This window comes from Oncorhynchus clarkii, chromosome 7 (genome assembly GCF_045791955.1).
Source record: "Oncorhynchus clarkii lewisi isolate Uvic-CL-2024 chromosome 7, UVic_Ocla_1.0, whole genome shotgun sequence".
NCBI classification, from domain to species: domain Eukaryota; kingdom Metazoa; phylum Chordata; class Actinopteri; order Salmoniformes; family Salmonidae; genus Oncorhynchus; species Oncorhynchus clarkii.
In genome coordinates, this window is record NC_092153.1 from 50,088,727 (window position 1) to 50,154,416 (window position 65,690).

General features: G+C 41.1%; 1 protein-coding gene, 1 long non-coding RNA gene and 1 other non-coding gene across 4 annotated transcripts; 2 read left to right on the forward strand and 1 right to left on the reverse strand.

Moving 5' to 3' along the window:
* Nucleotides 1-20,233: 20,233 nt before the first annotated feature.
* On the reverse strand, nt 20,234-20,288 carry LOC139414509 (U7 small nuclear RNA). Its single transcript, XR_011634886.1, has one exon. It is a non-coding gene; the product is annotated as a U7 small nuclear RNA (small nuclear RNA).
* A 12,480-nt stretch (nt 20,289-32,768) lies between these two features.
* On the forward strand, nt 32,769-57,402 carry LOC139413420 (protein FAM107B-like). 2 transcript variants are annotated; one of them, XM_071160780.1, is made up of 5 exons: nt 32,816-32,989; nt 41,953-42,464; nt 47,996-48,224; nt 55,772-55,934; nt 56,039-57,402. In XM_071160780.1, exons 2-5 carry the CDS (start codon nt 42,449-42,451, stop codon nt 56,150-56,152), a joined length of 522 nt encoding a protein of 173 aa, XP_071016881.1. In that variant the 5' UTR covers nt 32,816-32,989; nt 41,953-42,448; the 3' UTR covers nt 56,153-57,402. The 2 variants fall into 2 exon arrangements, with proteins under 2 accessions (XP_071016880.1, XP_071016881.1); XM_071160779.1 differs by lacking the exon at nt 41,953-42,464 and having other exon boundaries at nt 32,769-32,989.
* On the forward strand, nt 44,037-45,236 carry LOC139413421 (uncharacterized). Its single transcript, XR_011634796.1, has 2 exons — nt 44,037-44,529; nt 44,666-45,236. It is a non-coding gene; the product is annotated as an uncharacterized lncRNA (long non-coding RNA).
* Nucleotides 57,403-65,690: the final 8,288 nt, after the last annotated feature.

Sequence of the window (65,690 nt, forward strand, 5' to 3'; positions counted from 1 at the left end):
AAATCAAAAACTGAAAAATTGGGCGTGCAAAATTATTCAGCCCCTTTAAGTTAATACTTTGTAGCGCCACCTTTTGCTGCGATTACAGCTGTAAGTCGCTTGGGGTATGTCTCTATCAGTTTTGCACATCGAGAGACTGAACATTTTTCCCATTCCTCCTTGCAAAACAGCTCGAGCTCAGTGAGGTTGGATGGAGAGCATTTGTGAACAGCAGTTTTCAGTTCTTTCCACAGATTCTCGATTGGATTCAGGTCTGGACTTTGACTTGGCCATTCTAACACCTGGATATGTTTATTTTTGAACCATTCCATTGTAGATTTTGCTTTATGTTTTGGATCATTGTCTTGTTGGAAGACAAATCTCCATCCCAGTCTCAGGTCTTTTGCAGACTCCATCAGGTTTTCTTCCAGAATGGTCCTGTATTTGGCTCCATCCATCTTCCCATCAATTTTAACCATCTTCCCTGTCCCTGCTGAAGAAAAGCAGGCCCAAACCATGATGCTGCCACCACCATGTTTGACAGTGGGGATGGTGTGTTCAGCTGTGTTGCTTTTACGCCAAACATAACGTTTTGCATTGTTGCCAAAAAGTTCAATTTTGGTTTCATCTGACCAGAGCACCTTCTTCCACATGTTTGGTGTGTCTCCCAGGTGGCTTGTGGCAAACTTTAAACTACACTTTTTATGGATATCTTTAAGAAATGGCTTTCTTCTTGCCACTCTTCCATAAAGGCCAGATTTGTGCAATATACAACTGATTGTTGTCCTATGGACAGAGTCTCCCACCTCAGCTGTAGATCTCTGCAGTTCATCCAGAGTGATCATGGGCCTCTTGGCTGCATCTCTGATCAGTCTTCTCCTTGTATGAGCTGAAAGTTTAGAGGGACGGCCAGGTCTTGGTAGATTTGCAGTGGTCTGATACTCTTTCCATTTCAATATTATCGCTTGCACAGTGCTCCTTGGGATGTTTAAAGCTTGGGAAATCTTTTTGTATCCAAATCCGGCTTTAAACTTCTTCACAACAGTATCTCGGACCTGCCTGGTGTGTTCCTTGTTCTTCATGATGCTCTCTGCGCTTTTAACGGACCTCTGAGACTATCACAGTGCAGGTGCATTTATACGGAGACTTGATTACACACAGGTGGATTGTATTTATCATCATTAGTCATTTAGGTCAACCTTGGATCATTCAGAGATCCTCACTGAACTTCTGGAGAGAGTTTGCTGCACTGAAAGTAAAGGGGCTGAATAATTTTGCACGCCCAATTTTTCAGTTTTTGATTTGTTAAAAAAGTTTGAAATATCCAATAAATGTCGGTCCACTTCATGATTGTGTCCCACTTGTTGTTGATTCTTCACAAAAAAATACAGTTTTATATCTTTATGTTTGACGCCTGAAATGTGGCAAAAGGTTGCAAAGTTCAAGGGGGCCGAATACTTTCGCAAGGCACTGTACATGGGGCTGGTGAAGTTGAAAACTCTAAGGGACTACTGGAAAACGTCAGCTCTATCAACTGTCTTTCCCCATGACTGTCATGTCTTGTAAAAGGTTTCTGACTATCTCACGGGCGCTTCACATCAGTGACCGAGAAGTTGATGGGGAGAATGACAAGAAGAGAGGCACACCAAAGTTTGATAGGCTGTGCAAAATCAAACCTCTGTACTCCAACATCGTTGAGGCCTGCAAGACCTATTTTCAGCCCTCTCTGAACCTGTCCATCGATTAGAGGATGGTATCCTCAAAGGTCAGAATCAGACTCAAACAAAACATGAGGAACAAACCAACCAAGTGGGGTTACAAGCTGTTTGTTTTGTCTGATTCTGTGTGTGCCTACACTTGCAATTATTTTGTTTATGAGAGGAAAAACAGTTTTGCTACCGGTAATGGACTGAGTTATGATTCCGTTATGGAGTTATTGGATTTTCAACTGCTGGGGAAGGGCTACAAACTGTTTGTGGACAACTTCTACACCATTCGGACCGACCGTGGGCTTTCCAAAGACAAAGGTGAACGACATGCCTAAGCTGGCTGAGCGGGGTATCATGCGATGGATCCGTGAAGATGGCCTGCTCTTTGTGAAGTGGATGGATACCAGAGAGGTGGTCATGTGCTCCAGTATCCACAAGTCCTTCAGTGGAGATCACGTCATCAGGCGTGTGTAGGACGGTGCCGGGGCATGGACCACAAAAAATGTCCCCATTCCAGCTGCTGTGAAGGACTACAACAAGAGCATGGGAGTGGACCTGTCAGATGCGCTGATAGGATACTACAATGTTCTCCACAAACCATGAAATGGTACAAGACATTTTTCTATCATTTCATTGACATTGCTGTGGCGAATGCCTTCATCCTCCAGAAGGAAATGGCTAAGAGCTGTGGGCAGCCCCCCATTTCACAGCTAGCCTTCAGAGAGATGCTCATCCAGGAGCTTGCTAGCTACAGCAAGTCCACTATAGCACCTTCTGTCCCCTCTACCTCTGTCCCTTCTGCTCCCACCAGTGGTGTTCACCTGCCCAGATTCATCTCTGCAGGCCTGAATGTGCCTCAGGGAAAAAAGTGCACAGTAGGGAGACGTCGTTATGCCCTTTGTCACAGGAAATGCCCCATCACCTGCACCACCTGTTCAGTAAGCCTTTGCTTTACAGCAGAAAGAGAGTGATATGGGCCATGGCACCAGCAGCACAATATTGTGTAGAGGACTGAGGGTCTTCACAATATTGTAAATAGAAAATATGTAAATAGTTACCCTTGTTAATTGTTTGTATTATTATTATTATTATTATTATTTTTATGTTTTATTTTTTTTGTTGGGGGGGGTGAGTCAGAATAGCATTTATGTATTTTGTATATAGTTATTTCCTTCAAAATGTATCACTGTACCAATTCGGCCACTTGGGTACATTTGGGTACATTTGTGTGGGACACCTGGGTGACTTCATGCTCAATGTCATGTAGCTCGCTCATTTTTGAAGTTATCTGTCCAAACCTTTGCTAGGCTATTGTTGCCATCTTATGTTCTTCATTCAAATCATCCCCAGCATCATATCTGTATGTTTGGCTGTTCTTGGTAATTTGAAAGATGATGCAGAAACAATAAAAAACTGAAAACGTATGTTTATTTCCTTGTATTTTCTTCTACCAGATCTATTGTGTTATATTCTCCGACATTCAATTCACATTTCCACAAAATTCAGAGTGTTTCCTTTCAAATGACACCAAGAATATGCATATCCTTGCCTCTGGGCCTGAGCTACAGGCAGTTAGATTAGGGTATGTCTTTAGGCGGAAATTGAGAAGAAGGGGGGGGGTACCCCAAAGACGTTATTAAGCTCACCCAGAATGTTTTCAATATATTTCTTGCTTACAGGTATGTAGTGTGGCTTGTCGTAGTTAACAGTGACTATATCACCATCCTTTCCAACTATATGAACTGGTCTCAGGACGGGCACACAACTGTCTCCTACCCTTTGATAGGATATGATGTCGGTATACACAAATATGTTGTAGAACCCTGCATGTATATCCGCATGGATTGGGAATCATTTATCTTTCACATACGGCCATTTATTGGGACCCATCCCCAACATGTAGGCTAAATTACCGCTGGTCTTTATACCCCCATCAGCATCCCCTGAGATTTGTACATGTTTATGTATAGGGTTGTAGATCAAGAGTATTTCCATATTGTTCAGGGTTATGAGTTCATTCAACTCTGAGACGATCCTGTCGACAGTTCTATAGAACCCTTTTTTAAGCTTAATAGGTTTCGCAGGTTCCGATATCCTTTTTCAATAAAAATTACGGTCCTTATCCTTGATATTATACCAACTAGGGGGGTATGTAATCTCGCTGATACCTACTTCCCAGGCCTCTGATAACTCTATAGACTTTGGAAAATTGGTTGTATAATTTGAACTTTGGTTATTACAATATATATGTGCAGACGCATTACTGGGGAGGGTTAGGTAGAAGCCGCTGTGTTCCATGATGCACTCCTGTGTACACGCGAATGATGTTGTATTTATCATTCATGAGGGTTTAATGTAACCCAGATGCCTCCACCACATCGTGCTCTAATACCCAACTGTTGAACTTTTGGGGCCAGTTTTTCCAGCGGACCAGCAATCATTTTTTACCCTTTTCTCTCTTTTGATCTAGAATCTCTTCCATGTGAAAGACTTTGTCTTTACCCAACTGTACCTTCTGTAGTTCCTTCTCTTAACCTCTTGGATCTCTAGGGGCGCTATTTCATTTTTGTATAAAAAACGTTCCCGTTTTAAGCGCGATATTTTGTCACGAAAAGATGCTCGACTATGCATATTCTTGACAGTTTTTGAAAGAAAACACTCTGAAGTTTCAGAATCTGCAAAGATATTGTCTGTAAGTGCCCCAGAACTCATTCTACAGGCGAAACCAAGATGATGCGTCAAGCAGGAAATGAGCAGAATCTCTGAAGCTCTGTTTTCCATTGTCTCCTTATATGGCTGTGATTGCGCAAGGAATGAGCCTACACTTTCTGTCGTTTCCCCAAGGTGTTTACAGCATTGTAACGTATTTGTAGGCATATCATTGGAAGATTGACCATAAGAGACTTTATTTTCCAAGTGTCCGCCTGGTGTCCTGCGTGGAATTCGGTGCGCAAACGCCAGCTGCTTGTACTTTTCCATTTGATTGAGGGGAGAAACCATGCTTCCACGAACGATATATCATTGAAGAGATATGTGAAAAACACCTTGAGGATTGATTCTAAACAACGTTTGCCATGTTTTCAGTCGATATTATGGAGTTAATTTGGAAAAAAGTTCGCGTTTTGAGGACTGAATTTTCGTTTTTTTTTTGGTAGCCAAATGTGATGCACAAAACAGAGCTATTTCTAATACACAAAGAATATTTTTTGGAAAAACTGAGCATCTGCTATCTAACTGAGTCTCCTCATTGAAAACATCCGAAGTTCTTCAAAGGTAAATGATTTTATTTGAAGGCTTTTATGTTTTTGTTGAAATCTTGCGTGCTGGATGCTAACGGTAATGCTAACGCTAAATGCTACGCTAGCTAGCCACTTTTACACAAATGATTGTTTTCCTATGGTTGAGAAGCATATTTTGAAAATCTGAGATGACAGTGTTGTTTACAAAAGGCTAAGCTTGAGAGATGGCATATTTATTTCATTTCATTTGCGATTTTCATGAATAGTTAACGTTGCGTTATGGTAATGAGCTTAGGTCTGTAAATAGAATCCCGGATCCGGGTTTGGTCGACGCAACAGGTTAAGTTAATACTTTGTAGCGCCACCTTTTGCTGCGATTACAGCTGTAAGTCGCTTGGGGTATGTCTCTATCAGTTTTGCACATCGAGAGACTGAAATTTTTTCCCATTCCTCCTTGCAAAACAGCTCGAGCTCAGTGAGGTTGGATGGAGAGCATTTGTGAACAGCAGGTTTCAGTTCTTTCCACAGATTCTCGATTGGATTCATGTCTGGACTTTGACTTGGCCATTCTAACACCTGGATAGGTTTATTTTTGAACCATTCCATTGAAGATTTTGCTTTACGTTTTGGATCATTGTCTTGTTGGAAGACAAATCTCCGTCCCAGTCTCAGGTCTTTTGCAGACTCCATCAGGTTTTCTTCCAGAATGGTCCTGTATTTGGCTCCATCCATCTTCCCATCAATTTTAACCATCTTCCCTGTCCCTGCTGAAGAAAAGCAGGCCCAAACCATGATGCTGCCACCACCATGTTTGACAGTGGGGATGGTGTGTTCAGTGTGATGAGCTGTGTTGCTTTTACTCCAAACATAACATTTTGCATTGTTGCCAAAAAGTTCAATTTTGGTTTCATCTGACCAGAGCACCTTCTTCCACATGCTTGGTGTGTCTCCCAGGTGGCTTGTGGCAAACTTTAAACAACACTTTTTATGGATATCTTTAAGAAATGGCTTTCATCTTGCCACTCTTCCATAAAAGCCAGATTTGTGCAATATACGACTGATTGTTGTCATATGGACAGAGTCTCCCACCTCAGCTGTAGATCTCTGCAGTTCATCCAGAGTGATCATGGGCCTCTTGGCTGCATCTCTGATCAGTCTTCTCCTTGTATGAGCTGAAAGTTTAGAGGGACGGCCAGGTCTTGGTAGATTTGCAGTGGTCTGATACTCCTTCCATTTCAATATTATCGCTTGCACAGTGCTCCTTGGGATGTTTAAAGCTTGGGAAATCTTATTGTATCCAAATCCGGCTTTAAACTTCTTCACAACAGTATCTCGGTGTGCCTGGTGTGTTCCTTGTTCTTCATGATGCTCTCTGCGCTTTTAACGGACCTCTGAGACTATCACAGTGCAGGTGCATTTATATGGAGACTTGATTACACACAGGTGGATTGTATTTATCATCATTAGTCATTTAGGTCAACATTGGATCATTCAGAGATCCTCACTGAACTTCAGGAGAGAGTTTGCTGCACTGAAAGTAAAGGGGCTGAATAATTTTGCACGCCAAATTTTTCAGTTTTTGATTTGTTAAAAAAGTTTGAAATATCCAATAAATATCGTTCCACTTCATGATTGTGTCCCACTTGTTGTTGATTCTTCACAAAAAAATACAGTTTTATATCTTTATGTTTGAAGCCTGAAATGTGGCAAAAGGTCGCAAAGTTCAAGGGGGCCGAATACTTTCGCAATGCACTGTAAGTATATAAACATCAAATATGATACATTTTACAATTAAATTGTGTTTCAAACAAATAAAGTAAAATCTTAAACAAGCTTGTTTCTAGTTCTTCAGAATCATCCACAAGACGGGATACCAGTTGTGTCCATTGTAGACTCTCACCCGTATGTCGTACATGATTCATGATTTGCTCCATTTTTAGCACACGCTCTACATTAGCCCAGGTATTGTCGGTTGTGTAGAACAATACATTGTTCACTTTATTTTCATTGATTTGATGCATCACATTTGTAAGTTCTCTCAAAATAATCATAATCCTCATGATTCGTATATACTATGCACTTCCTTAGCCGAACAATGCTCTGTCGCTGTTGGCTCTGTACAAAAAGAGCGTCCAACAACTCAAACAGTTTCAATTCCATTAGATCCCAACTTTTAAAAGGAATAAGCATGCACAACCTAAAATCCCCAGTCAGGCCTCTGTCGTGATCTTGTATTAGTTATTATGACGATATATGTTGCTCATCGAATGATTAAAAGTTTCTAATTGCGTGATTAACCTTCTATTTCCCAAATTAACTCAAAGAATATCAGAATATCTGTCACGAATCCCGTTTCCTGAGTCTGTTTTTTGCCTATGTTCTGTCCTGGAGAGTTTTTTCCAGCGTCCTGGAACGCACCCCGTCTGGTTGCCGGGCAATGTAGCCAGTTGGGGTTTCTGATTACCCGCACCTGTATCCCATCAGCTATCTGCACACCTGGTCCTGATCATCATCTCTCCTCTTCATAAGCCCGGACCTGACATCCATTCCCTGCCGGATCGTTAGCCATGAACAGTATGTTGTGCCAGAGTATCAGCCTCAAGTTGGATAGAATTTGTTTTGTTGTTTGTTACGTATTGCTTGCCTTGAACTTACCTCTGTTTGTTCTGTCTTCAGTTACTCACCCGGATCATTTACCCCATTCCCGCCTGGTCGTCGGAGGATTCCGCTTCCCCATTGGATCCACCTATTTACTCCCATCAACTCACCACCGCTACCCGCTACGCCACCTGGATATATCTACCCATTCACATTCACTTGTAAATAAATACTCACCTTCTTCCTACTCTCCTTGTCCTGGTCTGCTTCTGGGTTCGATTTTGAAGAAACGTGACAATATCGATTTTACAACAGCCGCTAATTAATCAGTTACCTCTTCAATCTCGTTCTGAACGTCGTATAATCTGGGAATCTGCACGGACACGGGTCTCACCAATGAGTTCGTTCCACACCAATCATATTTATTTACTAGAAAGCTAAAACGATGATAAAAGATACACATACACAACAAAAACACATTCTAGGCTATTGATTAGAACTTAGTATAACGGGCCAACACACTATGGCGCGTTACCCAAAATGGGGATTAAAAAGAGAAAGTACACGAGAGAAATTTACATTTGGATGAATTTGTCAGCGATGCTTATTCTAACCCTAGCCTTGCCCCAAACTGCCGCTCTTATTGGTCAGAATATAATGATGTAATTACGTGGGGAAGGTCTCTGTGGATTCTCCGCGTGTACCGTTCAGGTTGCTCAATGATGCACTTCTCCGGTGCACCTCTGGTCGTCCTCACAATGTCAGTGTCCTTTTGGCTTAGGAGTCTGTTTCCTCGCCCTTGTTCTGGAAGGGCTCTTCGGAGGACAGACTGCTCTGTAGCTCAGAGCTCACAGCGTCGGAATGAAACAGTGTAGATACCACGATTCGATGGGAAGTGAATTCACCCGCTTAGACATAGCTACTGATCTGTAGCTTGGGTAGAAAAATATTTCTTTGTCTTCAAACTTGCGTTGCGTTTTGTGTTCGTTGACCTTTTAGACCTTGGCTGCAGCTTGGGTCACGTACTCTCCTCTGTAAATTCTTTACTCACAGGTTTATACCCTTGTGTCAGAAGTGGGCGTTACTGCATTTAGGGCCCTTCTCTGGGCGTACCAAGTTATGGGCAAGGTCTAGATTTTATTCAAATCCAATTTTTGACAACTAACTTCACATTTCATCTGTACCAAAACATTCTCTTTGATTTTGACATTTTCCATACAAAGTAGAATGTATAAACATCAAACATATACTAGGTAAACTGTTGACGTTACAATCTTTTCGCAATAACGTCATCTATTAACCTTTTAATCACAAAACAAAAATGGCATACATTTTCATATTCCATCTATCGTCATGACCACCATTGTGGCTGACGGAAACCATTGTTCCAAAGTCCCTTTGGTGGGATTAACAAGATTAACTTTAAAATGATATAAGATATAATGATACATGTATGTTTTAGGAATTGTAATTATGAGATTTCTGTGGTTTGAATTTGGCTCCCTCTATATTCACTGGTAGTTGTCATATCAATCCCGGTAGCGGGATTGCAGCCATAACAAGTTAAACTGGCTGAAAAAGAAGAAGAACATGCCACTGATCCGCTACCTGCAAGACAAACTTCATAGTGGCTCCACCTGTCCACCGACAAGCCCATAAAACTCGAGAGAGCTCACCGAGCACAATCACCATACGTTTCCTGAGATTCACCGAAAATGAGTGAGTCCTACAGGCAGCAAAAATCAACACCATTACAGTAGGAAAGCCCAACTAATTTACACCAGGACCTGTCAGCTGGAATATGCTGAAAGCACTGAGAGTTTGACAAGGTTAAGAAACACTCCATTGACCGAGGCATCAATCAGGGGATGATCGAGCTCAGGATTCTTCACCAAGAAGCCCTGCGACACTTCAAAACTCCCGAAATGGCATAACATTTTTTGAAGGACAGTCCTGCCAACTGAGAAATGGAACAATGACTAAAAGTGATTACTGTTATTACTAATGGAGGTAAGACAACATAGTCCAATGACCCACCCGCCCCGCTAAATGTCTTTATAGGCGTCTAATATTTATTTTCTTTTAGCTGAGAGAGGAATACGCCCTATAGCCTAACCAGGCCTACTAACGTAACCCCTTTTATGTCAAGTAAGAAAATTAACCATGTAAAACCTGTTATCTTGTCTGTAGAACAAATTGACTAGTTGGCAGACAAAGTGATCAGATACTGTGAATTTATATTTGGCCTATTTGTTTTGCTGTGGATTTATCATTGTCACATAGGCCTTCATCATTTATCACCATTTATAGCCTTTCAATTAAGACACATCTACAGACCTAACGAGATTGTGTCAATTATCTCCATGCCGCCTAACAAGTCCCAGAGAGTTTTACAAAGCTTTTTGGCCCCAGTTTAGCCGTATTTTCATTCCAATGCTGGATGAATTTTGCAAAAACGGAGCTCTCCCAGACTCAAAAAAGACAAGAACCCTCTATCCTGCTCGTCCTTTCAGCCAATAAACTTGTTGGATTTTGACAAAAAAAATGATTACCAGATTGTTCGCCAAAAGACTAAACTCTTTTCTTCCCAAAATAATAAAAGCGGACCAAACTGGATTTATTAGAAACAAGTACTCTTCTGATAACATTCACTGTTTTTTTCCATATTATAGATCAAGTAAACGCACAGAAGACCCCTGTCCTGCTGGCTTCACTGGATGCTGAGAAGGCGTTCGACAGGATGGAGTGGAGCTTTCTGTTCTCAGTCTTAGAAAAGTTCAATATGGGCCCAAACTAAATCCAGTAGTACATTAGAATGCTTTCCCTGGGACACTTGCCGATTTGTGGCAGCTGCTCCTAGTGGCCAAGTTCTCAGACAGGGACGACACTCAGAACCTGGGACTGTATTTCAGTCAGTAAACGACAGACGAGGGAGTAAATAAGGGCATAAGCGAGGGAACAACTTTCTGGAATTAAATGCAGCTCTAGCAGATCCTGAGAAGGTCAACCTAAAGAGGTGAGAAGCAGAAAATACCATAACAAACAGTTATAAACTCCCACACACACTCACACACCTAGGCATGGTCCGTCCAGCCCAGTGATTTCCAGCTTCTGGTAGTAGCCAGGGGGATGACTGGAGACATAGCGACAGTGACAACCCTGGCTGGAGCTTCTGTCCCACAGTGTGCTTTCTCCCTGGGTTCCTGCACTGTCAGGTTAAATTAGCATAATCCCCCCCCACTGTCCTTAAGTCTGCTAAGAGTGGGGAGTCAGCCAGCAACAGGTGGCTGAGAAGGGTCCGCTCTTGTACAATGGCCATGCTCAGACACGTGCTCACTCACACACATACAGTACATACACACACACAGACACACACTACCCAGCCGTCTCCTTCTTACTCTCCCTCTCTTTATACAATCTAACTGATAGCATGACCTTGCAATAGTTGAGGTTTGATTTGTGGAGTTATGGATCCCTCCTCAACCAGCCAGGACAGCCAGTCTTGAGGAGCACCTTGTGAACTAGCCTTGTCTGGAGTACAGTACAGCACCCCTGTCTGTTGTTGTCAGCGTGCCAGAGGGAGGAGGCACCTCTTCTCTACCATTCATCTGCTCCCTCCCTGGAGCAGGCAGGCAGGGTGGACAGAGCAGAGCTGAGGGAGAGCCTGGAGCCTGACCCTGCCTGGAGGAGTAGAGGGACGTAGGTGATGGAGTGGTGAGGGAGACCCAAACTGTGGTGAGGGAGACCCAAAAGAGCCACATCTGACCGGGCATACAGACCTGTACATGCAGGAGCATGGGGGCATCTTATTCAAAGAAAGTAAGTTGGCTTCCTCTTTTAAGACGGGCTGGAGTTGCTGTTCAACACTTAATATGTCTTACTATTCTGCCCCAATACATCTTGTTAACTAACCCTAGATATGTTTGGTGGCTTATTTATTGATTTACCTGTTGGGGGTGTAGGGAAGGTATGAGAGGGAGTCACATTCGTTGGCCTTTGATCTAGACTACTTGTAACTAAAGCTATGGTATATAATTTGCTGAAAACATTATTTATTTGAAAACTCATTATAAAGAACCAAGAACGCCTTTTGCAGACAATCTCTTTAATGGCTTAGAAGAGACAGAAATACCTGTGTCTGTTTGCTATAATACCTTGTTCAGTATAGTAACTGTGGACTTTACAGACTAACAAATTAATTGAATCACTTGGCTGAACATCACACAGAACATAAGCAACTTTTACTAGTCAGCCTTGAAATATGTGATATTAGCTGTTTGAATGGCAGGATTAGCAACTTTGACCTTTCCATTGTTTACCGTCACACATCCATGCATGAATGTAACTGTGGATAATGCTGGGCATGAAGGCATGCATAGAGAATATAAATTCCGCAAATACTCCAGAGATTTCTGATTAACTAGGGAACTTCATTGTTGGCCATTGAGCAAGCGACCATGTCCAATAGAGTATGCATAGGGCTGCATTCACAAACATTTGAACTATGGGGTGGGACGCGCCTGTTTGAGAGTGTGGATCAGGTTGTGTTACCATGGAGCCAGTGGATGACAGCTGGGGTTCCCAGAGGGTTACTAGAGCATTATGGGATGCATGTGTCCTCTCATCACCCTAGGGGCCTGTGTCATATCTAAGGGGAATTTATGACCGAGTCAGATTAATGGGCGTATGTCTGACTGTAATTCACACAGTATCTATTTATGTGCAAATACAACCATCATAGGACTAGAATATTTACTCCATAACATTCACGGATCTCAACACAGTGTGACTGTATCTTCAGCTATCTCTTCCCATCTTTACAAATGAAATGACTCAACCTTGCCCAATATCACCAGCATTTTAACTGCATAGTCCCAATCCGAATTACCCCCATGGGTGTTTGAGTGTTATGGCCCAAATGCAGCAAGAATTTTGGTAAAACACCGTTAGAAGTGAGGCATTAAGAAACATACTCACTCTGTATTATGTGCCTCTTTACAGAAGCTAAGGGGGCATTATAATGAGGAAATTATGCTCTAATTCATTTTTAAAGCAATGTTCCTTATTATTAACGGGTTACATAACAGAATACACCTCAGTAGACAACCAGCTGTAACATGATTGATTCAGTCTAACCCTTTTGTTTTGATCTCTCCCAATTCTTTCTCATTGGATGGCTGGGGATTTTTTGACATTATTTTGAGTCAATGCTGAGACCAAGTTCTCTTTTCCAGATGAGGCCTGTATAGCAACACAATACACATCAAAATTCAATGAGCACATTAAAGTAACTTTCATATACACATTAAAATACATGTTATAATACACAGTAATACACAGAAGGCAGAACACCATCATAACAAATGATGTTAGGTCCGTCTGAAATGTACCAATTCCTCCAATTTTAAAGTGTACTATAGATCATTCCACACGTAAGGTGCAAAAAAACTTAAAGCAGATCTACCCAATTCACTGGTGATTGAAGGCTCTCTTATAGGGTATATAGTGCCTTCAGAAAGTATTAATATCACTTGACATATTCAACTTTTTGCTGTTACAGCCTTAATTCAAAATGTATTAACTTTATTTTTTTCTCACCCATCTAGACACAATAACCCATAATAACAAAGTGAAAACATGTTTTTAAAAATGTTAGCTAATTTATTGTTAAATTGGTTTTTGATCATTGCTAGACAACCATTTTCAAGTCTTGCCATAGTTTTAGAAGTAGGTTTAAGTCAAAACTGCAACTCGGTCACCCAGGAACATTTTTGGAAAGCAACTACAGTTTAGATTTGGCCTTGGGTTTTAGGTTATTGTCTTCCTAAAAGGTGTATTCATCTCCCAATTTCTGATGAAATGCAGACTGAACCAGGATTTCCTCCAGGATTTTGCCTGTGCTTAGCTTCATAACGTTTATTTTTTATTCTGAAAAATTCCCCAGTCCTTGATAATTACAAGCATACCCATAACATGATGCTGCCACCACTATGCTTGAAAATATGGAGAGTGGTACTTAGTAATGTATTGCATTGGATTTGCCCCCAAAATAACATTTTGTATTCAGGACAAAAAGTGATTTGCTTTGCCACATTTTTTGCAGTATTACTTTAGTGCCTTGTTGCAAACAGGATGCATGTTTTAGAATATTTGTTATTCTGTACAGGTTTCCTTATTTTCACTCTGTCAATTAGGTTAGTATTGTGTAGTAACTACAATGTTGTTGATTCATCCTCAGTTTTCTCCTACCAAAGCCATTAAAAACTGTAACTGATTTCATCATTGGCCTCATGTTGAAATCCCTGAACAGTTTCCTTCCTCTCTGGCAACTGAGTTAGGAAGGACGCCTGTATCTTTGTAGTGACTGGGTGTAAATATACACCATACTGTCACGTTCTGACCATAGTTCTGTTATTTTATTTTTGTTTTAGTATGGTCAGGGCGTGAGTTGGGTGGGCAGTCTGTTTGTTTTTTTATGTTGGTTTTTGAGTTCGGCCTAGTATGGTTCTCAATCAGAGGCAGCTGTCAATTGTTGTCCCTGATTGAGAATCATACTTAGGTAGCCTGGGTTTCAGTTTTGGGTTGTGGGTGTTTGTCTTCCGTGTCAGTGTTTGTCGCCATACTGGACTGTTTCGTTCATTTCACGTTTATTGTTTTGTATTTCGTAGTGTTCAGTTTGTTTTAAAATAAACATTATGGACACTTACCACGCTGCGTTTTGGTCCTCCGATTCTTCTCGCTTCTCCTCAGAAGAAGTGGAGGACGAGGTTCGTTACACATACAAAGTGTAATTAATAACTTCACCATGCTCAAATGGATATTCAATGTCTTATTTTTAAAATGTTACCCATCTACCAATAGGTGCCCTTCTTTGCAAGGCATTGGAAAACCTCCCTGGTCCTTGTGGTTCAAATTCACAGCTCGACTGAGGAAACTTACAGATAATTGTATGTGGGGGGTACAGAGAAAAGGTAGTCATAAAAAATGTATGTTAAACACAAATACATGTTTATACAAAGAATATCATACACAACATTCAGTATAAATGGACAAGGACATAATAAAAAAAACCTGATACACAAATCTAACCTATACACACGTCCCTACATATTATGCACAGAGTGAGTCCATGCAACTTATTTAGGCTTGCCATAACAAAGGGGTTGAATACTTGTTGACTCAAGACATTTCAGCTTTTACTTTTTAATTCATTTGTAAAACTTTAGAAAAACATAATTCCACTTTGACATTATGGGGTATTGTGTTTAGGCCATTTTAAATGTAAATGTAAATTCAGACTAACACAACAAAAGTCATGGGGTGTGAATACTTTCTGAAGGCAGTGTAGATTGTTAAAACTGTATCAGGTTGACCTTACTAAACTCATATTAATCATAGAGGGGAAGAGATGCATGTAACACCAGGGTATTTTATTTGACTGCAACCATGATGAGACAGAGCATGGATATGGCTCTCAGTTTCTTCACTGATAGTACTGCATTTTCCCTACTGCTATCTGGGACATCGAGTAGAGTTAAATCTTTCTTGTGCCAAAAACCCACTGAGGCAGATTAAGGCAATCAGAGAAAATCCCTGTCCACATTACCCAATGGACAGACTAAAAATACTGGCTACCTCTTTAGAAAGAATTTAACTGCAAAGTAACTGGTGTTATGGACTCAGGCATGCAGAGAAACTACAGTATCAGTGCTATGTTTTTTTCACAGGTCTAAAGTTACCCTAAAGCTTACCATTTTTATTGCACAGTAACGTACACTGCTGGTCCCATGTTTCATGACCTTAAAACTTCTTGACTATACTTGAGACGCAGATGTCTCAAGTAGACACCTGGAAATGCAAATGCGCTAAGCTAAATGCTAAATGTACTCGTTACAACTCAAACCTTGATCAAAATTCACAAGCAGGGTATTGAATTAAAGCTACACTCGTTGTGAACCTAGCCAACAAGTCAGATTTTTAAAATGCTTTTCGGCGAAAGCATGAGAAGGTATTATCTGATAGCATGCACCACCTGAAAATGCCTGAATGCGACGTAAACAAAGACTCTGCTTATCCGACGCAGCACAAAACGCAGAAATAAAATATAAAACATTCATTACCTTTGACGAGCTTCTTTCTTGGCACTCCTATATGCCCCATAAACATCACTATTGGGTCTTTTTTTCGTTTAAATCGGTCCATATATACCCAAAATAGCTTTGTATGGAAGCTGTGTCATTCAGAAAAAAACATTGTTTTTAAACGCTGCGTAATTTTTTAAAATTAAAAAAGTCGACGATAAACTTTCACAAAACACTTCGAAATCCTTTTGTAATCCAACTTTAGGTATTAGTAAACGTTTATAATCTATCAAAATGATTACAGGGCGATGTATATTCAATAGCTCCTCGTTTGCAAATCAATGGCTGCCCATATCCACATTAACAACATCCGGGTGAAGACTGGAAGAAACGGATGCCAGATAGATGGATTTTCCAACAATTAATTCAATTGAAAATGACGACAATGGCGACATCGTGTGGAATTTGTATGAATTGCATGCAGGTCGATATTAAATTTTGCCCTCTTTTAACAACCCATGGAAGTGACTTATGGAAATAATTTTTAGCTTTCAGAGAGCAGTTTTTCTTGCGTTTTTCAATGAAACACACGATCTGTTATAGTCACAGCCGTGATTTAACCAGTTTTAGAAACTTCAGAGTGTTTTCTATCCACACATACTAATCATATGCATATACTATATTCCTGGCATGAGTAGCAGGACGCTGAAAAGTTGCGCGATTTTTAACAGAATGTTCGAAAAAGGAAGGGGTAGACTTAAGAGGATATATTATTAAATAAAAGATCCCCAAATTATTCCTATAAGCACAAAAAACGTATTTCTCTCAAATTTTGAGCACAAAAGTGTTACCATGCTGGGGAATCTAAAACCGCAGACCACGTGTATGGCGTCTTGTGGGCAATGTCAAAGTTGTGAACAGAGTGCCTCATGGTAATGGTGGGGTTATGGTACGGACAACAAACACATTTTATCAATGGCAATTTGAATGCACAGAGATACCGTGAAGAGATCCTGAGGCACATTGCCGTGCCATTCATCCACCGCCATCACCTCATGTTTCAGCATGATCATGCATGTCCCCATGTCGCAAGGATCTGTACACCATTCCTGGAAGCTGAAAATGTCCCAGTTCTTCCATGGCCTGCATACTCACCAGACATTTCACCCATTAAGAATGTTTGGGATGCTCTCGATCGACGTGTACGACAGCGTGTTCCAGGTCCCGCCAATATCCAGCAACTTCTCACAGCCATGGAAGAGGAGTGGGACAACATTCCATAGGCCACAATCAACAGCCTGATCCACTCTTATGCGAAGGAGATGTGTCGCGCTGCATGAGGCAATTGGTAGCCACACCAGATACTGACTGGTTTTCTGATCCACGCCACTACCTTTTTTTAAAGGTATCAGTGACCAACAGATGCAAATCTGCATTCCCAGTCATGTGAAATCCAAAGATTAGGGCCTAATTTATTTATTGAAATTGACTGATTTCCTTATATGAACTGGAACTCTGAAATTGTTGCAAGTTGCATTTATATTTTTGTTCAGTGTATTTGATAGAACAGCACTGTAATAATTCTGCTGAGCAACCATTCGTCTGTTACCTACAAACCCAGAATATATTTGTAGGTATTTGTTACATAATTGTTTAATTTGGAATGCTTTTTTATTAAACTGCCTGGCTCATTGATGGGGTTCTTTAGTCACTATTGTCTGTGGCCACCAACAGTGTCTAAATGAGGGAAGGAAGAGAAAGATAGTGGAGGAAGGTGAGAGTTGATGGGTAGTAGCCTACAGGTCTGTCCTCAAAGTTCTGGGTCATGGCTAATTAGGTGGTAAGAGTGTTTAAAAAGGGAAAGAATTCTTAATCCCCAAACAGTTTACAGTCAATTCAACATCTATTAATGTAATTGAAATGTCATGGCAACAACGTTGATTCAAGCAGTGTGTGCCCAGTGGGAATGGACAATGGAATTGGAGTACACTGGGACACTAAGGAAAACATTAACAACCTATTTTGAAATGTACTCAATACTCTTTTTGTTATTTTCTATAAGCACCATTTGATCAGTTGTGGAGCTTTGAGTAAGCAGTCGCACCATTCTCCTTAAGAGTTTTTGGGAGTAAATCAAGGCATTGTTGAGGTGAGGCACGGTAGGTGCGAAAGTATTCACCCCCTTGGCATTATTCCTATTTTGTTGCCTTACAACCTGGAATTAAAATAAAAAATATTAGGGGGGGTGTATCAAAATAACAGAACTTGAGCGTGCATTAGACCCCCCCCCCTCCCCGGTGTACAGAAATCTTTAAATCATACACCACAGATTCTCAATTGGATTGAGGTCTGGGATTTGACTAGGCCATTCCAAGACATTTAAATGTTTGACCTTAAACCACTCAAGTGTTGCTTTTAGTAGTATGCTTAGGGTCATTGTCCTGCTGGAAGGCGAACCTCTATCCCATTCTCAAATTTATGGAAGACTGAAACAGGTTTCCCTTTTTTCTGGCCACTCTTCCGTAAAGCCCAGCTCTGTGGGTGTACGGCTTAAATTGGTCCTATGGACAGATACTCCAATATCCGCTGTGGAGCTTTGCAGCTCCTTCAGGGTTATCTTTGGTCTCTTTGTTGCCTCTCTGATTAATTCCCTCCTTGTCACGTCTGCTCCCACTCTTCCCTCCCCCTGGCGCTTGAGGACGCCAGGTTGCCCTGCATCACACACTCCTGCCATCCATCACGCACTGCCTTCCCTCGTCACACACATCAGCATTATTGGACTCACCTGGACTCACTTATCACCTGTTTATATCCTCCCCTATATTTGTCAGTTCCCCAGCTCTGTTCCCACTGTTGCATTCATTGTTTTTTTGTCTTTGTTTTCTGTATGCTGACGCTATTCCTGTCTCGTTATATGTCCGTCATTTATTAAATGTTACTCCCCGTACCTGTTTCGTCTCTCCAGCGCCAATACATGTGACACTCCTTGCCTGGTCCGTGAGTTTTGGTGGGCGGCCCTCTCTTGGCAGGTTTGTTGTGGTGCCATATTCTTTACATTTTTGAATAAAGGATTTAATGGTGCTCCGTGGGATATTCAAAGTTTCTGATATTTTTTTACAACCCCACCCTGATCTGCACTTCTCCACAACTTTGTCCCTGGCCTGTTTGGGGAGTTCCTTGGTCTTCATGGTGCTGCTTGCTTGGTGTTACCCCATGCTTAGTGGTGTTGCAGACTCTGGGGCCTTTCAGAACAGGTGTAAATATACTGAGATCATGTGACACTTCGATTGCACACAGGTGGAGTTTATTTAACTAATTATGTGACTTCTGAAGGTAATTGGTTGCACCAGATCTTATTTAGGGGCTTCATAACAAAGGGGGTGAATACATATGCACGCACCACTTTTCCATAATATATACCTTTTTTCATTTCACTTCACCAATTGACTATTTTGTGTATGTCAATTACATGAAATACAAATCCATTTATATTACAGGTTGTAATGCAACAAAATAGGAAAAATGCCAAGTGGGATGAGTACTTTTGCAAGGCACTGTAGGCATGAAGGTTTTTAAACAAATGTTCCCATTCATGGTTAAGGTTGTATATGTTGGCTCAATCAGAAATTACCTTTACAAGCTGCAATGCCTATAGCCCATGATAGGATGGAATCCTGGCATAATTTAGGAAGAACATTTTTTGGGAATAATCTGAAGGGGGATTAGTACTTTTACAAGACACTGTATCTGTAATGATATGGCTGTAGTGAGAGGGTGAGGGTAGGGTATCTTAGGTAGATGGCTACATTGAAATAGGAAACATCCATTAGCTATGTTTGTTGACGATTTGTGGGCCCCTATTCCAACCAGATGTACTGCTTACTTAATAGGTGGTAATGATGATGGGAATTCTGACTAAAACCGTTAAGACTGACAATAAACTTAATGTAATGTAATGGTTTACTGCAACGCCCTAATGTTCAAGATGCTCCAAAGACCAAGCTCTGGGCAGGACAAATTCCATGCCTGAAAACCAAGTCACATGTTTAAAACTGTGATACAGAAGACTAGCACTTGCTATTTAAACTGAACACAGGCCAAAAAGGCCACTCAATATTAAGGTTAATTAAAGAGTAAGCCACATACTAACCTTTCCCTGACCCTCTGCAAATGCTTACTTAAAGGCCCCTACCAGAGGGCAATGCTTAATTCCTGTCTTAGAGCGGAAATTGTTTAGGTTCCACCTCTGAAGAATGACGCAGGCTGCTAATACTTTTTCACAAATTGAGGGTTGGAACGTTGTGGTGATTTCCACATGGAGTGGAGAAATAACAACAAGTAGGGCATTGACAGCTATCAGTGTAGCTAGCTAGCATATCTAGCAAGCTAATGCTATCTGTTTCTGTTTTTTTTACTACACCATATTCAAAAGATTAGCTACCTGGCTAGGCTATCACAAATTGAAAAATACTATAGTGTATACTATGTTAGGAATATTATAGTTCACTGTAGTGTTTTGCAGACTGAAGTATTGTATACTGTAGTATTTACTATAGTTTTTTTGCAGACTGTGGTGTACCGTAGTATTTACTGTAGTGTTTTGTTTCTTATCTTTAATATATACGTGGGGGGCTTTCTCCTTGAGAAAACCTGCTGGATAAATACTAAAAGATCAAATGTTCCATTACCTATAGGTAGGTAGGTAGGTAGGTAGGTAGTGTCGTGGAAATGTCCTGTATTACCAAATCATGAGAGAGCAAACCACAAACAAGTCAGAGTTATATCATAAAGTCCATACTTAATTATATATGAGCTTCACCATAGCCCTGTGACTCTCAGATCAATTCAGTGTCGATAAATGAATTCTCTGAGAGTGTCAACATAATGGCAACTGAGATCCTTTATAGCAAAGATCCACCCCCTAGTCGACATGACAAACCACAGGTCTTAGGAAAACTACACAAAGGAAGAATTGTACTTAATGAGAGGAGTATCCCATAGCCAGACAGCATTAGCTATAAATTGTCTTTCAGTTTGCTCTCCTAAAACAAAGTTCCTATCTTGTTGTTGGTACCACTTAGGACCAAAACATTACCTTATCCAATGGCATATATCAATTGTCAATTCTAGATACTCCCATCAAAAATACAACCCCTCCTGGACAAGCTCTCGGAGAGGAGTGACTGGCACACAAACATTGTGGAGCCAAATAACTGGTTCCCCATTAATCACACCATCCCTTCACATGGTTTAGGAATAGTTACAAACATATTCACAGATAAGACAAACCTGACCTATCCCCTCTCTGGGCTTTTTCCCACATAAGCATACTTATGAACATTGATAAAACATCTTATTTATCAATGTTACCAAAATAATTCTGATTCTGCCACAACAGTAGTTAGGTAGGTAGGTATAAAGGAAGGACTGGGGTCTGTACATTCAGCACTTCAGCTGTCTTCCATAACCGTAGGGAACACTATATATGGCCTATACTTGGCATGTAGGTTTCTTACTCATGGGTGGCACATATTAGGATATGGGGGACATGAATGGGTAGGGTATATACTAATTAAATACTGTAGTATTTACTATAGTTAAAAAATATATTTTTTTGCGGACTGCAGTGTTTTTGCGGACATTTATTAAATATTTTGTGTGGATAATACTTTAGTATTTCCTGTAGTGTTCTACAGTATACTACAGTATACTACACAATTCTATACTAAGTACTACACATGATCGAGGGATAGCCTACTACAGTGTGTAGTATAGTATTCTACTTAAGTGATAATGCCCGAGAAGCGGGTGTTTGTAGGACATATTGGCACAGATGTTGGTCAAACCGTGCAAATATATCCTCCAAACACCGGTTTCTCACAACGGGTTACCAACATATTCAAATAATGATTTATATATTTTAAAAAAAATGTTATTTTGATCAATTTATTCATATTATTTCATCCTTCCACAAGATATAGTCCTGAAACAAATCTAGGGTTGCTACCCAAGCCGGCTGGTCGTTCGTTCTATTGGTTCAGTTGCCAGTCATTTAGTATTTTTGTTCTGTATCTTTGGACGTTCAGTCGTTCGTTCTAAATGTACCATTGCCATACTGGCTAGCAACGTTCTCATCCATTGCTTGCTAGCAAGCCAACGACAACGATAGCTGGTTCTGGAGCAGGATTTGTCATATGCATTTAGGGAAAACTTCCCCACAGATGGATGGGGGAAACTAGCATCTATTGTTATCTCCAAAGTTGTGTCATCTTACATATTGCGGATGCAAATATGCCATAGAAATAGAAGGTATAAGATGATGCTCCGGTAATATGCATAGCCTAACTACTGAACGGTTTGGACTAGAGACATGTTACTCTACATTGTAATTGACACAGAGCAACCTTTGGTAGGCTGCTGGCAGGATATTCGGCTGCACTACGGCAATGCTACACTGGACTCGCTAAATGTACAGTAGCCCTTAGGGTGCTAAGCAACTAACAGGTCCGGAACAAATGCTAAGTCAGCCAGTGCTCATACCATGGTTCTCACAGCGAGGGGAAATGAAATGATAGACTCAATGACTTTGCTCATGATGCACGCCGCAAATGACATGTAACAACACTCTGAGCTCATCGGACATGAAATGAAACACCAACAAGCAACCTGGTCTCAGATAAAGATGTGTAATATTATACGTCCTCCAAGAGGAATCATAAGTTACTTCATCCAATTCGTATGCTATTGTACAACCGGGTAAGATGTATGATACTATACGTCCGCTGATTTGTATGATATTGATATTGTATCCATTCATTATGTAACCTAACATAATTGAACATATCATACTAAATGGATTGCCACATATTTACTTATAGATTAATACAAATTGTCCTGAGACCACGTTGCAGACACAGCTTGCCCTGGCAGTATCCGTAAGACTTCATTAAACAGGAGGAATTCAGGATCAGTCTCAGTGAGTACAGAGACGTCTGTGGATAATGGGTTTAAATATGCCCAAAACAGCAGTTTGTGTCCTGTGAATTTCTATATAAGGCAATGTGGAAAATACAATTATACATTAGTATACACTTGCCAAAAGTGAATGAGGAGCGATGTGGATGTCTGTATCTGTTGTTATTGTTAAGGTTCACTGAATGTTTAAAAGGAAGGATTGACCATTGCTCTCTGGGTCATGACATTTAGGATGATGCCTTTGATGCATTTTGAGCTGTAACAATCCCAGGGCCTCCAATCCACCAATCGCCAGTCACTCCCTCAACCATGAAGCTAGTGTGATGCTGTATTTAAACAAAAACGATACACTCCAAGCAGGAGAGAATATTAATAACACTTATCACAGGGAGAGAAAACGGAGAGAACCATAATGTTCCTTCATTCCTACATCTGAGAAGAACTGGGCTGGACGGAATGTGCTGTAGCTGTGTCTTTTTATTACATATTTTAAAGCTCCTATAGGTTAATGTAACCTACAGTTTATGATTACATACTTCTTCAATAAACTATCATGACTATTATTGTTATCAAGAAAACTGACACCATCCATGTTTTGTAATAAACTAAATTGTACTCTATAATATTTAATGGAAACAGTACTGCAATTATGACAGTGCTGCTGATAAAAAAAATATTTCACATGTAAACATTACCATGGTGGTTTGTCCTTGAGAACATTTCAGTCATTCTAGAATTCGAATAATGCACCAACAGCAGCAGAGAGAGAGGTTTACACAATAATGTCTGTTTCATGGCAATAATGATAAGATATCAAAACATGTGGAGTACTCACAAATTCCAATTCTAAATCCACTTGAGCCCAACCCTGCTGGACAGGCAATCAATACCAAGCTGGCAAAGCAGAAAACCCAGACACAACATCATACCAGCCAGGCCTGGTCTCTCACCTGTGTGCACACATTTTGATCCCAGGCTATGCCAGGCTGACGCTGGTGTCAGTGCAGCTTATGATGGAACTACAACCTGCCCTGTGTCGTCCGTCCTTGTGTGACATGCTGTCAGACATCTGTCCCTGTTGCTGGCATGTGACCTACAGTCGCCCAGCTGCAGATTCATATGACTAGATGATGTTTGTGTTTACCTGCATGCTCCTGTCCTCATTACAAGCTCTTCTGGCTCCACCACATAGGACATTATTTTATTTGTATTTTATTTCACCTTTATTTAACCAGGTAGGCCAGTTGAGAACAAGTTCTCATTTACAACTGCGACCTGGCAGTTATACTTAAAATACTATACCATCCAACAGTTAAAATCCCTCAGATATCGGTTTATTCACCAAAGCTGCAACATGGACCTGAAATGGTACTGTAGCTGTAATGAGAGTAGAGGGCCTCACTTGGACTAGCTCTGAAGGTGCTGCTATCACAATCAGTTGTGGCAGATATATACTGAAAGTACAAAACATTAAGAACACCTTCCTACTATTAAGCTAGCCCTCAGAACAACCTAAATTTGTCAGGGAATGGACTCTACAAGGTGTTGAAAGCATTCCACAGGGATGCTGGCCCCTGTTGACTCCAATGCTTCCCACAGGTGTCAATTTGGCTGGATGACCTCTGGGTGGTGGACCATTCTTGATACACACAGGAAACTGTTGAGAATGAAAAACCCAGCATCATTGCAGTTCTTGACACAAACCGGTGTGCCTGGTACCTACAACCAAACCCCGTTCAAAGGAACTTAAATCTTTTGTCTTACCCACTCACCCTCTGAAAGGCACATATACACATTCCATGTCTCAATTGGGATCATATCTTTCACCTGGATTCACCTGGTCAGTCTGTCATGGAAAGAGGTGTTCTTAATGTTTTGTACACTCAGTGTACAGTAGATGTGTTTCTCCACTAGGGGGCAGAATCAGTAGTCTCAACAGAGTTCAATCTGATAACGCATAAATCTGAAATTGTATGACCATTGCATGTTGTGTAGTGTTGCTGTTGTTGTTGTTGTTGCTATGTGTGTGTTAATGTGGGTGTATGTTACAGCCTGACTCAGGAAAGTGAACACTTTGCAGTTTAAAATTGTCTTTAAAAATGTTGTTCTGCCTGAGTACATTAGTTTTCCTTCCTTTGATGACTTGTGGTGTAGAATCGCCTTACTGGGATCCCAGATAGGGGGCGGTGAGAGTAACACTAATGTACTGTCCTGCGGTGTACACTGCCCCTGAGCACTGATCTAGGATCAGGTTCATGGAGTGGTTCTCATATTTGTTTACTTTTAGTAAACAAAAAAACTGTCTATTCAAGATCCTGACTTACCAAGGAACTAGCTCAACTTCTCCAAATCCTCAAGGAAGTCGACAGTGGGTTAACAGCAACACTGACTGTGTCACTACCCATTATCAAGGGGCAATGCTGAAGGGCCTGTCACCAGCTGTCCTACTACATGTGTCAGGTTCTAAATCAACATTACAGGTTTTAAATATGCACACTCTCTTGGGTAGTTCCCTCTGTCTCTTCCAATGAACTAGTCCTGAATACCTCTGACAATCTCTCTGTTTTTACTGCTCTTTCATCGTATCTAGAAAGCAGTGCGTTAAGGAACTCCATATGACTCAGGAGGATCATGTAGGGTGCTGTACTGAGGCAATGTGTCAGCCACAAGACTTGATTGTGTAAGATATAGATATTTATATACATGTTTTAAATGGCCAATGATGATACTGCGTCCTTTCAATATTGAAATATGTAGTAATACTATTCAAAGGGTATAATGTAAACATAATTATAACGTTGTGTAATTATCATTGTGGGTGTGGACGTGTTTAACAAAAAACACAACAAACAAACATTTCACCAACTGGGGAATATTTTGTTAGTCCCAACAAGGTCAAATGCTATTTCTAGGGGGTTTAGGGTTAAGGTTCGATTTAGTGTTAGGGTTAGAATTAGGTTTAGGGTAAGGAGCTAGGGTTAGTATAAGGGTTAGGGTTAGGTTTAGATTTTTGGGGTAAGTTTAAGGTTAGGGTTAAGGGTAAGGGAAAATAGGATTTCGAATGGAACTGAATTGTGTGTCCCCACAGGTTAGTTATACAAGACTGTGTGCGTGTGTGTAACTGAATGCATAACACTGATCTCTAATGGGCCAGGTAACCAGTCCTGCTCCTGGCGATATCAACCAGGCAATATCAAGGTTAGGGTTAAAGTTAGAATTAGTGGTTGGAAGGTGCCATGGTTGTGTACTTCCTAGCAACCCTGCTCTCCCGTCCGGAGCCTCTGCCACCAGCCTGTGTCGTCTGGGTAACCTGAGCACCCTAAGGTGTGAAACCAGAGCACCAGATCACTGGACCAGGGTCCAAATCGATTTGACAAAAAAAGTCCAACCTCTTTGTCTCAAACCTTATTATGGGGTAGAGGCATAGAGGCACTTTCTCAGGATGCTTAATAAAACCAGAGGAAAATCAAACAGGACTCTGAATGGAAAGGTCAAATGACCACTGGTGGTAAGGAGACACTGGGCCAGGGCAATACACAACATAACATTCTAAACCCAGGTCAGCCAGCCTGTAGGCACACAGTAGGATGCTTTATGAACACCGTGTTTCCCGCTATCTATTGCTGTTCACTGGACCCTATGATTACTTGGCTACATAGCTGATGCCTGCTGGACTGTTCATTAATCACGGTACTCCATTTTGTTTATTTTGTTTATCTGTCGGCCCCAGCCTCAAACTCAGGCCACATGTGTAGTTAACTGACCCTCTCTGTCCATTCATCGACATTTTACCTGTTGTTGTCTTAAGCTGATTAGTTGCTGTCTTACCCGTTGTTGTCTTAGCTAGCTCTCCAAATCAACACCTGTGATGCCTCGCTTTTTGTCTCTCTCTAATGTCAATATGCCTTGTGTACTGTTGTTTAGGGTAGTTATCATTGTTTTATTTTACTGCAGAGTCCCTAGTCCCACTCAACATGCCTCAGATAGCTCTTTTTTTCCCACCTTCCACACATGCGGTGACCTCACCTAGTATAACTAGTGCCTCCAGAGATGCAACCTCTCTTATCATCACTCAATGCCTGAGTTTACCTCCACTGTACCCGCACCCTACCATACCCTTGTCTGTACATTATGCCCTGAATCTATCCTACCACGCTCAGAAATCTTCTCCTTCTATTCTCTGTCCCCAACGCACTAGACAACTAGTTTTGATAGCCTTCATCCTACTCTTCCTCTGTTCCTCGGGTGATGTAGAGGTTAATCCAGGCCCTGAGTGTCCCCAGGTGCACTCTTTTGTTGACTTCTGCAACTGTAAAAGCCTTAGTTTCATGCATGTTAACATCAGAAGCCTCCTCCCTAAGTTTGTTTTACTCACTGCTTTGTTTTACTCACTCCGCCAACCCTGATGTCCTCGCCGTGTCTGAATCCTGGTTTAGGAAGGCCACCAAAAATTCAGAGATTTCCCACATTTTCCATCAAGATAGAACTGCCAAAGAGGGGTGAGTTGCAATCTACTGCAGAGATAGCCTGCAAAGTTCTGTCATACTTTCCAGGGCTATGCCCAAACAGTGCTTCCACATTTTCTTTAATGAATCTCTGCAGAAATAAGTGTCTCACTGTTGCCGCCTGTTATAGACTCCCCTCAGCTCCCAGCTGTGCCCTGAACACCATATGTGAATTGATTGCACCCACCTATTTTCAGAGTTCGTTTTGTTAGGTGACCTAAACTGGGATATGATTAACACACCGGCCGTCTTACAATCTAAACTAGATGCCCTCAATCTCAAAAAAATTATCAAGGAACCCACCAGGTACAACCCCAAATCCGTAAGCATGGGCACCCTCATAGATATTATCCTGACCAACTTGCCCTCCAAATACACCTCTCCTATTTTCATTCAGGATCTCAGCGATCACTGCCTCATTGCCTGCATCCGTAATGTACCAAACGACCACCCCTCATCACTGTCAAACGCTCCTTAAAACCTTTCTGCGAGCAGGTCTTTCTAATCAACCTGGCCCAGGTATCCTGGAAGGATATTGACCTCATCCCGTCAGTAGAAGATGCCTGGTTGTTCTTTAAAAGTAATTTCCTCACCATGTTAAGTAAGCATGCCCCTTGCAAAAAACGCAGAACTAAGAACAGATATAGCTTTTGGTTCACTCCAGACCTGACTGCCCTTGACCAGCACAAAAACATCCTGTGGCATACTGCACTAGCATCGAATAGTCCCTGCGATATGTAACTTTTCAGGGAAGTCAGGAACCAATACACACAGTCAGTTAGGAAAGCAAAGGCTATTTTTTCAAAAAGAAATTTGCATCCTGTACTCCAAAAGGTTTTGTGACCCTGTAAAGTCCACAGAGAATAAGAGCACCTCCTCCCAGCTACCCACTGCACTGAGGCTAGGAAGCACTGTCACTACCGATAAATCCACGAAAATCGAGAATTTCAATAAGCATTTCTCCACACCCCCCGCAGCTACTTGCCCAAGCCTCCCCAGCTTCCCCTCTCCCAAATTCAGATAGAATATGTTTTGTAAGAGCTGCAAACCTGGACCCATACAAATCAGCTGGGCTTGACAATCTGGACCCTCTCTTTCTAAAATTATCCGCCGCCATTGTTGCATCCCCTATTACTAGTCTGTTCAACCTCTCTTTCGTATCGTCCGATATTCCTAAAGATTGGAAAGCTGCAGCGGTCATCCCCCTCTTCAAAGGGGGAGACACTCTAGACCCAAACTGCTACAGACCTATATCTATCCTACTCTGTCATTCTAAGGTCTTCGAAAGCCAAGATAAACAGAACACTGACCATCTCGAATCCCACCGTACCTTCTCCACTATTCAATCTGGTTTCAGAGCTGGTCATGGGTGCACCTCAGCCACGCTCAAGGTCCTAAACGATATCATAACCACCATTGATAAGAGACATTACTGTGCAGCCTTTTTCATCGACCTGGCCAAGGCTTTCGACTCTGTCAATCACCGTATTCTTATCGGCAGACTCAACAGCCTTGGTTTCTCAAATTACTTGTTCACCAACTACTTCTCAGATAGAGTTCAGTGTGTCAAATCGGAGGGCCTGTTGTCCGGACCTCTGGCAGTCTCTATAGGGGTACCACAGGGTTCAATTCTCGGGCCGACTCTTTTCTCTGTATATACCAATGATGTCGATCTTGCTGCGGGTGATTCCTTGATCCACCTCTATGCAGACGACACCATTCTGTATGCATCTGGCCCTTCTTTGGACACTGTGTTAACAAACCCCTAAACGAGCTTCACTGCCATACAACACTCCTTCCTTGGCCTCCAACTGCTCTTAAACGCTAGTAAAACTAAATGCATGCTTTTCAACCGATTGCTGCCCGCACCCGCCCGCCCGACGAGCATCACTTCTCTGGACGGTTCTGGCTTAGAATATGTGGACAACTACAAATACCTTGATGTCTGGCTAGACTGTAAACTCTCCTTCCAGACTCACATTAAGCATCTCCAATCCAAGCCTCCTTCACTCACACTGCCAACATACTTTTGTAAAACTGACTATCCTACCGATCCTCGACTTGTCATTTACAAAATAGCCTCCAACACTCTACTCAGCAAACTGGATGCAGTCTATCACAGTGTCGTTCATTTTGTCACCAAAGCCCCATATACCACCCACCACTGCGACCTGTATGCTCTCGTCGGCTGGCCCTCGCTACATATTCATCGCCAGACCCACCGGCTCCAGGTCATCTATAAGTCTTTGCTCGGTAAAGCTCCGCCATATCTCAGCTCACCGGTCACCATAATGACACCCACCCGTAGCACGCGCTCCAGTAGGTATATCTCACTGGTCATCCCCAAAGCCAACACTTCATTTGGCCGCCTTTCCTTCCAGTTCTCTGCTGCCAATGACTGAAACGAATTGCAAAAATCGCTGAAGTTGGAGACTTATATCTCCCTCACTAACTTTAAGCATCAACTATCTGAGCAGCTATACACAGCCCATCTGTAAATAGCCCATCCATCTACCCACCTCATCCCCATATTGTTTTCATTTAATTTTTTGCTATTTTGCACATCAGTATTTCTACTTGCACATCATCATCTTCACATCTATCACTCCAGTTTTAAATTGCTAATTTGTAATTACTTCGCTTCTATGGCCTATTTATTGCCTTACCTCCTTACGCCATTTGCACACACTGTATACAGATTTGTATATAGATTTTTCTATTGTGTTATTGACTGTACTTTTGTTTATCCCATGTATAACTCTGTTTTGTTGTTTTTTGTCGCACTGCTTTGCTTTATCTGGCCAGGTCGCAGTTGTAAATTAGAACTTGTTCTCAACTGGCCTACCTGGTTAAATAAAGGTGATTTAATTGTTTTATTTTTTAAGTAGGGGCTAGGTCCAGTGCTTACAAAAGGGATTTGGCCCAGGATCCTCTACTGTAACTGGGATTTCTGGAAAAGGTACCAGAATTTTGCAACCCTAGTACTGAGACAGACCTGTTATAGGACAGGTTGAGCCTGCTTGGATTTGATTGTCCACTTATAGAGGCAAGGCATGAACCTCGATACACTCCTGGGGCAGGAAAATTAAGAGGATAAAGTTATGGACACTCATAAGCACTGGAGATCAATACAGAGCTTACTGTTCGTTATTCAGACAGTATGAGTTGACTCATCATTGACAGAGGGGCTTATGCAGTGTGTGGCTGTAACTATAGAGGGATTTTATTCCACACTAAGCTCATTTAAAACTTGACTCTATTGTTATTGGCACAGGCTTTTCTTCTTTTACCTTCTTAGAGAGCCCCCTGGTAATTGTAATACTGCTTAGAGCAACTCTGTTGTACTTCAAAGCAATGAGAGAAAACATTAATATAAAGAGCAATGTATTGCAAAAAAAGTGAATATTTTTTATTATAACTATTCAATTTTACAAAAATGTATTCCATTTACCTTGAAAAAAATCTTTAGACATTATCATGACTGAAGCCTCTACTTTGATCACGTCACAACAAAAATGTGTATCATAGTACTTGATACAATCAACAGATATTATGTATTTTCCATGTGAGAACATGTATTATTTATAATTTGTCATATTCACAGAACATTTTAGAGTTGGGAGTACATGAGGAACACCCTGTCCCAATACAGTGACAAAGATAGATTTAGGAGAAACCTCAAAACCTTCATCCCCCCAAGTCTCCATTTCCATGCAAGACACAGAATTCACTCCATACCCCACCAGTGGATTAACAGAAATGCCCCCACTCCAGTAATGCCAGGATGTGGGTTGGTGGGGGGACTCAAGACAGTAAAGGGCCTTGTCACCACACCAAGCCTGAGAAGGCCTCACCTAGCAACCGTAGACGGCAACACAATAACCTTTCACACAGCCGACAGGACGTCCAAAAGGCGCTTTTGAACGGAGCTCAGCTCACCCCTGTGAAGAGGCTGTGCTGCAATGCTTCATCATGAACAACCAGGCCTCTGGAGCCCTGCCAGAGGGAGGGAGGGAGGGAGGGAGGGATGTGGGGAGGAGAAAGATGAAGCAGTTACAGGATGGAGTAGAGGTATGGGGAAGAATAGGGATAAAAGGTGAGGAGGATGAAGGAGAAAGATGAAGAGAGGAATGGATAGGAGTAAAATGAGTGAGAGGAGTAGAAGTGAGAGGGATGGAGGAGGATGGGAGGGGAGAGAGGGACAAGACACCAATGGAGGAGTGTTTCAGTTCTGTTGTCACTGTGCCAGTGGCCTTCAACTGTTTATAGTCCCCAGACCGGTAATGTCCATTTAAAATCATTGAGGAGAGACACTAATGACGTCACAAGCATGGTGGGCGGATATGATCAAAATGTATCGATGTATCGTCTGAACCGATCTCTGCCCCCCTCCCCCCTCTCTCTGCAGAAGGCGTACAACATCAACCAACAGCAGCAGCGTGTGAAAAACGGAAAGCACCAGAATGGCGCAGGTACGTCTGGCCTTCTAAGTGTGATGAAAGAATAACAGGTCTGGGAAGTAAAGCCAAGCACCTCTGAGTTACCATCCTGTGTTATCAGCCTTTCCATGTACATAGAAGAGTAATGGACCTGGCCCTCCACTCACCTGTCTTCCACACACTTGGCACATTTGACTGTTTTACTGGTCTGGTTACAGTGTTTGTGTTATGCATGAAAACATGTTTTTAAAGGGTCCAAATCATCCAGCAAGAACCTTAAGGGTCTTACAAGAGTCTTACAATTCAGGACCTGTGCTAACATGATAAACTCTGATTGCGTCGATTTTGTGAAATAAAATGGACTATGTGGTACTCGACAGAGACTTAAGAGTCCAACATTAAGTCAACATGTCTTGAAGAGTGCTAAAGAGATTTTTTTTTAAATCCTAATCTCATGTCTCACTTTGTTGAAAAACTAAGGATATGTTTAATGAAAAGCTATATTTATAAATGTTACAAATAAGTCAGTGAACAACTTGTCACCCAGTTATCTTTTCCATAGTGGTAAGTAACCCTCTCTTGTCAGGAGAAAAATATCACAGTGATACTGATAACCCTATGGGTGATGGCAGGCTAGCTCATCATCTCTATGTAGCCTAGCTAATTCTGTATACATTATACATCCCTTAAAGCAGAGGCATTGGAAAAGTCATGTGGAGATGAACAGCCCAGTGTGCTCTTCCGCAGTACAGCCAGCCTGTCTACTGTACTACACTCTGCCGAGTATGAAAGCACCCAGATGATTTATGGTTAATATGAGCATTGGGCCAGAGAGCTTAAACTCTCTGCTAATCCTACGAGCTATAGACCATTGAGGATCAGAGAGAGGGGGAGAGACAGGAGGGGGGGGGGGGGAGAAAAATAAGGAACTAGAGAGAGAGGGTAGTGAAAGAGAAAGAGAGAAAATAGTGAGAAATAATTTAAAAGAGAGAGAGTAGGGGAGAGGGAAAGGGATCATGAGTGGATAGAGGAAAAGTGAGAGAAGATAAAAAAATGTGTAAGAGAGAGCATGAGAAAGAGAGCGTGAGAGGGGGAGAGAGAATATCTAACAGCATGTTAGAGAGGGAAGGGAGAGGCAAAAGAGAGAGTAATAATATTAGAGGGAGAGTGAGAGAGCACAGAGGGGAGGGAAGGAGAGCGGGAGGGGCGGGACAGTGGAATGCCCAGGGTCATGTGACTGTTTACTCTAGCCTGGGCACAGAAGTTTAAAGGAGTGCTGCACCAGCCCTGCCTCTGACGGGCTTCTACACAGAGACATTTAGGTTTCAGAGACAGGACACACAGAGACACCCGGACAGAGAGAGAGAGAGACAGACACAGAGAGAGGCATGGCACAGAGAGTCAGCCACAGCCTGTTCCCTCCTGGCCAGTCTGGGAGGCCCAGGGACGTGATGGTCAAGTCAGGTAAGACCCATGCAGAGCAAGACTCCACTCTGTCACTATGGCAGAACAGCAGGGCTGACACAGAGGAATCAGCAAAAGCCAGATTTTGCAGGACAGTGTTTTATGTGTTATAGACTTTATTTAGGGGAAAGGGACATTGTGCAAGTACAGAGAAGGTAGTGAGATCTGTACAGCATGTTGATAATACAACATGGTTTCGCAAGGATAGTGGGATGTATTATTGAGGTTAGCTGGTGGGAACTTTGTAGATACTATATTGATGTTGTTGTCGGTTTCTATTTATGAGGGAGAACGTGTTTCAGACAAATCTAAGAGGGTTCATTGGCAGTGCCTGGAACAGACAAACAGAGCGAAATATACTCGAAGTTGTGACACAAAAAGCATTAGATCAGTTTCACAGAAAATCAGTTGTGGACAGTTAGCTGATATCTATGACTGATGCAATGGCACAGCAGCACAGATTGTCATGTTAACCGTTTGGGAACGATGTGCTGAACACACCAAGGTGCCACAAAGCTCTCTGACTTCACATGGCAAGATGATGACAGCATGGCAATTGTAATCACCTAATTTGATTATTTTCTAATCCGTAATCCTTGAATAAAGTGTTTTTTTTTATGTAAAAAATCTACTTTATTTAACAAGGTAGGCCAGTTTGGAACAAGTTATCATTTACAAATGCGACCTGGCCAAGATTAAGCAAACCAGTGCGACAAAAACAACAGCACAGAGTTACACATAAACAAACGTACAGTCGATAAATCTATGTACAGTGTGTGCAAATGTAGACGATTAGGGAGGTAAGGCAATAAATAGGTCATTGAGGCAAAATAATTACAATTTAGCATTAACACTGGAGTGATAGATGTGCAGATGATGATGTGCAAGTAGAGATACTGGGGTGCAACAGAGAAAAAATAAATGAAAATATGGGGATGCGGAAGGTGGGTGGGCTATTTACAGATGGGCTGCGTAAAGATGCAATGATCGGTAAGCTGCTTTGACAGCTGATGCTTAGTTAGTGAGGGAGATATAAGTCTCTAGCTTCAGTGATTTTTGCAATTCGTTCCAGTCATTGGCAACAGAGAACTGGAAGGAAAGGTGGCCAAATAAGGAATTGGCTTTGGGGATGATGTTTATTTCAGATAGATTCATTTAGATAATGTCCAAGCATAATTTTCATGTTTGTACCCTTGAGAGTCTTGGGACATTAACATGTGCTCTGTGCAGAAAAGCCTCACGTCCTCTGTCCGTCAATTGGACAGTGCTGGCCTCCTATGTGCACTTTAAACTGATCAATGGTTGTTCTGTATGAGACTTCCACCTTTCGCAACCTATTTTTCTGTGATTTCACTTGCAGTATCTGGATGTCTTGTTTATTTAAGTAGAATAACACTGGGTTCACCTCTGTGGTATAATGGCAGAGTTGTGATCAAGTCAAATAAACTGTACTGATTGCCGGGCATGTTATCAGAGGGTGTGTGACCGACTGCCCTGCATGAGTATGGCAACAGTAACATACTCTACTTAAACATACACACCATGTACCTTATTCAAGCAGAATGTGTCTACCGTTCTATCTGTATCACTAATTTATCTAGTGACCCTGAGTGAATAATTTGCTTAATTCAACTCTACAGTCACAATTCTAAGTAGCATACTATATGATTCTGATGGCCTGTCTGGTTAGGCATAACATCCGTCATCCTTGGCTGCTGCTGATACGAGGTTAGACCCCTGCCTTTTTTAATGATAATGACTTCATGGAGCCTCGGTCTGAATTTCATGGTGTGTCGTCAATCTGTATTCACAGTGTATTCTGGGAAAACAACTCTCCCACCCTGCCCCGTGGGAGCCTGCGTTGCCATGACGACAACCAGTGTTCTGTTTGTATACAATCTGAGAACTCTTTCGTCTGATTTTTCCTCCCAAGGTGCGAAGCGTCAGAACTAATAAATTCCCTACCCAAGCCATTTGCATGCACTTCCTAGAATACCAGGGAAGTAAATCTCACTGAAAAACATTAGAATGTGCCTTGGTTGAAAGTCATAAGGAAATAATTGATTGGCAGGCCAAGCTATTTCACCTTAATTTCCCAAAGTAACGTATAATCAAACAATGTGTAGCCTGCTTTCACTACAATAACCACTTACTCAGGATAACATAACTTAATAGCGGCAAAAAAAAAGCATTTAAAAGAACAAACAGTGACTCAAACTACATTGCCATAAAATGGTTTGCTGTAGAATGTGGGAGGATGGGGACTGAAAGGGCTCATGTTTCTCTAGCCACTGTAGCCTGAGCCTGCTCTCCTGTGCCACAGAGACCAAGAGGAAAATAGTATTTCCCATGCTCTTCGAGGGTTTTCAGAGAACCCTCTAAACACATTGTCCCAATGCAACTGGATGATGGACTCAGGGCACAGAGGTACAATTAACCAGGGTGCATTGAGATGACATCTAGCTTGGTCTAAATGTCAAATCAATACGACCACAGTCAGGATTATATGACTGAAGAACTACTGAATTCACCCACGTGTCCGTCTCCCACGTGACACTCTGCATCTCGCTCTTGATCTTTTGAGAGTCTTGTCTATTTTACACACACACACACACACACACACAATACATACACAGTACACCCATAGAGAGCACATTCCTCTCACTGTATGAGTGGTTGTGTAGAGATGTGTAGAGATCCAGCAGAGAATTGGAGTACAGTAAGCTTCTTTAGAAATCGCTACTGCTTTAGAAACAGCCAGAGGTGGGACCAAGTCATTATTACTCGAGTCAGAAGCAAGTCTTAAGTCACAAGGTCTGAGTCTCAAGTTGAGTCCCAGGTGGTGAAGGTAGGAAACAACACCTCCACTTTGCTGAATCTCAACACAGGGGCCCCACAAGGGTGCGTGCTCAGCCCCCTCCTGTACTCCCTGTTCACCCATGACTGCGTGGCCATGCATGCCTCCAACTCAATCATCAAGTTTGCAGACAACACATTGTCGGTGATCAGGCCTACCACTGTTGTGTCATTGGCAAACTTAATGATGGTGTCGGAGTTGTGTTTGGCCATGCAGTCATGGGTGAACAGGGAGTACACGAGGTGACTGATCACGCACCCCTGAGGGGCCCCCGTGTTGAGGATCAGCATGGCAGATGTGTTGTTACCTACCCTTACCACCTGGCGGTGGCACGTCAGGAAGTCCAGGATCCAGTTGTAGAGGGAGGTGTTTAGTCCCGGGGTCCTTAGCTTAGATATGAGCTTTGAGGGAACAATGGTGTTGAACGCTGAGCTGTAGACAATGAAGAGCATTATCACATAGGTGTTCCTTTTGTCCAGGTGGGAAAGGTTCATGTGGAGTGCAATAGAGATTGCGTCATCTGTGGATCTGTTTGGGTTGTATGCAAATTGGAGTGGGTCTAGGGTTTGGGGATAATGGTGTTAATGCGAGCCATGACCAGCCTTTCAAAGCACTTCATGACTACATAAATTAGTGCTACGGGTCGATAGTCATTTAGGCAGGCTACCTTGGTGTCCTTTGGCACAGGGACTATGGTGGTCTGCTTGAAACATGTTGGTATTAAAGACTCATTCAGGGACAGGTTGAAAATGTCAGTGAAGACACTTGCCAGTTGGTCAGCACATGCTCAGAGTACACGTCCTGGTAATCTACCTAGCACTGTGGCCTTGTGAATGTTGACCTGTTTAAAGGTCTTACTCACATTGGGTACAGAGAGCATAATCACACAGTCGTCTGGAACAGCTGGTGCTCTCATGCATGTTTCAGCGTTGCATGACTCGAAGCACACATAAAAGTCCTTTAGCTTGTCTGGTAGGCTCGTGCCACTAGGCTGCTCACTGTGCATCCCTTTGTAGTCCGTAATAGTTTGCAAGCCCTGCCACATCCGATGAGCGTCGGAGCCGGTGTAGTAGGATTCAATCTTAGTCCTGTATTGACGTTTTGCCTGTTTGATGGTTCGTTGGAGGGATTCCTTATAAGCGTCCAGGTTAGAGTCTCGCACCTTGAAAGCGGCAACTCTACCCTTTAGCTCAGTGTGGATGTTGCTTGTTATCCATGGCTTCTGGTTGGGGTATGTACGTATGGTCACTGTGGGGACGGCGTCATCAATGATTTATTGATGAAGCCTGTGACTGATGTGGTGTACTCCTAAATGTCATCGGAAAAATCTGTGCTTGCAAAACAGTCCTGTAGCTTAGCATCTGCGTCATCTGACCACTTACGTATTGAGCGAGTCACTGGTACTTCCTGCTTTAGTGTTTGCTAGTAAGCATTAATCAGGAGGATAGAGTGATGGTAAAAAATAATTGGCAAATGGAGGGCAAGGGAGAGCTTTGTACGTGTCTCTGTGTGTGGAGTTAAGGTGTTCTAGAGTTTCTTTTCCTCTGGGTGCACAAAAATATAGATGAAAACAATCTTGGTAAATAGTGTGGTCTACAGCTTATCATGAGATACTCATGTGAGCAAAACCTCAAGACTTCATTAATATTAGATATTGTGCACCAGCTGTTATTGACAAATAGACACAGACGCCACCCTTCGGAGGCAGCTGTTCTATCTTGCCAATACATGGAAAATCCTACCACACTGTCGTCGTTCAGCGACGACTCTGTGAAACATAAGATATTACCGTTTTTAATGTCCTGTTGGTAGGATAGTCTTGATCGGAGCTCATCCAGTTTATTATCCAATGATTGCACGTTGGCTGATAGAACTGATGGTAGAGGCGGGTTACACACTCGCCGTCGGATTCTTACAAGGCCTCCCGACCTACGACCCCTATATCTCTGTCTCTTCTTCATGGGGATTTGGGTCTTGTCCGGTGTCTGAAGTAAATCCTTTGCGTCTGACTCATTAAAGAAAGAATCTTCGTGCCAGTATGAGGTGAGTAATAAGATATCCAGAATCTCTTTTTGGTCATACGAGACGGTGGCAGAAACATTATGTACAAAATGAGTTACGAATAACGCAAAGAGACACAAACAATAGCACAATTGGTTAGGAGCCCATAAAACGGCAGCCATCTCCTCTGGCGCCATTATATCAATTACAACCAATAAACTGGTTCTACAATATAAAAGGTAATTTACAGATCCTTTGTTACATTGGTACGTTCATCTTAATGAGACTTAATGATTATTAATGATACTTCATACGTACATGGAACAATAATTTTCTCTTAGTCAACATTCTGACTGCAAAGCGTGGAGTGCAGGCCATGTAGCCTATTTCTATACCCACTGAGGTGCACGCGCTCCTATTACGCACAAACATGAATGACAAGCGACATAGGACACAGACACACTGAACGCCGATATTACCCGGAAAATATGAACAAAGGAAACCATACATAAATAAACATAACTTCTACATGAGTCTTGTGAACGTTCATGTGCACAATAAACGTTGCGCCCACTCAGTGGGTAAGAAATGGTTGGCTAAATTCAAATGTATTGTTGGTCTATCAAACATGAAACATAAATGTCTACGTGTTGCAATGCAAGGCACGGGGATGGAGTGTTGAAACGCTATAAATTATTGTAGTATTAGAAGAAATATAGATTTATCACATAAGGCCGATGCAAACGTGTGAAAGCAAGAACACACATTTCAACAAGAGAAAAATAGCACTCCCCATTGGCGGGAGTTTGGAGTGCGCAAGTGAAGAGCCATGCCTATGATGCGTCTTCGCCACAGTAATAATTCATTTTAAACAAATTCCAAATGCAAGCTTCATAAGTACAAAAAAAATGATAATACCAGTAGGCCTATATTAGTAATTGTTGCCACATTGCTGATGAGGTTGCAAACTAAACAGTTAATATTCTTGAATACCAAACCATTTTTGGAGCTGCAAATGTATTTATTACAGGACTAGCCAATCTGTTGCAGGTTTTTTTGCAAGGGCGATGCTGCGGCTACTGTCTCTGGCTGCATGCAGAGTAATCCAACTAGACTCTGTGCCACAAAATGAGTGACAAAACATTACAAAACCTGGCCAGATAAGTTCAAGTCATCAGTCTCAAGTCAATGTCGAGTCTTGAGGCTCCGAGTCCAAGTAAAGTCTCATGTTATTTTATTTTCATCAAATTTGTGACTTGTGGACTGGAGTCCACAACTCTGGAAACCGCTCCCTCCATTTACCACCAAGGCTCACTATAGAAGGCATCTGTGATTACAGCGAGTTTGCATTGCTGGACCAGCACTCATAAAAAACAATGACTCTGGTTTTCTCTTTCTGTATGCCTCTCTTTTTATTAATTTCCATGTATACCTCCCTCCTTTCCTGTGTTGCTCACTTACATTCTATTAATTTGTTTATCCCATCTCTCTCCCTACTGTACTTCCCTCTCACTCAGCTCTTTTTGTACTGCTCTCTTTCTTTTGATTACTATATCTCTCATCTTCTACTTATCTCTATTGCTTTCACTCTTTCTATTACTTTCTATCTTTCCCTCTCGGTGAATTGCATTTTACTTGTGGTCTCCCTCTCATCTCTGTAGACTGACAGGCCCACACTGTTCAGGGACTAATAATGCCCTTATAATCCTCAGACAAACAGGACCGCCTAGGTCATATACTTCTGCTGTTGTTCCTTACAAGTTACTGCAGATTACTGCACTGTACACATGTAACGGTTGTCTTCGTCGTCTGACAACGAGTATGAAATATAAGACCAACGTGCAGCGTCGTATCTGTTCATGATGTTTATTACTGAACACTGAAATACAAAATAACAATGTGAAAAAAACTAAACAGCTCTGTCAGGTGCAAAACACACTAAACAGAAAATAATCACCCACAAAACACAGGTGGGAAAAGGCTACCTAAGTAATGATTCTCAATCAGAGACAACGAACGACACCTGCCTCTGATTGAGAACCATACTAGGCCAAACACGTAGAAAATATAACAGAAAAAAGAACATAGACAACCCACCCCAACTCACGCCCTGACCAACCTAACACAAAGACATAAAAAATAAACTTAAGGTCAGAACGTGACAACACAGCTAAAATGCAAGACTGGCACTGTACTTGTCAACCTGCTGTTAGCGGCATTCTGTCCAAATGAGAATGAGGCAGATGACCAAAATAGCCTTAACTAGCATTTCAAACAATGGCCTGAATTCAATCACCTGTATTTCCACAGCAACCCAAGAGACACATTTATTTCTCAATCTAAAATTAGTTGATGTATGTCTTACTGTTTTCAATGCTCAACATCATCTCCTGTTGCTCCCAGTCCATCAACATCCTGTCACTAGCCCTGATTGGGGAATACTGAGACAAGACAACCACATTTAATTTTCTGAAATGTTAAGTAGCAGAGATGGTGTCTACTTGCACTTGTGAAATAGAGTCGTTGTTCTGAGCGAGCCTACTTGCGTATGACACCTGATCTCTCTCCAGAAACAGTCTGGCACGGATCAGGTGCCTCTTAATTTGTCTGTTCTGATAGAGAAAAGAAATATGTGTAGAAAACAAAGGGCTGGGACATTAGGTACAGACAGTATGAACCCATGTCTTTGCTTCACGTACACTATAGACAGTACCAGTCAAAAGTTGGGACACTTCTCATTCAAGGGTTTTTCTTTATTTTTACTATTTTCTACATTGTAGAATAATAGTGAAGACATCAAAACTATGAAATAACACATATGGAATCATGTAGTAACCAAAAAAGTGTTAAACACATCAAAATATATTTATATATTTGAGCTTGTTCAAGGTAGCCACCCTTTGCCTTGATGATAGCTTTGCACACTTGGCATTCTCTCAACCACCTTCATGAGGTTGTCACCTAGAATGCATTTCAATTAACAGGTGTGCCTTCTTCAAAGTCAATTCGTGGAATTACTTTCCTTCTTAATGCGTTTCAGCCAATCAGTTGTGTTGTGACAAGGTATGTGTGGTATACAGAATATACCCCTATTTGGTAAAATACCAAGTCCATATTATGCCAAGAACAGCTCAAATAAGCAAAGAAAAACGACAGTCTATCATTACTTTAAGACATGAAGGTCAGTCAATTCGGAAAATGTCAAGAACTTTGAAAGTTTCTACAAGTGCAGTTTCAAAAACCATCAAGAGTTATGATGAAATTGGCTCTCATGAGGACCGCCACAGGAAAGGAAGACCCAGAGTTACCTCTGCTGCAGAGGATAAGTTCATTCGAGTTAACTGCACCTCAGATTGAAGTCCAAATAAATGCTTCACAGAGTTCAAGTAACAGACAACATCAACTGTTCAGAGGAGACTGCGTGAATCATGCCTTCAGGGCTCAATTGCTGAAAAGAAACCACTACTAAAAGACACTAATAATAATAAGAGGCTTGCTTGGGCCAAGAAACATGGACTTTAGACCAGTGTAAATCTGTCCTTTGGTCTGATCAGTCCAAATTTTAGATTTTTGGTTCCAACCTTGTGTCTTTTTGGTTCCAACAAGCGTGTCTTTGTGAGACGTAGAGTAGGTGAACAGATGATCTCCAAATGTGTGGTTCCCACCGTGAAGCATGGAGGAAGAGGTGTGATTGTATGGGGGTGCTTTGCTGGTGACACTGTCTGTGATTTATTTAGAATTCAAGAGACACTTAACCAGAATGGCTACCACAGCATCGATACGCCATCCTATCTGGTTTGCTCTTAGTGGAACTATCATTTGTTTTTCAACATGACAATGACCCAACACACTTCCAGGCTGTGTAAGGGCTATTTGACCAAGAAGGAGAGTAATGGAGTGCTGCAGGGGCAGTATTGAAAGGATGAAAGGTGCCCATATCAAATGGCCTGCTCCTCAGTCATAGTTAATCATATTTGCATATTATTATTAGTATTGGATAGAAAACACTCTGAAGTTTCTAAAACTGTTTGAATTATGTCTGTGGGTATAACAGAACTCATATAGCAGAAAAAAACCTGAGAAATTCTACTTCCTTTTTTTTCAGGAGGTGGCAGATTTTCAACCAAGGTCTCATTGAAATTACAGCGAGATATGGATGAGTTTTCATTTCCTACGCCTTCCACTAGATGTCAGCAGTCAATAGAACTTTGTCTGATGACTCTAATGTGAAGGGGGGTTGATTGACATAGGAAATAGTCACCACAGCCATGAGTGGACCATGCTTTCTCCAGGCGCGTTCACAGGGGAAGGACTTGCATTCCACCGCTCATCTGAAGTAATTATAATTCTCCGGTTGGAACGTTATTCAAAATATATGTAAACAACATTATGAAGATTGATTCAGTACATTGTTTGACATGTTTCTACTGACTGTTACGGAACTTTTTGACATTTTGTCACGTTATAGTGGACGCGCTTTGTGACTTTGGAATTGTTTACCAAACGCGCTAACCAAAGTAGCTAATTGGAAATAAATAACGGACATTTTCGAACAAATCAAGCATTTATTGTGGACCTGGGATTTCTAGGACGACAATCTGATGAAGTTCATCAAAGGTAAGGAAACATTTATCGTGTATTTTCTGGTTTCTGTTGACTCCAACATGGAGGCTAATTTGGCTACTGTTCTGAGCACTGTCTCAGATTATTGCATGGGTTGCTTTTTCCGTAAACTCTTTTTGAAATCTGACACAGCGGTTGCATTAAGGAGAGGTATATCTATAATTCCATGTGGATAACTTGTATTACCATCTACATTTATGATGAGTATTTCTGTTGAAACGATGTGGCTATGCAGAATCACTTGAATCCTACAGATGAAGAACCATGTATGTGACATTTAAAAAAAAAAAGAGATATACATGAAAAATCATTATTGGACACCATTTTTCTATAGTGAACCGGTTTCACAAGCTTTCCACGCGCTAATTAACAATAATTTTAAATTTAAAGATAGGCTCTCGTGGAATAACCGTTTATGTGCACCACTCAGAATGGACGGACAAGCGCACAACCTTTCTGTTGCTGATGAAAATCGCAGAAATGTGGGAAAGAAACTTAAAACAAAACTGAAAGAATGGAAAGACAGGCAAAGGAAGATCTTACGGGATGCGGGAAAACCCTATACAAATCGTAAGGGTCAAGAAAAAACTGTGAAAAGCTGCCCAAAAGAGGTATGTGGAAGAACCGTATATCAAACAATCAAGCTAGCTAGCTATAGAGTACAGTAACTAACATGTATGTTCTGGGTTGTCTAATTTGTAACAATAGAGAAAACATATTAGCTAAAGTTCGTTGGCTACTAACTCATACATTATCGTTACAAATGTTATTGCTAGATTATAGAAGAAACATAGCTAGCTACTTTTTCTCCGTACACCGGATGATTCGACATGGCTACAGTAGCTAGCTAGTTACACTGTATCCTGCAGGGAAGAGCGTGTTCCACGACGTGCAGAAAGGATTGTGGAAAGTTGACTGATGAACGCAAGCTGCATCTGTTCAACAGTTTCTACACTGTCCCATACGAGAAACAACAAGCGTTGATTCTCTCCGGTCCCTAGACCATTGAGAGAATACAAGTTTAACAACACCTTGTTGTCTCCTTACAGGCCACATCGGATACATGCTACAGTGAAAGAGGGCATCAAGGAGCACATTCTATCTTTCCCAAGAACCCAGAACCACTACTCACGGATGAAGGGGGATGTACACAGAGAATACCTCAGCCCTGATCTGAATTTGTTGCGAATGTACCGACTCTACAAAGAGAATAATACCACATCATCTGCAAAATTCTGGGTTTATAGGGACATTTTCAAACAGCAGAGTCTCAATTTCGGCCAACCCAGGAGTGACACCTGTGGCAAATGTGACGCATTCTTCACTAAGATGTCAGCAGCAACATCTGAAGAGGAGAAGAGGAAGATTGCAGTTGAAAGTGAGTTACACCATCGAAAAGCCGAAAAGGCCTACACACAGCTTCAAAGTGACACTGAGTGGGCTAAAGCCAATGCTGACTGTCATGTCATTTCTGTGGATCTACAGGGGGTGATGTGCACCCCTAATCTGACCCACTCCAATGTCTACTACCAGCGGCAGCTGTCAAATTTTAACTTTTGCATCCAGGAACTTGGAAAAGAAGATCCTGCATACATGTGTGTTTGGCATGAGGGGATTGCACACTGAGGGTCCATTGAGGTGGCAAGCTGCATAATGAAGTGGGTGAAGACAAAATTCACGCCACTCACCAAACCAGAGGTGCGCAAGTTGATCATATTCAGTGACAGATGCTGTGGGCAGAATAACAACTGGCGGATGCTCAATCTGATGTCGATGCTCGTCTCTATGGGTTACTTTACCCAAGTTGAGCAAAAGTTCATGGTCTCTGGTCATTCTTTTCTTCCTTGTGATCGATCTTTTGCCACCATCGAGAAGAGGCGCAAGGTGTCAGTCCTTCATACACCTGATGATGTTTCAAAGATGATACTTGAAGCACAACCAGCAAAGCCATTCAAGGTGATGAGGATGCAATGTGAAGACTTCAGGCACCTCCCAGATTCTGTCCTCAAGCGACCAGCTGGACTACAGATCACCTCAGTGAGGTGGTTAAAAGTCACAGGTATTGCACAGAGAATAGTTTACTAACATCCCATCAACATGCAACATGTTGTTCTAACAATAAAATATCCTAATGCTTGACTGTGAAAGTTGTTTATTGATGTCAGGAACTTAAAATGTTTCTGTTCTAATTTCAGTTGAGGATCCTTGGAATCTGTACGCCAAACAGAGCCACAGTCTATTTGAGGGATGGAAGTCGTGGCTGATCTCCAAACCAAAACAAGGAGCTACACCTCGACCTCCCTATTTTGCAAGCCACTACCCTAGAGCATATGAGAGTCCTCTGCCCATCAAAAAAAACAAGTACCAAGATCTGATGACCATGCTCAACTACTTGCCAGCTGCTGCACGCTCTTTTTATGAATCACTGCAGAGTGAATAATTTGTTGTTAAACCAAGCTACATAATTAAATATTTTTTCTGTGAGTTTATGATCCCCTGAACCTGTATACTGTAGTATGTTGAATCTGTATACATTTCAGAAGACATGTCACCCCTATTGTAGGAAATTAAATGTATCGTAGGTGTTTTCTATGTGAATCAATTTGTGTATGATTTGAACCAGCACAATATATTGAATTAATTTAATTTTAAGATGTTGTATTTAGTGTAGAAAATGTTATGTACAATGTGTTCTGTGTATAATTATTTTGTGTGATCATTTGAACCTTTTTTAATCTGAATGAATGAAAAACAAATAAGTCATCACATACAGTATGTGAGTATTCATTTGATCTTGATTCCCTTTTTTTATTCATTACAATATACACTGTCTCTCTGTCACCACATTTAGCATGAACTCTAAGCAGTTAATACTTATTTACTGCTGTCACCTCAGTGCAGAAGGACATTTCTTGCCTTTAGCATGGGTTTAACGCAATTCACAACTTAATTGCTGATCATAGTGTTAAACACAAAGAGAATGGTTTTCTGAACGTTTTGTAATATTGACCTTAGGGACCTGCATATTGGTACATCACATTGATCCATATTTGATATTTACAAGTTGTGCTTGTTTTGATTTAATTCATTTAATTGTATTCTATTTTTGTAGTTATTCTATGGTATGTTCACATTGAGGGCTTCATTTTAAATGAGACTAAGATTTCATGACTCAACTTTTAAGAAAAGTCATCATTGCTAAATTTGATAGACCACCTTTAAATGAACCTCCATACAAATGAATTAACTGCATATTGCATTAAAGTTATTTACATGAAGGGCATATGTACTCGAAAGTACTTAAAACATCATATCAGGTGTTAAAAAAGGACATCTTACAAGAGTCATGCAAAATGTCACATATACTGTTCTTCCACAAACTGAAATCATCACTGGAGATATACTGTTCTTCCACATTCTTAAAATTAAAAAGGCAATAAAAAAATTCTTTCTCAACCATAAAACACCTAATGTGGTACACACAATTAATAATATAAAAATAACTGATTATCTTAAAATGGAAAATGGTTCTTCGTCTGTAGGGTTCACTTGATGTTTTTGGAACTAGTGAATCTAACGCGCAAATGTAAACTCAGATGTTTTGATATAAATATGAACTTTATCCAACGCATGCATGTATTGTGTAGCATGAAGTCCTCTGAGTGTCATCTGATGAAGATAAATCAAGGTTAGTGATTCATTTAATCTTTATTTATGCTTTTTGTGAATGCTATATTTTGCTGGAAAATGGCTGTGCTTATTGTGGTTGGGTGGAGATCTAACATAATCGTTTGTATTGCTTTCACTGAAAAGCCTATTTGAAATCAGACACTTGGGTTGGATTAACAGCGAGAATAGCTTTAAAATGATATGAGACACGCATGTTTTAGGAATTGTAATTATGAGATTTCTGTGGTTTGAATTTGGCGCCCTCTATTTTCACTGGTAGTTGTCATATCGATCCCGATATCGGGATTGCAGCCATAACATGTTAAGGTCTGGGGAGTTTCCAAGCCATGGACCCAAAATAGCGATGTTTTTTTCCCCGAGCCACTTAGTTATCACTTTTGCCTTACGGCAAGGTGCTCCGTCATGCTGGAAAAGGCATTGTTCATCACCAAACTGTTCCTGGATGGTTGGGAGAAGTTGCTCTCGGAGGATGTGTTGGTACCATTCTTTATTCATGGCTGTGTTCTTAGGCAAAATTGTGAGTGAGCCCACTGCCTTGACTGAGAAGCAACCCCACACATGAATGGTCTCAGGATGCCTTACTGTTGGCATGACACAGGACTGATGGTAGCGCTCACCTTGTCTTCACCGGACAAGCTTTTTCCTGATGCCCCAAACAATCGGAAAGGGGATTCATAAGAGAAAATGACTTTACCCCAGTCCTCAGCAGTCCAATCCCTGTACCTTTTGCAGAATATCAGTCTGTCCCTGATGTTTTTCCTGGAGAGAAGTGGCTTATTTACTGCCCTTCTTGACACCAGGCCATCCTCCAAAGGTCTTTGCCTCACTGGGCATGCAGATGCACTCACACCTGCCTGCTGCCATTCCTGAGCAAGCTCTGTACTGGTGAAGCCCCGATCCCGCAGCTGAATCAACTTTAGGAGACGGTCCTGGCGCTTGCTGGACTTTCTTGGGCGCCCTGAAGCCTTCTTCACAACAATTGAACCGCTCTCCTTGAAGTTCTTGATGATCCGATAAATGGTTGATTTAGGTGCAATCTTACTGGCAGCAATATCTTTGTTTGTGAAGCCCTTTTTGCGAAAAGCAATGATGATGGCACGTGTTTCCTTGCAGGCAACCATGGTTGACAGAGGAAGAACAATGATTCCAAGTACCACCCTCCTTTTGAAGCTTCCAGTTATTTGAACTCAATCAACATGACAGAGTGATCTCCAGCCTTGTCCTCGTCAACACTCACACCTGTGTTAACGAGAGAATCACTGACATGATGTCAGCAGGTCCTTTTGTGGCAGGGCTGAATTGCAGTGGAAATGTTTTTGGGGGATTCAGTTCATTTGCAAGGCAAATAGGGACTTTGAAATTAATTGCAATTCATCTGATCACTCTTCATAACATTCTGGAGAATATACAAATTGCCACCATACAAACTAAGGCAGCAGACTTTGTGAAAATTAATATTTGTGTCATTCTCAAAACTTTTGGCCGCGACTGTTTGTTTAACAGTTAGCGAAGAGGGTGTAAACTAACGTTTCAGCATCTCAATGCACAGCTCCAAAAAGCCCAAACAGAGCCAAGTGCCTTGCAACCTGCCGTTGCTCAGCTGTTGCTAATGTGTGCCAATCAGCAGGACTATTTTCCCATCTCCTGTTCTGTGGATGCAGCGGCTATTGCCTCTTTATGGGAATGTGGAACCTATGGCCACCTTCTTGTTTCCCTCGCTCAAGCCTCAATTGCTAGTATGTGATTACCCTGTTTCCCTTCGCAATCACTAACACTGGTATCTTTCTCTGTTCATTCATCCTGTCCCTACCTCTCTTCTACTCTCTGTCCTACAGCATCGGCCTATGCGAACCTGCAGTGGGAGCAGCAGCCCAGGCAGGATGGGAGCCACCCACCTCAGGACTACCCTCACAGGGACCAGCCCCCAGTGGCTGACTACACCCCCCAGCCCAATTACATGGAGGGAGATCATGATCTCATCAAGCCCAAAAAGCTCCTTAATCCAGTGAAAGCCTCCAAAAGCCACCAGGACCTCCAACGAGAGCTGCTAATGAGCCATAAAAGGTACAACTCCCACCCAACAGAGTCCCATACAAAATCTTGTATGAGACAGCTGATTGAGGTTATTATCCAGCAATCTAGCTATCAGTGTTTTCCAGCTCTTCTGTGTGTACATCTGTGTGTACACACAGGTCAACCTGACAAGGCATTCAGCATTCTAAGCCAAGCCCTCTGTAATGTTTTGCATCCCTAATACTCATTTTGTATGAGATGGATTTTCCTACAGTAATGCCCCATTACAGATCCATGTGATGACATTAAAGGCACATACACATATCAAGGCATTACAAAAATAAAGAGATCCAGGATTACTCATAATCACTATATGTACCTAAACATGTACGGATTTACATAAAAGGAGAAGTACATTCTAAAACATAGACATCATTAGTCACGAAAGGTCAGATGACAACTGATCGTAATACTACAATGGTGTAATCCCACTTCTCAATTAGATAAGCCAAAGGTACTTTATTGTAACAACATAACAAACAGAAAGGATTGGATTTAAAAAGGGTCATAATGATTGAAACAAAGTGTTACAGCATAGGCAACATTCCCATTTCCCCTCTCTCTTTCTCTCCTGACTAGAACCCCATAAACTGCCCCTCCAAAATGATTTCTGAAAGGGGTCTTGGAGATCCACTCACAACATATGCTAGTAACTACACTTAAAAGTTCCCAAAATATTTAGTTCCCAGGAGGCAGGATATTTTCAACATGCCAGGTTGGGTACACTCTTGTAAAAAAATGGTTCCAAAAGGGTTATTCAGAAAAACCTTTTTGTTTCAAGGTAGAACCCGTTTTGCTACCTATAACCAAAAATGGTTCTCCTATGGGGACAGTTGAATAACCCTTTAAGGTTCTAGATAGTACCTTTTTTCTAAAATAGTTTGGGGGAGATGGGTGTTAATCTCCCCCACCCATTATTTAAAGGGTCTCAAATAGGAATTCTAAATGACTACAGAGAATCAGCTGTGTTTGGATCTTGGGATGAAAAAAATTAAACAATATTTGCTTGAAAACAAAAAAAGCGACAATAGTTCTGTTTGTTCATCTTGAGATGCCGTAGCCAGTATACACTTCCTCAAAATATTCAGAATTAATAAAAAAATAACGAAAGAAATCTGTCAATAATTTAGACGTTATTACAGAGGAGATCATAGTTGCGCAATTTTACATTAAGATTAAATTTACATTAAGTTTGTTGCAGTAAATCTCGAGTGAAATTTGCATAAAATGAGTCGTCTATCATTGTATGAATCCCTAATGTTGACCAATGACCGACGAAGGGGCAAGGAAAATTTTTGTGTGCACGAACAGCACAAAAAAACCTTGCCGAAGACCAAAACGAACAAAAACTTCTTAAAATGTTGTCATAATATGCACGAACTTGCCTTAAATTAAGGCATATAAAATAGCAACTAACCAAACAGAGCAGTGTTTTCTCTCTACTGAAACCTGTCGTCTGTCTCTCTCTTTCTCTCAACATTCAGATCTCTTTAATTAGCAGGCCAATTAGAAGCCAGTTGTTGCTAGGTGACAACCCCTCAAGATACTGTCCCAATCACTGAGTTGTTGGGAACTGGGCAAATCCCCATGGCTCAAGCACTCCAACCATCCTTTAGGGGACAGTGGGAACTCAAACCTTTAACTTATTATGGCTACAGGGGCAGTATTGTGTAGCTTGGATGAAAGATGTCCAGAGGTACCCAGAGTAAACGACCTGCTCCTCAGTCCGAGTTGCTAATATATGCATATTATTATTAGTATTGGATAGAAAACACTCTGAAGTTTCTCAAACTTTCTCAAACTGTTTGAATGATGTCTGTGAGTATAACAGAACTCATATTGCAGCCAAAAACCTGAGAAGAAATCCAAACAGGAAGTGGGAAATCTGAGGTCGGTCGATTTTCAATCCAGCCGCTGTTGAATACACAGTGGGATATTGGTTATGTTGCACTTCCCAAGGCTTCCACTAGATGTCAACCGTCTTTAGAAACTTGAATGAGGCTTCTACTGTGATGTGGAGCCGGATGGGAGCTGTTTGAGTCAGTGGTCTGGCAGAGAGCCAGGTCCTGGTCACACGCATTTCACATGATAGCAGGTGATAGCGACCTGCATTCCATTGCATTTCTACAGACAATGGGATTCTCCAGTTGGAACATTATTGAAGATTTATGATAACAACATCCTAAAGATTGATTCTATACTAAGTTTGACAATTTTCTTCGACCTGTAATATAACTTTTTGAAGCTTTCGTCCGACGTTCGGCTGGACCTGCATGAGCGTTTGGATTTGTGTACTAAACACGCTAACAAAAGTAGCTACTTGGACATAAATAATGGGCATTATCGAACAAAGCAAACATTTATTGTGGAACTAGGATTCCTGGGAGTGCATTCTGATGAAGACCATCAAACGTAAGGGAATATTTCTAATGTTATTTCTGATTTCTGTTGACTCCAACATGGCGGATCATTTTTGTTTCTGAGCGCCGTCTCAGATTATTGCATGGTTTGCTTTTTCCGTAAAGTTTTTTTGAAATCTGACACAGCGGTTGCATTGAGAGGTATATCTATATTTCCATGTCTAACAATTGTATTTATCGACATTTATAATGAGTATTTCTGTAAAATGATGTGGCTCTCTGCAATATCACCGGATGTTTTTGAAACTAGTGAACGTAATGCACCAATGTATACTGAGATTTGTTTTATATAAATATTAACTTAATCAAACAAAACATACATGTATTGTGTAACATGAAGTCCTATGAGTGTCATCTGATGAAGATCATCAAAGGTTATTGATGAATTTTATCTCTATTTGTGCTTTTTGTGACTCCTCTCTTTGGCTGGAAAAATGGCTGAATTTTTCTGTGAGTTTGTGGTGCTTTCGCTGTAAAGCCTTTTTGAAATCGGACACTGTGATTACCTATAAAACGGTATAAGATACATGAATGTTTGAGGAATTTTAGTTATGAAATTTCTGTTGTTTTGAATTTGGCGCCCTGCACTTTCACTGACTGTTGTCATATCAATCCCGTTAACGGGATTGATGCCCTAAGAAGTTTTTAAGAGAGCGTGCAAGAGGGCCTTTTATGCCCCTCCAGCCCTGCTGTTTTCTAGTGTTCCTCTTGTTTGTTTCATTATGCAGTTGGATTTGTATTTATAGTCATGGTATTCAGTGATCATAAACATGAATCCAAACCTTTTCCAACATGCAAGAAGAATACAATGATATAATATAATTATACAAATATAATATATAATGGCCCGGAAACCCCATTCCCAGGAAGATAGAATGCAGTACATAACAGTAAAATACCTCCCCTATCTGCTCTTCTCTTTCTGTAATCAATCTACAGTGTGTTAATTAATTTTCATGGTGTATCTGAACTTGATTACACTGTAGTTAGTCCGTTAATCAATCAGGTGCTAAATAGGTTATAATAACAACATCATCATACAGGAGAGCCAGACCAATTGTTTATAGCCCACTAGTCTAGTAATACGTAATTCACTCTAAAATAAATCTGTTAAAGACAGGACATGCATGTCTCACCTGCAGCCTCTATTCTAGTAATATGACCATTATTAAATATGTCCACCGTCCAGTGTTGATATGACAGAGAGAGGAAAAACCAGTACACTAATCATGGAGTGTTCTTAGAGTGAGAAATTGGAAGAATATAAAAACATAGAAATGAATTGATAAATGTAGCAGGAATTTCCGGTCTAACATCCAGTATTCCATATATGTGCTTGGGGCTATGTAAGGTTATCTTTCACTGAGCCTGCTTTGGTGCTTCTGTCAATGTTCATCTAGAACAAACAGACACCACATCGAGGGACCCATTTGGCCGTGATCAGCAGATTATTATATTTCCCTTGAGATGCACACACATGCATTAGCGTCTGCTTTTCTACAGGCAGGCAGGCAGATACTCAGAGGTAAGCTGGCATGGCACCATACTTTCAATTAAGCATTTATCTGCAGGGCTTGGGTTGGCACTGCTACTGGTGCTAAGAGGGGTATGGCTGTGAGAGTCAAAGCCCAGAAGAGGCAATCTGTGTTGGGCACCATGACAGAGAGAGCCCTAACAACGCTGGGAGATAAGCCACACCACAGAGGTGGGGGTGCAGGAATTAGGTCATCAAACTGAACAGTCTCTCTTTCTAACTGATTGGTCTCCACTCTCTTTTCTCTGATTGCTTTTTCTCTCCTCTTCTCATTCGCTCTTGCTGTAGATAAGGCTTTTTATATCATTGAGTGGCATTGATGGCTGGGAGATCTGAGGGGGCGGATAGAAGAGAAAAGAGGCACTAAAAAGCATTGACAACAACACACAGAGAGAAAAAACATGTTTGGGTTCAAATGTCACTCCAGTTCACAATGCTGCGTAGCTAGGAAGGAAACAGGAGCCTATCTATGGATTTCTAAGCAGTGAGGAGGTATAGAGGAGTCAGTGGTCCCAGGGTCATGAGTATAGACAACAGAAACCAGAAAGTAATATAGTGGGCTCAGATATCAGCCCTTTTAATGTGCTATTCTTGTCCTGTGGTTGGCCAGCGAACTATACCTTCTCTAGATTTCTTGGAGAAAATAGATTGTAGTCAATACTGGTAGTGTGTTCATTTCATAAACAGGCTGCTGCTATACACGGCAGTCTAGTAGTGTGTGCATGAGAGTGTGCGTGTGCGTGTGTGCGTTTAGACACTACTGCACTGTTGGAGCTAGCATTTCGCTACGCCCGCAATAACATCTGCTAAATATGTGTATGTGACCAATAAAATGTGATTTGATTTTTATTTGTTTTGTGTGCAGAGAAGCGGGTGAATGCTGATGAACACAGAATCACTCTATTTTAATCACCTCCATGTTTGTTTGTGTACACCTCTCCGACTTATTCGATGAGCACAGACAAAATTAATGAAAACACTAATCACACCTCCCATAGCAGCCCTCCCTCTATCTGCCACGTAATACAAACCTGTGACTGCACCTCCCTAAGGAAGAAGAAGGCACTACATTGATTTAATTAGCCGTCTCACAGAGGAGAGCTGAGAGGAGGATTGCCAAGAGTCCCACTGTTTTGATTTACATTTGGTTGAGTTGTCAACTAACATGAGTTAAAAGTGAAACCAACCAAAATGTCACCATGTCATTGGATTTAGGTTGAAAGTTAAATCCACCTAAAAGTTGGATTTAGGTGGATTTTTGCAAATCCAATACGTTTTTCACATTGATTTAACGTAATCACGTCTTTTGGGGTGAAATGACGTGGAAACAACATGGATTCAACCAGTTTTTGCCCAGTGGAGAGTTCAACACCTATCTTATTCTGAGTGTAATAGCTTGTCACTCTGAAGTTGCCTTGCCTTGCGAAAGTATTCGGCCCCCTTGAACTTTGCGACCTTTTGCCACATTTCAGGCTTCAAACATAAAGATATAAAACTGTATTTTTTTGTGAAGAATCAACAACAAGTGGGACACAATCATGAAGTGGAACGACATTTATTGGATATTTCTAACTTTTTTTAACAAATCAAAAACTGAAAAATTGGGCGTGCAAAATTATTCAGCCCCCTTAAGTTAATACTTTGTAGCGCCACCTTTAGCTGCGATTACAGCTGTAAATCGCTTGGGGTATGTCTCTATCAGTTTTGCACATCGAGAGACTGAATTTTTTTCCCATTCCTCCTTGCAAAACAGCTCGAGCTCAGTGAGGTTTGATGGAGAGCATTTGTGAACAGCAGTTTTCAGTTCTTTCCACAGATTCTCGATTGGATTCAGGTCTGGACTTTGACTTGGCCATTCTAACACCTGGATATGTTTATTTTTGAACCATTCCATTGTAGATTTTGCTTTATGTTTTGGATCATTGTCTTGTTGGAAGACAAATCTCTGTCCCAGTCTCAGGTCTTTTGCAGACTCCATCAGGTTTTCTTCCAGAATGGTCCTGTATTTGGCTCCATCCATCTTCCCATCAATTTTAACCATCTTCCCTGTCCCTGCTGAAGAAAAGCAGGCCCAAACAATGATGCTGCCACCACCATGTTTGACAGTGGGGATGGTGTGTTCAGGGTGATGAGCTGTGTTGCTTTTACGCCAAACATAACGTGTTGCATTGTTGCCAAAAAGTTCAATTTTGGTTTCATCTGACCAGAGCACCTTCTTCCACATGTTTGGTGTGTCTCCCAGGTGGCTTGTGGCAAACTTTAAACAACACTTTTTATGGATATCTTTAAGAAATGGCTTTCTTCTTGCCACTCTTCCATAAAGGCCAGATTTGTGCAATATACGACTGATTGTTGTCCTATGGACAGTCTCCCACCTCAGCTGTAGATCTCTGCAGTTCATCCAGAGTGATCATGGGCCTCTTGGCTGCATCTCTGATCAGTCTTCTCCTTGTATGAGCTGAAAGTTTAGAGGGACGGCCAGGTCTTGGTAGATTTGCAGTGGTCTGATACTCCTTCCATTTCAATATTATCGCTTGCACAGTGCTCCTTGGGATGTTTAAAGCTTGGGAAATCTTTTTGTATCCAAATCCGGCTTTAAACTTCTTCACAACAGTATCTTTGTGACCTGCCTGGTGTGTTCCTTGTTCTTCATGATGCTCTCTGCGCTTTTAACGGACCTCTGAGACTATCACAGTGCAGGTGCATTTATACGGAGACTTGATTACACACAGGTGGATTGTATTTATCATCATTAGTCATTTAGGTCAACATTGGATCATTCAGAGATCCTCACTGAGCTTCTGGAGAGAGTTTGCTGCACTGAAAGTAAAGGGGCTGAATAATTTTGCACGCCCAATTTTTCAGTTTTTGATTTGTTAAAAAAGTTTGAAATATCCAATAAATGTCGTTCCACTTCATAATTGTGTCCCACTTGTTGTTGATTCTTCACAAAAAAATACAGCTTTATATCTTTATGTTTGAAGCCTGAAATGTGGCAAAAGGTCGCAAAGTTCAAGGGGGCCGAATACTTTCGCAAGGCACTGTAGCTGATGTGAGATATTGAGGGTAGATATTGAATGTATTCTTTATCAGTTTTAGAGGCCACGTGCAGTGATTAAGTAAATTCAAAGCATATTAACAATTGAGAAGGATGTTTTTTTGCCATCCTGATATAACAAAGGTCCCACAAAGACTCCTGTTGGCTTTTTCTATCTAATTTGAAAAGAGACTGCCAATCTAAATGGATTGGCATCACCATAGAGATTCAGAGACACACACAAAAACACAGCTCGTGGATCACCAGTCCCTAGCCCGCTCATGTCAGGACTACAGGAGCCTTTATCAGCAGGAAATTTTTCTTTAGGCTACTTCTACGCAATTGTTGTTTACTAAACTGCAACTTAATCCTTTCATGTTTGGTTGTATCAATGGGTGAGGACAGGATATCAGATGACAGAGCAAAATCAGAATTTAGCATTTGGCATGATAAGAGTGACCTCTGCTGGAGACAAGATGAAAACATTGAAGTTAAATTCAAAAACATGTGACCTTAGTAAATACCTTCTGTCCCGCCCGGCTCATAGGGGCGGTGTTGTTGGTGTGGAATCTAAGCCGGAGCTGCAGCGAGTGTTAGAGGCCAGGAAGAGGGAAAAAGTGATAAAGCAGAGGAAGGAAGAAGATGAGGCCAGAAAGAAGATCTCTCCTCTGGAACAAGAGCTCCTCAAGAGGAAGGATAAGCTAGAAGTGGTAGGAATCATCAATCGGTCAATACAATTATATTGCTATAGAACATTTTACAAAGGCATCAGTCACAAATTGATTGAATAAACTCCCTTTTGTTTCTGATACAGTTGGAGAAGGAGCAGGAAAAACAAGAGGAGACAGTGAAAGCCCCAGAGTTTGTCAAGGTCAAGGAGAACTTGAGACGTACGTCCTTTCACATTGATGGAGAGAAAGAGGTGTAGAGAACAAACGGTCCAGGTATACAATTTAGTTAGAATCTGCTGGAGTTTGCACACGTGTGTATTATACGTGTGAATGGACAAAGAACTGCTGTGATGTGCTCCTCTGACTGCACAACTCAGACAACGGCAAGGAACTTCTACCTGTTACAAGGACTGGTCGACAAGCCATGACACAATGCCTTCACTATCCTACTCAGAGCAGAGACACAGAGAGAGACAGAGAAGGAAGGTTGACTCTGCATTGGGCTACTGTTACAGTCAGTAACATAGGCCAAACTATAGCTGTGACATCTCAATCCAGAGTAACATGGCTTGAGTGTGAGGGTCAAAGAGGGGAGCAGCTATTCACTTGTGGACATAGTGTTCCGTATTGCAACGACTCTAGAAATAAAGCCAAAGTGGGTGTTCTTCTACAGTGTCACAGCAGTGGTTACTTTTCATTTTAAGCTGTGTATATCCAAGAGTCATTCTCTAGGATACAGTATAAAAAGCACACTGTACCTGCACATACAATCAATACAGAGTGTTAACAGGAAACAATCCAATTAACTTAATGGCACATTCAAAATCTTCTCATGCAATTTAAGGTCATGCATCTCAATATGAATTCTCTCACAGAGAAAGTTCCTATCCCTAACAGTGCCTTCCTAGTTGCATGTCATCATAATCCAAAAGTTCAAAACAAGAAAAGCTATCATTATGAAACTGTATACTATCAATAATTTAATGTCACCTGGGCATCATGTAGAGTACTGTATGTAGGTGAATGTGAGTGTTGGTGTGATTTTGAAGAGACACAAGAGGCACAGATATTTATATTACCTCCAACCCCATCTCACCTTTTTTCCCGTAACATTTACATGTTTTGGAAAGTGATATTTATGTTTTGTGCTAAAGGTGTGAGACAAGGTAGATATTCTCACATTTGTAATTCTATCACAGCTCTTTTTAAATAGTATTATGTAGTGATACACAATTAAATGCAATCAGTTGAATCATTTTATTTAAAAACGGCACTTTAGAAAATGAAATTGTGTATCTGAATATGTATTTTAGTGATCAATGATGAATTAGTCATGTTTTAAATAATGTCTTCGTAAAATCCAATGATTACGTTTGAATTTGTTTTCATCCTGATTGCGTATATTTGTATTTCTGTGTTTTTTTTTACACCACATATTGTTCTCTGCCTTTACTGACTCCGGAACCACTTACAATGTTTAATGGTATAAAACTGTACATGATATAAACATGAAGACATTACTTCTCGTTTATTTTTCAGTCTCTTCTTTGCATAAAAGTACAATTATTAAGGTATGATTATTTCAATAGCTTTAATAACAGCAATATGATTGTTATGAATAACAATAAAAGATCAAATTACTACATATCTGAGAAGGGAAGATTAAGTAAGATTGGTTTCTTTCTAAGAAAATAAATAAAGGACTAACACTGCATTGATAGTAGCACTGTGACCATTCATTTAGATGGAGAATGTCTAGACTCATTGGTAGTTTATTGAATGCTGTTGAAGAAGAGATTAATATTTGGTGAGCTACATTAGAGAGACAAACACACCACTGATCCAGCCTTCTACCATCATGGCTGAAAGTTCCATCAGTAAGTTTGCAACAGCGTATCGAGTTTAGTGTCCTTATTGGGTCCATTTAGGCAGAGCCAGGAAGCTGTCTCTTGTGCCAAACAACCATAACACAGGGCACTCACTACAGTGCCACTTCCCATGGAATGTTACAAACCAGAAAGTAAGATGCTGAGCAACATCGTCAATGCTGGAATTCTGGACCGGTGACACCTGAACAGGTAAACAAGCCAAAGCCTGGGAGAGAGTGAGTGACAACTCTGCTAAGCCTTCATTAAGATAGGAAGATTGTGGCAGTACAGAGTACATTGTCACTGAAATTCTAAAGATGTGTCTGTCTGTGACATTTTTGTATCGGTTTGAGCCCTCAATGTAATATCCCAACTTTGACCAACCATGCAAATTCTCCAAGGTATCCAATGGAATGGTTTCATGAGAGTAGGATTTTTGCCCTGAAAGAATAGTGAAATGCACGAGAGAATGATTCAGAATCAGTCCCTGACCTAAGAATACTTGATGGCTATGAGTAATACAGACAGAATATCTCGTTTGAAAATTATTTTTATGGTGAATTTTTAAATTATGCTAATTATATTTCAGCGGGGGTGAGGACATCGACTCTAGGCGTTTTGCTAAGCATTGCGAGACACCATTAGACATAGTCCCCTGTGCCCTCACTAAATTCTTTGGCCCCATAATTATGGGGGTAGAGTAATGCGACACTCTGCATCACAAGAAGACTCTTTGTCCTCAAACCACTATCACCCTCCTGTGTGCTTAATCCTAAAGAATCTTCAGGATCCGATTTGTAGTGCTCCGCTACACAAGAGCCAAATTGTTTCAATGTTGCCTTGGTGAACCTGAACTGAAGGGTAGTGCGAATGGAACACCTATAATGAAAGTGCCCACATTCAGTCCTGACTCCTGAGTAATAGCTGAGTAATAGAATTTGCTATTCTTAACAAAGTGACTAAATACAGCAGTGGAAGTATCCTGTTTTAGACTATACTATAGAAACCGATAACTACCGTTAAGTTCAACCAGATAAGCAATTTCTACTTTTTAAATAGAACACAACAGAAATATGTTACTTACAACTAGTCTGTGTCATAACTGTTGTAGCGATGAGAGATTTACGTGATACACACCATGTTACATTTGTGTCTGCTCTTCAGTTTGATTAGTGCAGTAATGTGTGATTGTTTATATATTTTTCCTTATTGAACAAGCTAATTTGACCTGAAATTAAGCTGCTCGTGGCGCATCCATAAGTAAATGCTTAGAAATAGAGCACCCTCTTTGGCCTTGTTCCACACACACATACACATGCTCACACACACACACGATGAACGATGTTGTTGAGGTGCTTGGGGGGGGGGGGGGGGGGGGGGGGCGTGGTGTTTTCTCAGGTAACATACAAAGAGCTAGGGCTTTTAGGGGCATTGCACTTTGCTTGTTGAGAGGCAATGAGGCTGTGTATGGATATTGCTGTGCCACTGCTGGCTATGGTGCACATGACCTACATCTGTGAAGCAGGTAAGAGTCCATATATTATCTGTATTATAAGTATCTTTAAACCCCTGAACTGGAAACAGCTCAGTTGCAGGTGTTTCAAGAACAAATCATGGAATTTGTCATTTAATTGCCACATGAGGGTTTCAAAGCACCTTATAATGGCTATACAAGTAAGTTATTTTAACATCTGTCTCTCTGTAAGACTCAGAGCTGGTGATCCATATCAAAGTGATGGTGTTGCAAGGACAAAAGAAAAACAAATATACTGTATGGAGTAAAAATGGACTCATATTTGATTTGATATTATTTGACTTGGTTCTATCACTATTTTCACCATTGTCATCCGATACTACATTTGACATTGATATTTTAGTTACTTAGGGCATTATTCCTATGGACATTAAGTACTGTGTGTTGGTGCAAATATTCCTCTGTGGGTTTTTTGTTGTTTTTGTAGCTCTGCTGAGGAAATCCACAGCGGCTGACTTCCTAAGACCAGTAAGAGAGAAGCGTGCTGCAGAGTGTTTCCCTGCAGGCTGCAGTATGGAGGACAGTGATGCTGAGGAGCTACTGGAGGCCAACTCACACTACGTGAGTTCAGGCTGGCAGACACACTGGAGTATAGACAGTAAATATGGGTCATCCAATATTATAGTCTTACTCAAATTCATGCTACAGTGTTCCTCCTTTTAGGATGGCTAAATCAAAGCTAGAACTGATTAAATGTGTTTCAGCTAACTGAGTCTCTACTGAAATGTTTTATTTTATCAATATATACGGGCCACAGACTGAGAAACGCGGCTCTGTAAGTTGATCCTCCAGGGCAGTGGTGCATCTACCACTACTACACTCCAACATACAAGAGAACAAAGACCCTGACATCTGTTTCATTTGCACCAACTTGAAATATCACATTTCTAGTATGAGAACTGTTACTAGACCTGAACTTGAACAACTCTGACTAACTCACCAACAGACAGAAATAATATGCAGTGCTTTATATTTTGTAAAACCATAAAGCCATCTATGTGTAACGCAATTTGTGAGGATTACATACGTTTCTGAATTCGCAGAAGGACAGTCCGAAGATGCTGTTGAATGGTGGCACTGGGGCAGGGGTGAACTCGGTAAGTTCCAAATTTCCACGTTTTTTTATGGAAAACAAGGTGCACACAGTCCATAATATTTAGTTTTCTGGTTCTTGTTTTCAGAGTCCTGGTAGTGAGGCTACGGTGGAGGAAGGCTCAGGGATGTAGCCCTGGGATGTACTGTAGCATCATCAGGCCAACGCCAGGAGAGCTGCAGCAGACAGACAGGAGATGCATGGGTCTTATCTATAACGAATGACAAAATGCAAGGCCAAATATTCCACTTTATTAATCATTATCTTTTGGGATGGGTGGAATTATAAAAACTTTAAATTATGGAAATATAGAATTCCAAGGTCTTTGTGAAATATGGATTTATTATAATATTGTTATTGTCTCTGCTTTGTCAAACCATTTGATTTATGATTTGGGAGTCTACTAAGATTTGTTTCACAGTACTTATTGATTTTTAACAAAAAACGGCTAACACTTGTTATATTAGTTAAAGAATCATATAATTCCCTACCTTCATATTGGTGCTTCGTAAGAATGGTGCTCAGTACCTCATTTATTTTGCAAGTTATCTTTGTAGAATCATAGATCTTAAACTGCATGGGTACAGCTCTTCATAAGCCATGAATTGTCCAAAGGAAATATTTCCCACTTTGACAGTTAAAGATGGTAAAACTTGAACTATGAGAAGTAATTGAAGTTGATATACTAAATTATATTATGTGGAGCAATGGAAAATATTTGTATAATATTTTGACAATGTACTTTTTGAAGATTTGCAAACAAAATGCTTTTACCATTTACAACTAATTTTACAATATTTCATTGTAATGTGCCTACTCCCAAGTCAAAAATTATAGGGAATTATCCCTGACCTGTATCACCTGTATTTAAATATCCAACTTACTGATTTAGAAATATATAGGCAGGCCTACTTTAGAAATGTCTGTGTAAATATCTCAATAAATGCATATTTTAATCAATTGTTGTTAGATAACTTTTGTATATGTGGTGTCCAAGACATTACCAACATAGATTGGGGAAATGAAAATATGTGCTATTAAGTGTGAGGCAATATTATTTCACATGAAGAGATCAATGGAAACAGCTATGCAAGCCTGTGTAGAGGTAACATAAACAGATTTCTGCAATATAGAATGAACCATCTGTACACCTGGGAAGACAAAGGGCCTTTTTGACAAATGTGTCAATCTGAACTATCTGTGTATATCAAGACTCTGCTTCCCTCCTCAGGTAAAATATGAAACCTCAGGCAAAAGATGAAACCATGCTTAGAACCATGACTCAGAAAGGAACATCACATATTACTGATTAGATAGAATAACTATCCAAAACAATACATGCATGTAATCTTCACTCGTTCACAGTGGAAATTCCTTTTCCTACCAGGAGAGAGAAACTGCATGTGAATCTAATTCTATCTGCACCTGTCCATTGTCCTCCCCAGCTCTAGCAACTCAGTGAAAGCATGTTGACATGGGGTGGCTAGGCTGGTCCATACAAGGCTATCAGGGAGAACTACAGTATGGACACCAGACACCGTGTTCTGACACTGTTCCTACCTGTCCCTGGTGAGATGTTGTTAGGAGAAGCCAGGCAGGGAAGTATGGAGGTCTGTCAGCTATACCGTGGGAGAAGAAACGCTCCAGCGAGTCGGAAAATTGATCATGTCGAGAGCTGGGCTTGGGAAAGGAATGGGAGAGGGGTTGTAAGAATGGAGGTCTGAGAAAAAAGGAACACCAGAAAAACCAACAGGACAGACAAAGGGTACTTTGATTTTCTAGAATGTAAACTGCTGGAGCTATTGTTAGCCCTCTGCTTTAGTGAGTTAGGGTATTCATCCTTGTAAATAAGAATTTGTTCTTAACTGACTTGTTAAATAAAGGTTAAATAAAAATTAAATAAAAATCCCATGAGCTAGATAGTAATATGGACCGGAGCACATAAAAAGGACGTTGTACATTTGTTTTTTAAGTAATCTTATTGTCATGCAGGATCTTTTCATGCTCAATGTCATAAAGCAAAAGTAAACTTTATTTTGTTATGGCTCCAGAAAAACCAATTGATCAATGTGACTGAGTGGGTTCAAACCAAGGTCTCCTATGCACCACAAACATTGGGCTCGGTTTGAGTGGTAAGGCTGAAGCAACCGACTGCAGACGAGAGTCGAAGAGTAATGTCGGGGGAGGTGCATTTGCAACAGGAAAAATGCATCATGGCAGTTTGCCGTTGTTTATAAAAGTGTTTTCTTTTTAATGTTGAAACCCCCATATTACACACTCACAAACTGTTAATACATGTGTGTGCATTGTACTTTGAATTCAATTGGTGAGCGAGCTTCACATATCACATTCAGTTGTACATTGAAGTCTACACAAAGCTGGTTCCCGTTTCAGTCAAGTCTTTGGTCAAGCTCGCGTGAGTAAAACAAAAACACCCTATATAGAGCCTTCCACAATGCAGGCGCTGGCTGCAGGAGGAAGTTAATGAAGAGCAACAGCAGAAACTTGCAGTCAAAACTTCATGACCTTTGATCACTTGGTTTTTGTAAAGTTTATGTTGTTGTCATGTAGACGACACAAGATGGCCAATTTTTTTGGAAGGTGGTGACCGACTTTGTGTTAGACTGCTGAGCAAAAGTCTAGGGCCAAGATTCATTCAGATCAAGCGGTGTCGGCGGTGGAACTGCATTGGAGGTGGGAAATTGGTGAGCAGCTGCTCTTGTGATTATTGTCACGAAGCTCCACTCCCGTTAGAAGTTCAGAACGATAATGTGTAGGCTATATAGAAATAATTATGCTCAAATGTAAAAATCATTCAAACTAAATAATGAGGATTTCTATCATCTTAATCGAGGTGTACATTACATCTCTCATTCCAGTGTTGGAACTTGTGAACAAGGCTGCATGGGATTTCTGTTAAATGTGACTCCGTGCAGCAAATGGCAATGTCTGCTTTAGGTGTAATGCCGGGAGCCACTTGTGGATTTGACAGCTCTAATGCAGTTCCACCTCTGACACCACCAAAACAACTGCTATTCGGATGTTGGCTAAAGCGGATCTGATAGAATCTAGCCCTAGCCCTAACTGTGGGTGTGTTCAAGTGGTAAGTCTAACAAAGCCGACTGTAGACGAAAGTCAGTGAGTGAAGTCGGGGGTGTTGCATCTGTGATCAACATAGCTGCTATTGTTTATATACATTTTTCTTTTGTTCTAAATAAACTTTTCTGTACTCACATATCACACACTCACAAACTGAAAACAGAACGTGTAAACAATTAATTGGTCAGATCTCTCTCAAATGTCACTTTCATTTGTAGCTTTAGAATCGCAGCAAAGTTGGATCATGTTTCAGTCACGTCTATGGCCAAGTTCGGGTGGGTCAAACAAAAACACCCTAATGATTGGTTGACAAACAATGCCCACAATTCAGGTGATGGCTGCATGGTGCAGGTGGTGAAAAGCAACTGAAGCGACTTTAAGGTGATTTCATCAAAAACAGCATGATTTTTGTAAAATTCATGCAGTCGACATATACAGTGCCTTGCGAAAGTATTCGGCCCCCTTGAACTTTGCGACCTTTTGCCACATTTCAGGCTTCAAACATAAAGATATAAAACTGTATTTTTTTTGTGAAGAATCAACAAGTGGGACACAATCATGAAGTGGAACGACATTTATTGGATAATTCAAACTTTTTTAACAAATCAAAAACTGAAAAATTGGGCGTGCAAAATTATTCAGCCCCCTTAAGTTAATACTTTGTAGCGCCACCTTTTGCTGCGATTACAGCTGTAAGTCGCTTGGGGTATGTCTCTATCAGTTTTGCACATCGAGAGACTGAAATTTTTTCCCATTCCTCCTTGCAAAACAGCTCGAGCTCAGTGAGGTTGGATGGAGAGCATTTGTGAACAGCAGTTTTCAGTTCTTTCCACAGATTCTCGATTGGATTCAGGTCTGGACTTTGACTTGGTCATTCTAACACCTGGATATGTTTATTTTTGAACCATTCCATTGTAGATTTTGCTTTATGATTTGGATCATTGTCTTGTTGGAAGACAAATCTCCATCCCAGTCTCAGGTCTTTTGCAGACTCCATCAGGTTTTTTTCCAGAATGGTCCTGTATTTGGCTCCATCCATCTTCCCATCAATTTTAACCATCTTCCCTGTCCCTGCTGAAGAAAAGCAGGCCCAAACCATGATGCTGCCACCACCATGTTTGACAGTGGGGATGGTGTGTTCAGCTGTGTTGCTTTTACGCCAAACATAACGTTTTGCATTGTTGCCAAAAAGTTCAATTTTGGTTTCATCTGACCAGAGCACCTTCTTCCACATGTTTGGTGTGTCTCCCAGGTGGCTTGTGGCAAACTTTAAACGACACTTTTTATGGATATCTTTAAGAAATGGCTTTCTTCTTGCCACTCTTCCATAAAGGCCAGATTTGTGCAATATACAACTGATTGTTGTCCTATGGACAGAGTCTCCCACCTTAGCTGTAGATCTCTGCAGTTCATCCAGAGTGATCATGGGCCTCTTGGCTGCATCTCTGATCAGTCTTCTCCTTGTATGAGCTGAAAGTTTAGAGGGACGGCCAGGTCTTGGTAGATTTGCAGTGGTCTGATACTCCTTCCATTTCAATATCATCGCTTGCACAGTGCTCCTTGGGATGTTTAAAGCTTGGGAAATCTTTTTGTATCCAAATCCGGCTTTAAACTTCTTCACAACAGTATCTCGGACCTGCCTGGTGTGTTCCTTGTTCTTCATGATGCTCTTTGACGGACCTCTGAGACTATCACAGTGCAGGTGCATTTATACGGAGACTTGATTACACACAGGTGGATTGTATTTATCATCATTAGTCATTTAGGTCAACATTGGATCATTCAGAGATCCTCACTGAACTTCTGGAGAGAGTTTGCTGCACTGAAAGTAAAGGGGCTGAATAATTTTGCACGCCCAATTTTTCAGTTTTTGATTTGTTAAAAAAAGTTTGAAATATCCAATAAATATCGTTCCACTTCATGATTGTGTCCCACTTGTTGTTGATTCTTCACAAAAAAATACAGCTTTATATCTTTATGTTTGAAGCCTGAAATGTGGCAAAAGGTCGCAAAGTTCAAGGGGGCCGAATACTTTCGCAAGGCACTGTAGTCGAAAGTCAGACAATACTTTTACCCATAATGCAACACACTTTGAAAGGCAGTGATCAACATCTTGACAAAAGTGATCCACTCCAACGTGCCCTATCTGAAAACCATATAACATGTTTAGCTGCCAGTGGCTAGGTTTCCATCCAATTGGC

Excerpts from the sequence above, each read along its gene's own strand:
- LOC139413420 (XM_071160779.1), top strand. The coding sequence starts at position 32,914 with ATGGCACAGAGAGTCAGCCACAGCCTGTTCCCTCCTGGCCAGTCTGGG. Across the intron at positions 32,990-47,995 it reads GGACGTGATGGTCAAGTCAG|CATCGGCCTATGCGAACCTG; the intron begins GTAAGACCCATG and ends TCTGTCCTACAG. Across the intron at positions 48,225-55,771 it reads CTGCTAATGAGCCATAAAAG|GGGCGGTGTTGTTGGTGTGG; the intron begins GTACAACTCCCA and ends CCCGGCTCATAG.